The following is a 60,948-nucleotide window of genomic DNA, read 5'->3' as shown; positions in this document are numbered from 1 at the left end:
AATAGAAGAAAAGGTGCTATTCAAACCAATGGATAGCAAACCCCTTGATATCAAATTAAACAAGAATAAGGAAATGCTGGAAGAACTTACAAAAAGGCTAGCCAGGTTAGGAATAAAAGGAGATGACAAAATGAAAGCAATTGCTCCATTAACAAGGGAGTCAGAAGAAGAAGAAAAATCAGATACTGATCACGAGTTAATTCAACTCGAAAAGATGATAAAAGAAACTGAACCAGCAGAAGTTAACAGGATAAAATATCCTAAAGCAAGGGCGACGATGGAGTTAAAGCCATACTATCCAAGACCTTCGCCAATAAATCTGCAATTTGAAGATACCAGTTATAACTACATGCAGTATGATGGAACTTCAATAGTCGAATGGAATATTGATGGACTATCCGATTATCAAATCAAGAATGTCCTTCAATATATGACTATGTATGCTACTGCGAGTAGAGCTAAGGGTAATGATGACCCTAGCACAACTAAAGCCCTAATCGCAGGGTTTGGTGGCCAACTTAAAGGTTGGTGGGACTTCGCAGTCTCTAACGAAGGAAAAGAAATCATATTCAAAATGGTTAAACAAGAAGGTACCCAGCAAGTACCAGATGTGGTTAATACCCTATTATATACTATAGGGTTACACTTTATCGGATCAGTAAATATGCTGATCGATAGAGCTCAGGAGCAGTTAATTAATCTGCGATGCCCGGATCTATCACATTTTAAATGGTATAAAGATACCTTCTTCTCTTTAGTATTCATAAGAGAAGACAGCAATAATAGTGTTTGGAAAGAAAAGTTCTTAGCAGGATTACCAGCACTATTTGCAGAAAGAGTGAAAGATCAGATACGAAGTAAACATAACGGTAATATACCGTATCATGATTATACCTATGGTGAATTAGCCTCTGAAGTAGTCACCACAGGCATCTCCCTTTGCAATGAATTAAAAATTCATAAGCAGATGCAGAAAGAACGCTTTCATGGTAAACAAATTCTTGGAAGCTTTTGTGAACAGTATGGCATTCAACCTTTTAAATTTCCATCCACGAAATTTAGAGGGGGTAGGGAAGAGCCGGTACATTACAAATCGTCGGCACACTCCAAAGCATACAAACCCTACAAGAAAAAGAGGCGATTATATAACTACAAGAAACCCTGGAAAGAAAAGGGAAAGACTGCAAGGGGTAACAACCCAGAAAAGGGAAAAAAGAGGCATGATCAGAGCAAAGCAGAGAAAACTATAGTCTGCTATAGATGTGGGAAAAGGGGCCATTATGCCAACAAATGTCGCGTAAAGCAGCAAATACAGGCATTGACTATAGATGAAGATTTAAAAGAAGCCTTAGCAAAAATTTTGCTAAATGAAACAGACTCTGAACAGGAGACCATGGAAATCAATGCAGTAGACTATACCACTGAAGAAGAAAGCAGTACTGAAGAAGAAAAGGAACAAAAAGAGGACTGTGATGGAAAATGTGATTATTATAAATCACTATGTGCAATGAATGGTCTCATGGTGTTAACCAAAGAGGATAATTTCATCCTCGATTTAATAGATAATATTGAAGACCCAGACAAGAAGAGGGAGAAACTAGAGACCTATATTGATCTCTACAAAAATACAGGGGTAACGACCCCAGTACAGACTCAGCAATCTGAGAGAAACCAGTCTCCATACAATCTAAAAGAGATACTGGAAAGAATTAAAAATTCAAAAAACCAAAAGGAGCCAACCGTGGCAGAATTACGATCAGAACTCAACTCAGTAAAAACTGAGATCAAAGAGTTAAAAGAAAGAATAGGTGTTCTAGAGCTGTTAAATGAACAGCAGCAATTAGCCATAGAAGAACAAGAACCAGATGGAGGAACAAAAGATTTAAATAATCTCCAGTATATCAATATGGCAGATAGGGTAATAACCCATAAGTGGCACACCAGAGTAACGATAGTAGTACACAAGGAGTGGGTGTTCGAAACCAATGCCTTGATCGACTCCGGAGCTGATCTTAACTGTATCAATGAAGGACTAGTTCCTTCAAAGTACTTTTCAAAAACACTCGAAGAGCTGCATACAGCGGATGGGAGCAAAATGTCGGTAAGATATAAATTAAACAACACTGCCATCTGCAACCAAGGTACATGCTTCGAGATCCCTTTCCTTATGGTAAGAGGATTATCTCATCCTGTTATCTTAGGGAACCCCTTTTTACATATGCTATACCCTATTAGGCAAATAACTAAAGAAGGCATTAGTACAGAAATAAATGGAAAAGTAATCACTTTTCATTTTAGTTCTCAACCAAAACTAAAAGAGATAGATGTGTTAAAAAACACAATAGAAAGTAAGACTAAGTTTATTAACTCTTTAAAACAAGAAGTAGTCTATAAATGCATAGACGAAAGGTTAAAAGAACCTAAAATGCAACAAAGGATTAAAGAAGTCCAGGAAGAATTAATAAGAAACATTTGTGCTGAAAGCCCAGATGCTTTCTGGTCTAGGAAAAAACATGTGGTAAATTTGCCATATGAGCCGGAATTCTCAGAAAAGGCTATTCCTACAAAAGCCAGGCCCATAGCAATGGGACCAAGGCATTTAGAAATTTGTAAAAAGGAAGTTGCTGAGTTAGAGGCTAAAGGGTTAATTAGAAAAAGTAATAGCCCATGGAGTTGTCCGGCCTTTTATGTTGAAAATGCAGCGGAACTCGAAAGAGGAGTTCCTAGACTAGTTATTAACTATAAGCCCTTAAATAAGGCGCTTAGATGGATACGGTATCCATTACCCAACAAAAGAGATTTGTTGAATAGGCTTTATGAAGCCACAATATTTTCAAAATTTGATATGAAATCTGGGTATTGGCAGATCCAGATAGCTGAAGAAGACAAATACAAAACTGCCTTCACTGTTCCCTTTGGGCATTATGAGTGGAATGTTATGCCCTTCGGATTAAAGAATGCTCCTTCTGAATTTCAGAAGATTATGAACGAAATATTTAATGCTTATTCAGCATTTGCTATAGTCTATATTGATGATGTCCTAATTTTTTCCAGGACAATAGACCAGCATTTCAAACATTTAAAATTGTTTGAAAATATCGTTAAATGTAACGGTCTAGTGGTTTCTGCTAAGAAGATAAAAATCTTCCAGACAGAAGTTAGATTTCTAGGACACAATATTGCTCAAGGCACTATCATTCCGATTAATAGGGCAATTGAGTTTGCTGATAAATTTCCTGATGAGATCAGAAATAAAACACAATTGCAGAGGTTCCTAGGAAGCTTAAATTATGTAGCTGATTTTTATAAAGAATTAGCTCAGGATGCAAAACCTTTATTCCAGCGTCTCAGAAAAAACCCACCTGAATGGAGTAAAGAGTGTACATTAGCAGTAAGGAAAATCAAAAGTAGGGTAAAAACCCTGCCTTGTCTTGCTATACCCCATCCAGAATCCTTTAAAATAGTAGAAACAGATGCCTCTGATAAAGGCTATGGTGGGATATTAAAACAAAAAATGCATGACAAAGAAACTTTGGTAAGATTCACTAGCGGAATCTGGGTAGGACCTAGAGTAAATTACTCTACGGTAAAAAAGGAAGTTCTGGCCATTGTTCTATGTGTTCAAAAGTTCGAATCTGATTTATTAAATCAGAAATTCCTAATAAGAATAGACTGTAAAAGTGCTAAGGAGATACTCCTTAAAGACGTTAAAAACATAGCGTCTAAACAAATCTTTGCAAGATGGCAGGCTATTCTGTCTGTCTTTGATTTTGATATTGAGTTTATCAAAGGAGAGTCTAACTCTTTGCCTGATTTTCTAACCAGAGAATTTCTTACAGGAAATGAGTACAAGGACTCCAACAAAGAGGCAATATGACGAAGCCTCATCCTCTGCACCGGTTAAAGAATCGGATCATGTTCGTGATGATGCTTATAAAATAAGCATTCAACCAGTGAATGAAAAGGAGGTAAATTACCCCTATGTTCCTATCAGTTATTACTCACTGCATCCCATAGAAAAAAGATACGAAAATCTGAATCCATATGAGATAGCAGCATACTACACTGAGCATCATTCTGCTGTTCCTTTTCACCCAAAAGCATATGATTATTATCAATCCATTCTTGCTGAAACGGGATCAGTAGACATAGCTCCTACTGAAAGAACAGGTCATCAATGGGCCTATAGTAAGTTTGTCATCAAAAACATAATAACCAGTGAGCAGTGGGGAGATTCTCTCTTTAAAACGAGAGAAATGAGATATGGCATCCCAAAGTGGTATAATTATTTTGATTATATCCAAGCTTGGACAGGAGCTCTCTTATATGAGAACAGACAGAGAAAATTCAGCTGGTTTATTCAATTCCAATTAGAAAAAGAAATTAAAGAATTTCCACCATGGTTCCATGAATGGTTTTTTAATTGGGGAATTTTCTCAATTATTCTACCAAATAAAGTTCGAACTGTTTATGAGCAGTTTGCAAAGGTTAATGAACCTTTAGAAAATCCACGCTTGGAATTCACCCTGAGGTATAAGGTACCATGGATTGCTAGATGGGATTATATCCTAACAGCAAAAAAGGGCAAAAAATTTGATGAATTTTCTACTAGTAATGTGAAATGGTTGACCAGGAGAGTTATGGTAAAATGGTGGGATAAAACAGATTTTTTCGGAAAATTATCTGTCCATTATCATGAAGGGATTATACAACTGGTTAAAAAACCAGAGGAAACTGAATCAGTTAAAGTTACAAATATGCTAAAGGAGTTATTTCACTCTTTAACTAAAGAAGAGTTAAAAACTCGTTTGACTATGGCTTTGGAAGAGTTAGCTGATACTTCAACTCCAACGAAGCAGCCAACTACCTCAACTCCAACGAAGCAGCCAACTACTCGAGAAAAGGGTGACTGTTCAAAATCTAAAAGAATCAAGGAGAGCAGTGATTCCGATGAAGATGACGATTTATTATCCGACTCTCTATATCATGACAGTCAAAATCCGTTCGACTCCTCCTGGCCCTAAAGAAGAATCTGGTACGTCCGCAATGACGTAAAACTATTTGTCCATATGTAATCATTAATTTCTGTAATTGGGTTTTGGTTTTATGTAATTATTGTACCAAAGGTTCCAGCTGTAAAGGAAAGACAGTAGTGGACGATGGGGCCCACAGAGCACCCGCACTACCTCTTATCCTAAAGGAATCTTTCCTTTTGCTTTTGTCTTTTCAACCACCTGTCTCCCTAATATTGGTTGTCTTAGCTTTTAAGATAAGATAGAATCTTTCAACTTGTTCCACAAGTTGATATAAATAGAGAAAAACTAAAGAAGAAGAGCATCGGAAAAATTTTCCTCAACTCTTCTTTGTAGTCCACACTCTCTGTACTTCTAAGTTTGAATGAGAAATACATTCTCTAAGTTTGAATCTCGATCTCTTGGCAAGAAGTTATCTCAATTATCTTTAAACTCTGAAACTGCAAAAATTTGCAGAAAAAGAAATCTTCCTGTCAACGAATTAGTTGGAGTACAAGACACTCTCGGCGAACCTACCGGCAAGTTTAACTACTTGGTCTGGTACACTAAACCAGAATCGGCGGAAACACCTTTCTCAGCGATCAAACCAACTGGTTGGGGAAACGAATTTTCTGATCAAGTAAGTATTTTATGTCTTACCATATAGCTAAAGCTTTAGAACATTTATTATTTATAGACTTAACTAATCAAAGTGAAGTGTTGCGATTTAAAAGAGATTTAGTAGCTGAGGGTAGTGAATTGTTTACTTATCATTCTGTTAATCATAATGAACATTGTGATTGTCGTGAATATCAACGTACTTTAGCTTTGTTTAATGTAATTTTAAATTATTTAAATCAATTAATAAGAAATAATAATTTTTAAAAACAATATACTACTTGTTGAACACCTCTTGTCGGCTTGTTTTGGCTTTGCTTTTTGCGTTTGCGCTTGCTTCCCCTATTGGTATCAGAGCCTAGGTTAAACCCAATCCATAAGTCTTAGTAATGTACCGGCTCTTCCCTACCCCCTCTAAATTTCGTGGACGGAAATTTAAAAGGTTGAATGCCATACTGTTCACAAAAGCTTCCAAGAATTTGTTTACCATGAAAGCGTTCTTTCTGCATCTGCTTATGAATTTTTAATTCATTGCAAAGGGAGATGCCTGTGGTGACTACTTCAGAGGCTAATTCACCATAGGTATAATCATGATACGGTATATTACCGTTATGTTTACTTCGTATCTGATCTTTCACTCTTTCTGCAAATAGTGCTGGTAATCCTGCTAAGAACTTTTCTTTCCAAACACTATTATTGCTGTCTTCTCTTATGAATACTAAAGAGAAGAAGGTATCTTTATACCATTTAAAATGTGATAGATCCGGGCATCGCAGATTAATTAACTGCTCCTGAGCTCTATCGATCAGCATATTTACTGATCCGATAAAGTGTAACCCTATAGTATATAATAGGGTATTAACCACATCTGGTACTTGCTGGGTACCTTCTTGTTTAACCATTTTGAATATTATCTCCTTTCCTTCGTTAGAGACTGCGAAGTCCCACCAACCTTTAAGTTGGCCACCAAACCCTGCTATTAGGGCTTTAGCTGTGCTAGGGTCATCATTACCCTTAGCTCTACTCGCAGTAGCATACATAGTCATATATTGAAGGACATTCTTGATTTGATACTCGGATAGTCCATCAATATTCCATTCGACTATTGAAGTTCCATCATACTGCATGTAGTTATAACTGGTATCTTCAAATTGCAGATTTATTGGCGAAGGTCTTGGATAGTATGGCTTTAACTCCATCGTCGCCCTTGCTTTAGGATATTTTATCCTGTTAACTTCTGCTGGTTCAGTTTCTTTTAGCATCTTTTCGAGTTGAATTAACTCGTGATCAGTATCTGATTTTTCTTCTTCTTCTGACTCCATTGTTAATGGAGCAATTGCTTTCATTTTCCTTCATCTTCCTTTTATTCCTAACCTAGCTGGCTAGCCTTTTTGTAAGTTCTTCCAGCATTTCCTCATTCTTGTTTAATTTGATATCAAGGGGTTTACTATCCATTGGTTTGAATAGCACCTTTTCTTCTATTCTAGGGCCTGTAGAGGATTCTGCTATGTCCCTTCTTGGAAGAATATCTGTTGTCCTTGGCTGAGCTGCTATTTTTGATACTTGGTTTTCTACTCGATTCAGCTGCTGTCCAATGGTATGGAGGCTAAGATTGGTGTAGTTCTGTTGTTTAGCTGCTGGGTTTTCTGAAGGATCATGAGAAAAAGGAATGCACTCTACTTTGGTATTTTCTGTTGGTTGATAAATTATATCGGTTAAAGGTGGATGCATTTCTTTGAGGATTTTCTTTTGAGAGGTTATGAAGGTTTTATAATGAGATTCAAGCGTGGTTAAATAGGAAGGATCTTCTAGGTTTGGGTATGGTCTTTTTAATATGGAAAAACAATGTTTGAGGAACCCAGGAAAGTCTTTACTTCCCTGTTTTTGGGTTTTGTATAGCTCATACTTCCTGTTCCACATTTTCTGTTCTTTGAGAGGTAGTTCCATTTGAAACCATTTATTAAATGGTTCTTCTTCTTTTTCTAGTAGCATGATTTTAAAAGGTTTTGAAATCACACTTTCTGCATCATAGCCCATATCTGAAGGTGTAGGGCTTTGAGGCCTTATTGGGCTTTGAGGCCTTGCTGGGCTTTGAGGCCTTGCATACACAGGATTCGCCACTTGTTCTTCAGATCTTTGGAGCCCAATTACTGAGTTACTTCTCAGGGATGGTATAGATACCGATGTCCTGGGAGGTAATGGTTCTGACAGTATTGATCTTCCACCAGAGACACTTCTGCTTCTGCTAAAGGTAATAGCAACTGTTCCTTCATTAGACTGCATAATGGTTTGAACAGTGGTTGATTCCTCCTTTTTTGGAGGTACTGCTTCTTCTAGAAGCCAACTGTCAGGTAAATTAACCTGATCCCATTGGATTGGTTTTGGAACTATTAAATTCCCTTTTGACATATTAGTCAAAAACAAAGTAGTCGTCCCTTTTGGGGAGACTAACTTTGTGGCACTATCCCTCAAATTAGGGACTACAGTATTCATTGCCTTGTAATGAATTCTATAAATCAGAATTAAATTTTCTGATCCTGGTACCATGTCGTACCCCATTGTCTTTATATCCAGAATAAGAGTTTTCATTATATGTGGATCGGATAATGACAAAGTGAGATTTGGGTAACATTGAAAAAATATTGGCCCATCACATAAAGAGGATTCCACTACTCCTAATAAGGAGTCACTGAACTTATTGTGCCTTTTATCTCTGACACAGAGCATGGCGGCTGTATTAAGCCCCAACCTGGTTGCGGGTTTTACCGCTACTTGTATCATTCCTATATGAAGGAATAAGTATTTCTCTTGATGCTTTCGAATGAGTTCTTCTGACAATAAACTCATCGATTGTAAGTTTCCATGAACTGGGGTAGCCTGTTCTACGTTTTAACTATGTAATCAGATCTAAGTCTAAAAGGAGTTCTGTAGATAAGATCTGAGGAGACAGGAGGTAATTTCCAATTTTGTAAACTAGTATCTATATCGGCTGCTAATAATATTTCTTTATTTTTATTTTTGTTTTTTGAGATGATAGAACTGGATGTGCTAGATGAGCTAGATCTCCTAGACTTACCAGAGATTGAGTTAAATATCCTTTCCATTTTTCTTAGATCACTGTCAACGATTTACTCCACCACGCCTAACAACTATGGTTTTCTGGCAACAGGACACGCGACTTGGGTTTCACTAAGAATTATGAATTGGGATTAACCTTGGCTCTGATACCAATAGGGGAAGCAAGCGCAATTAAAAATTATTATTCCTTATAAGTTGATTTAAATAATTTAAGATCACATTAAACAAAGCTAAAGTACGTTGATATTCACGACAATCACAATGTTCATTATGATTAACAGAATGATAAGTAAACAACTCACTACCCTCAGCTACTAAATCTCTTTTAAATTGTAACACTTCACTTTGATTAGTTAAATCAATAAATAATAAATGTTCTAAAGCTTTAGCTATATGGTAAGACATAAAGTACTTACTTGATCAGAAAATTCGTTTCCCCAACCAGTTGGTTTGATAGCTGAGAAAGGTGTTTCTGCCGATTCTGGTTTAGTGTACCAGACCAAATAGTTGAACTTGCCGGTAGGTTCGCCGAGAGTGTCTTGTACACCAACTAATTCGTTGACAGGAAGATTTCGTCTTCTGCAAATTTTTGCAGTTTCAGAATTTAAAGATAACTGGGACAACTTCTTGCCAAGAGATCGAGATTCAAATTTAGAAAATGTATTTCTCATTCACAACTTAGAATTACAGAGAGTTGATACAAAGAAGATTGAGGAATTTCTCTCAATTTTTTCCGATGTCTTCCTCCTCATCCTACCTCTATTTATATCAACTTGTAGAACAAGTTGAAAGATTCTATCTTATCTTAAAATCTAAGACAACCAATATTAGGAGGACAGGTGGCTGAAAAGACAAAAGCAAAAGAAAGATTCCTTTAGGATAAGAGGTAGTGCGGGTACTCTGTGGGCCCCATCGTCCACTACTTTCTTTTCCTTTACAGCTGGAACCTGGAGTACAATAATTGCATAAAAACAAATACAGAAACTAATAATTACATATGGACAAATAGTTTTACGTCATTGCGGACGTACCAGATGCTTCTTTAGGGCCAGGATGAATCGAACGGATTTTGACTGTCATGATATAGAGAGTCTGATAATAAATCATCATCTTCATCAGAATCACTGCTCTCCTTGATTCTTTTAGATTTGGAACAGTCACCCTTTTCTTGAGTAGTTGGCTGCTTTGTTGGTGTTGAGGTATCAGTTAATTCTTCCAGAGCCATAGTCAGACGAGTTTTTAACTCTTCTTTAGTTAAGGAGTGAAATAACTCCTTTAGCATATTTGTAACTTTAACTGATTCAGTTTCTTCTGGTTTTTTAACCAGTTGTATAATTCCCTTCTTGATAATGGACAGATAATTTGCCGAAAAAATCGGTTTTATCCCACCATTTTATCATAATTCTCCTAGTCAACCATTTTACATTACTGGTAGAAAACTCATCAAATTTTTTGCCCTTTTTTGCTGTTAGGATATAATCCCATCTAGCAATCCACGGTACCTTATACCGCAGAGTGAATTCCAATCTTGGATTTTCTAAAGGTTCATTAACCTTTGCAAACTGCTCATAAACAGTTCGAACTTTATTTGGTAGAATAATTGGGAAAATTCCCCAATTAAAAAACCATTCATGGAACCATGGCGGAAATTCTTTAATTTCCTTTTCTAACTGGAATTGAATAAACCAGCTAAATTTTCTCTGTCTGTTCTCGTATAAGAGAGCTCCTGTCCAAGCCTGGATATAATCAAAATAATTATACCACTTTGGGATGCCATATCTCATTTCTCTCGTTTTAAAGAGAGAATCTCCCCATTGCTCACTGGTTATTATATTTTTGATGACAAACTTACTATAGGCCCATTGATGACCTGTTCTTTCAGTAGGAGCTATGTCTACTGACCCGTTTCAGCAAGAATGGATTGATAGTAATCATATGCTTTTGGGTGAAAAGGAACAGCAGAATGGTGCTCAGTGTAGTATGCAGCTATCTCATATGGATTCAGATTTTCATATCTTTTTTCTATAGGACTCAGTGAGTAATAACTGATAGGAACATAGGGGTAGTTTACCTCCTTTTCATTAACTGGTTGAATGCTTATTTTATAAGCATCATCACGAACATGATCCGATTCTTTAACCGGTGCAGAGGATGAGGCTTCATCATATTGCCTCTTTGTTGGAGTCCTTGTACTCATTTCCTGTAAGAAATTCTCTGGTTAGGAAATCAGGCAAAGAGTTAGACTCTCCTTTGATAAACTCAATATCAAAATCAAAGACAGACAAAATAGCCTGCCATCTTGCAAAGATTTGTTTAGACGCTATGTTTTTAACGTCTTTAAGGAGTATCTCCTTAGCACTTTTACAGTCTATCCTTATTAGGAATTTCTGATTTAATAAATCAGATTCGAACTTTTGAACACATAGAACAATGGCCAGAACTTCCTTTTTTACCGTAGAGTAATTTACTCTAGGTCCTACCCAGATTCCGCTAGTGAATCTTACCAAAGTTTCTTTGTCATGCATTTTTTGTTTTAATATCCCACCATAGCCTTTATCAGAGGCATCTGTTTCTACTATTTTAAAGGATTCTGGATGGGGTATAGCAAGACAAGGCAGGGTTTTTACCCTACTTTTGATTTTCCTTACTGCTAATGTACACTCTTTACTCCATTCAGGTGGGTTTTTTCTGAGACGCTGGAATAAAGGGTTTTGCATCCTGAGCTAATTCTTTATAAAAATCAGCTACATAATTTAAGCTTCCTAGGAACCTCTGCAATTGTGTTTTATTTCTGATCTCATCAGGAAATTTATCAGCAAACTCAATTGCCCTATTGATGGAATGATAGTGCCTTAGCAATATTGTGTCCTAGAAATCTAACTTCTGTCTGGAAGATTTTTATCTTCTTAGCAGAAACCACTAGACCGTTACATTTAACGATCTTTTCAAACAATTTTAAATGTTTGAAATGCTGGTCTATTGTCCTGGAGAAAATTAGGACATCATCAATATAGACTATAGCAAATGCTGAATAAGCATTAAATATTTCGTTCATAATCTTCTGAAATTCAGAAGGAGCATTCTTTAATCCGAAGGGCATAACATTCCACTCATAATGCCCAAAGGGAACAGTGAAGGCAGTTTTGTATTTGTCTTCTTCAGCTATCTGGATCTGCCAATACCCAGATTTCATATCAAATTTTGAGAATATTGTGGCTTCATAAAGCCTATTCAACAAATCTCTTTTGTTGGGTAATGGATATCGTATCCATCTAAGCGCCTTATTTAAGGGCTTATAGTTAATAACTAGTCTAGGAACTCCTCTTTCGAGTTCCGCTGCATTTTCAACATAAAAGGCCGGACAACTCCATGGGCTATTACTTTTTCTAATTAACCCTTTAGCCTCTAACTCAGCAACTTCCTTTTTACAAATTTCTAAATGCCTTGGTCCCATTGCAATGGGCCTGGCTTTTGTAGGAATAGCCTTTTCTGAGAATTCAGGCTCATATGGCAAATTTACCACATGTTTTTTCCTAGACCAGAAAGCATCTGGGCTTTCAGCACAAATGCTTCTTATTAATTCTTCCTGGACTTCTTTAATCCTTTGTTGCATTCTAGGTTCTTTTAACCTTTCGTCTATGCATTTATAGACTACTTCTTGTTTTAAAGAGTTAATAAACTTAGTCTTACTTTCTATTGTGTTTTTTAACACATCTATCTCTTTTAGTTTTGGTTGAGAATAAAATGAAAAGTGATTACTTTTCCATTTATTTCTGTACTTATTCCTTCTTTAGTTATTTGCCTAATAGGGTATAGCATATGTAAAAAGGGGTTCCCTAAGATAACAGGATGAGATAATCCTTTTACCATAAGGAAAGGGATCTCGAAGCATGTACCTTGGTTGCAGATGGCAGTATTGTTTAATTTATATCTTACCGACATTTTGCTTCCATCCGCTGTATGCAGCTCTTCGAGTGTTTTTGAAAAGTACTTTGAAGGAACTAGTCCTTCATTGATACAGTTAAGATCAGCTCCGGAGTCGATCAAGGCATTGGTTTCGAACACCCACTCCTTGTGTACTACTATAGTTACTCTGGTGTGCCATTTATGGGTTATTACCCTATCTGCCATGTTGATATAATGGAGATTATTTAAATCTTTTGTTCCTCCATCTAGTTCTTGTTCTTCTATGGCTAATTGCTGCTGTTCATTTAACAGCTCTAGAACACCTATTCTTTCTTTTAACTCTTTGATCTCAGTTTTTACTGAGTTGAGTTCTGATCGTAATTCTGCCACTGTTGGCTCCTTTTGGTTTTTTGAATTTTTAATTCTTTCCAGTATCTCTTTTAGATTGTATGGAGACTGGTTTCTCTCAGATTGCTGAGTCTGTACTGGGGTCGTTACCCCTGTATTTTTGTAGAGATCAATATAGGTCTCTAGTTTCTCCCTCTTCTTGTCTGGGTCTTCAATATTATCTATTAAATCGAGGATGAAATTATCCTCTTTGGTTAACACCATGAGACCATTCATTGCACATAGTGATTTATAATAATCACATTTTCCATCACAGTCCTCTTTTTGTTCCTTTTCTTCTTCAGTACTGCTTTCTTCTTCAGTGGTATAGTCTACTGCATTGATTTCCATGGTCTCCTGTTCAGAGTCTGTTTCATTTAGCAAAATTTTTGCTAAGGCTTCTTTTAAATCTTCATCTATAGTCAATGCCTGTATTTGCTGCTTTACGCGACATTTGTTGGCATAATGGCCCCTTTTCCCACATCTATAGCAGACTATAGTTTTCTCTGCTTTGCTCTGATCATGCCTCTTTTTTCCCTTTTCTGGGTTGTTACCCCTTGCAGTCTTTCCCTTTTCTTTCCAGGGTTTCTTGTAGTTATATAATCGCCTCTTTTTCTTGTAGGGTTTGTATGCTTTGGAGTGTGCCGACGATTTGTAATGTACCGGCTCTTCCCTTCTTTTATTCCTCTTTAATTTAGGATTATCCCTTTAAAAGAAGGGAAAGTTCTTTGAATTAAACACTTCTGATACTTTACTTTTTATTTTTACATTGGTTTTAACATGCGCGCCAATAGCTAATCTTCTTTATCTTGTTAGGGAACTTTTAAGGTGTAATTCATAAGAAATGTGAGATCAAATCAATTTTAATTTTTCTTTTTATTTCTGATTTCTATATTATTTCTTTTATTTTTGAGATTATTATTTGTTTAGTTGATACAACCTGACCAATTATTCAATTGAGTAAATAACATACCTTCATTCAGGTTTATTAAGTCTGTAATCACTTATAAGTTTAATACTTATAATAAATAATATTTTACTGTGGTATAATATATTTTGATTTTATAGCCATACTAGTATGAGTTTCTTGGTTAAAATCAAGTCTTTCTAATTTTTAATGTTGTTATTAAATTAAATCCCATTGAGCTAATCATGTGGTTTATTTATTGATTAAGAACTAATTAGTAAACTGATCCTATTTAATCTATTATCTAAAGAAATATTAGGTTATTAGACCGTGCATGCCAACAATTATAATTGACTGATCAGAAAATAATTTAGACATCCTTGCATTTATGATCAATCTAGATAATTAATACCAAAATATTGCTGAAACTAGATATTTTCTTGATTAATCTCTTTAATTATTTGTTACTTAATTAGTTTATTTTTCTATTCGGTTAAATCTCTTCAATCCAAAACTCTCATTTTATATTTATAGTTTAAGTTGATCTTTCTTGCCAAAAATAGTAGTTAACTCATTTCCTGGGGATTTGACTCTATTCACCATATCTGTAATTTATTGAAAAAAACATAATTTATTTTTATTGGATTTGACATACATCAATTATATATAAAAAATAATTGTTTTTTACCATTCAATTTTAATTATATTAAAAGCCTAATAGACAACTATATAAATCCAATCTGATGTAAAAAAACATTATATAGGAAAGTAGATACACTAATCCCAAAACACCCACAAGAGAAGAAATTGGAAATTGTCGACTACCGAGACGAAAGAGAAAGACGAGAATAATTCACCAACAACCATCTATAGTTAGAAAAACTACTCAAAAATAATATGCAAACTATCAAATTCCATAAAAACAATCTAGACAGTAACAAAGAAAGCCAAAACCATCCCATAGACCCGCATATAACATCCCAAAACATCCACAAACCTATACTCAACACTCAATCAATTAAAGCTTCAAAGACTTACTACGACAGCCACCAAAAAGAGTAACCAATCCGTGCCTTTTTTAGTCTATTAAGATCATGGAGCCACCGTGTAGAGCCAAACCAAGTTTTGACACCAAATCCACCTGTTTAATGGACCATGGCTAGACTAAAGTCTAATAATATAATGCTCATGCTACAAAGACAACAACACTCTATTGCAGTATATTTGAGAGACAACCTCACTGAAAGAGAATACTGTACTTATATTACTTATAAACCAAAACTGCATATCACCGGATGAAAAAGACAAGCTGATGTCAAAGCCTCCTCTCAACCGGCCATAAAAATCCAATACTGAAAATGCTACCTCCTTCCCAACGGTTTTACGACCGACTTGTTCCCTCTCTATTTTTAGAGATTCTCTCTCTTTACGCCACAATGTACCTACAAAGTTTATACTCTAAATTAAAAAAAAAAAGAATGAAAAGCAAGTAAAATTAAATGATTTATTAAATATTTATGTTAGTCAACTAATTTTCTTCTGAAAGAGGAAAGACAATCATAATGACTAAAATACCCTTTCTATGTCCACATTTCTCTCCGCATTTTGCTTTCTTTCTTTGCCCTGTTTTTTTCGTAGGTTATAATGCTCAACAATGTCACTCACGACTCAGTAATAGAGAGCCATTCATCCCCCCTTTCGCCGAATTTTAATTTCTTTCCCTTCTCCACAATTAAACCCCTGTTTATCCCTTTGTCCTTCCCCAAACAATCACCATCAACGACAACCCACAAAAGGGAAAGGAAGCTGGCGAATTAGGCAACTGATGAGCTGAAAAAGATCGAACAATTGATGAACTGAAGAAACGGGCGATTAAGCAGATCCAGCAACCGAACTGAAGAAACAGGCGATTTAGTGTTGAGTTTTTATGTAACTGGTGTTGTTGACGCGCTTGAAAATAGGTGAGCAAATTTTGAAGATTTGTGATCTCCTCAGATGCCGATTTATATTTTTAGCTGTTGCCTATGTCGTTTCAAGCAAATCTTCACCCGCCACTATATTAATTTTTCTCTACTGTTTCTATCGCCTTGTAAGAACAACACATCATTAAAGAATTAACTTTCTGGTAATTGTGTTAGTGCTAGGTTTAGATTTGATTGTTGTAATTGTTGCCTTTGTCCTTGCCGTTCAATGTTGAGGGTAGATGCTTTCCGATTATGCTTTCTATGGCTCACTCATATGCTATTTGAGAGAGCTGGGTTCTATAGGAATGTTAAGATAGTTATTCAGTGATGGGTTTGTTCTTAGGTGGGTTTGTTGGAATTGGTGATGAGTTGTTCCTGGGTTTTTTGGAATTCATAGTGATAATGGGGTTCATTGTTCCTGGGCCGACACTGGGTTTGTTGGAAATCTCAGATGACATGTGAGATGGGCTGTTGGAAATATTCATGTCGACAACAGGCAACTCAGATATGCTCTATTATGCGTGTTTAGAAACTTGAAGGGCAAAGGATTATAAGGAACCTAAGGGTGACTTGTCTTTTTATCTAATACTAACGGTAACTTGAAGGGTCTTAATTTTAAGGAAAACTAACGTGATGGATTACATCGTTTAACTATACAGGGATCAAGTAGTAATAAGTTATAAAATCCAGATACCAAATTCTAATTTTATTTTCTTAAATGAATCGTTTTATTTTCATTAGTAAAGGTCACAGTATCACGATCAACACAAGTTCACTCGAAACTCGAAAGTCATTGCCCAGGTTGATCTAGGGTTTCTGATCTCCCTTTCTTTCTCTACATCTAATCTAAGGTCTCAATTTCTTTCTATATTATGATTAATTTGATTTTTTTTTTTTGTTTTTTTTTTTTTTGGTATTTCCTCTTTATATGCTCAATATTTCTTTTGAATCGTTGATTTTCTATGCAAGGCTTACAGAAGTGAGATGGCGAGCTTTCATGTTGGCGGGAAAGTGGTGGAGAGAGTGGATTTGTTAAGGAAGAAGCATTGGGCATGGCGTTTAGATGTATGGCCTTTTGCTATTCTCTATGTTCTCTGGGTTGCTACTATTCTCCCAAGCATTGATATTGCAGATGCTGCCATTGTACTGGGCGGCCTTGTGGCTCTTCACATTCTGGTCTGGCTTTTTACTGCATGGTCTGTAGATTTCAAATGTTTTGTTCAGTTTGGCAAGGTATATGGTTTATTTATTATTTTATTCTACATGTAATATATTATCTTCAAGCGCCTTTAATTTATGGGTTCCTACTTCCTAATTCTTCATTTTTATGGCTGCTGACTGCTGATGTTGTAGTTGGTGTGGTTTGTTTGTTTGGTTTGCAGGTTCATGATATTCACCTGGCAGATACATGTAAAATAACTCCGGCAAAGTTTTCCGGTTCCAAAGAAGTAGTGCCACTGCATTTTCGTAAACAGGTATTCTTGGCATTCAATTCAATTTGAGAATCGTGTGATCTAGTTTTTTTTTTTTTAATTTCTTTTTTCCACTTTAGATGGAACTTTATATGTAAGATGGGCTACATTGTTTGATCTTATATAGAAATGAATATTACCTGCAAGTCAAATATGTATTTTTGTTTCCTTGTCCGCATGGAAATCAATTCAAATGGGAACAAAAATTTTCTTGTTCGTGAGATAATTTTGACTGACACTCATGAATGAAGCTGTCTAAAACTTTGAATGAATGAGGTGATGGAATATCTATTGATTTGTTGATAAGTAGATGGTCTTTTAATTTGCTCTTTGTTTACTAGTTGTCATAGGTAAGGGAGATGAAGTGAAGGATGACAAGAAAATATTTTCCATTGTGCAGAAAGAATTAGCTGATTTTGATGGTTTTGATATGATTGTTTGTGGACTAGGTTGTTCATGTTACTTGTTTTGGGGAACAAAGGAGCAAAAAAATCTTAATGTATGAGATATTTGGAGGTGACATATCATTTTATGAAATGTTTTTCCCCATATAGGTTTGTAATAACATCCAAAATTTCTAATGAATTCTTAGGACATATACAATTGGATGAAAAAAAACTTGCTAGTGTGACCTACAAACATATAAATGTCTAGCTAAGTTTTAATGTTAAAAATAGTTGAGTTTTGCTACATATATCATCTTCCTTTGCTCATTTATTTTTACTAGACTGGTCATGGCACTTGGATTGAGGGAGTAGATACTAGCAAACAACTTCAGTATTCTGGATTAGGACTTTGCCTAGAAAACCAAAAAAAGATCTAGCACTTTTAAAATCTATTGCCTCAAATAAGTCATGAATAAAGCTTCACAAAGCTCGCTAATATGTATACCCACATGTGCCATAACTAAGTTCCATCCCTATACTAGTTGGGAGTTGGGAATGTTTTCTTGCATCCTTTTTCCACCAATTGGCTCTTCTTAGTGCCTAAGTTTTTACTAGTTGAACTTTTAGATATTATTATATCACCTTTGGAGTCATCTTTTTTGTTCCACTTGCCACTTTTTTCTTTCTCTAATAGTGTTTTCAAAGTTGAGCAACTCCCATATGTGCCTGGCTGAAGTGCCTGGTACAGGTCAAGACAATGTAATTTCATTTGGCCACTGGCTAGGCTATTTTTCACTAGTTATTGGCCATATCTCAATGGTTGGTTAATCCTGTTCTTGTTTGGTTCTTGGTCTTATCTTTTTCACTAGTTGCTTTTTTGGTTAATTTTTTTGCCACTAACTGAGTTCCCTTACATGGGCCTGAGATGCAAATGTAGCACATCATGACATATCCATTCTGCAAAGTGAGAGACAAGTTTTCTCCACCTTTATCTTTTGTCGAACACATCAACTTTTGCAAATACCTAATAAACAAAGAAGATAATAAAGGTGGATTGGAAGAATATGATGACGAAGATAAATCATTGTATTAATTGTGTAATTGTGTTTGGTTTTCTTGATTTCAATAGTTGATTTGGCTTAATGTTGTTTTGTAGAATGTGACGTGTTATCACGTGTATATGATGATATGGAATTTATATTTTAAATCAAAATCGCGATGAGATGATGATGCCTACTACTAGTAATTTATGTTGTGTTTATTTGTTTGTGTAAATTGTGCTAGTGCCATACTTTACTGGGTGAGTGCTTTGCTTCCACCTTGGACTTGGGCTGATAAAATCATGGTCTGGTATGGCTTACTTAGGAGTGCCTCCAACTTAAAAGGCATTGCCCACAATCTAAATTCACATTTTGCTGTGTTGTTTACCAGTAGGCTTAAGTTGGACATGGACATGACCAAACATCTTAGACTACCTTCCCTGAACTAGCTATTAATAGACTCCAAATATTGACTACAGCAACCTGTTGTGTGGGTAATTTAATTCCTCTATATTCTTGCATCTATTTTTCTACTAAAAATTTGATTCTAAATTAACCTACCAAGAAATGGGCAGAAAAAGTTGAGTGTGAGATTCGTGCTTTCAGAGTACATTAGACAAGCATTCTTTTTTCCCCAATTCTTTTGCTTCTTTGTGTTAGCGGAGTTTGCATCGCTTGATTTTTCTTTGCAAGATTGTTCTCTAAGAATACAACCATTTTATGTTTTATTTTGAAGGATTATTTTAAAAAGTTCTAACCTCAAAAGTAATTTGTGGACTGGGAACCCCCTATACCTTATCTTCCAATGCAGCTTTCAGAAATTGGTTACAGACGAGAAGTATTTGAAATGCTGGCAAATTTTATTATACATGTGATGTTTCCTTTGCAAATTCTTGGGTGCTAGGTTTGATGCTTATGGTGGTAGGGTGAAATAGATGAATGTAAGGCCCGGGACAAACAGGATATGTTATCGTACACAAGAAAATGGGAAGGGCTAATGCAGGACATTGAAGCATATGGTAAAGTGGAGTGTTGACTTCACATTGTTGTCGTATGAACCATGAAAGCAGAAGTAATTAAAAATTATTTTAAGAAACAATATCCTCTACACTTTTTATAAAATTCATAGTTTCTTAGATCATGTGCACGCTGCCTTTGCTTTCCTTTTTGTGCCCTCTTATTTCTACTAGAGATTCTGTGCAAACTGCAAAGAACATGATGTTCATCTTCAATATAACTGTGCCTTTGTTTCTTCATCTGTTGATTTTTCTTTTAAGGTTTATCAGATCCATTAAAGCTCATCGAATATGATGTGATTAATAAGTTTTTGCCCCCTCTAGTTGTCTCATGTGTTTGGAAATCTTTTTTTTGGGTGTTATTTGTACATCTTAGGCTTAATGGCACAAAAGCCTAAAACTTTAGTGTGAATATTAACTCTAGCTTCACCTTTCAGTCATGCCATTTACATCCTGAATTTTGGGGTGTTAGTGTCAATTGTAGCCCATTTATTGTATTTACCATATATGATATGACATTAATCATTTGTGGATACAACCTGGCTTGCTCATATTTCCAGTGACTTCATCTTGAGCCCAAAAAAAGACTAAAATCAAATAAAATAGTTAATTGGGACTAATTTGATAAATGTTTACAAACTATTTTTGGAAGGCAGTAATGTGACTTGTTCCATATTGAAGTTTTGGGACATGTTGGCATACCATTTTATATTCAAATTATGTCCAAATAAGGTCGAACTCAAAGGATGATTATAATTGATTCAAGCAACCAAAAGTTGGAAATATAATTGGCACTTTGGAGGACTGGACTCAGGCTGAGGTTATTGATATTTCAGGGGAATTTCTGTGCAATTTATTATTAATTCTTTGATTATTTTGGTGACACATTCCTTCACTTCCATAGTTCGAAGGTTCTTCATCATTGGGGGGCAATGAAGAGATTTACTTTGATTTTAGAAAACAGCGCTTCATCTATTCAAAAGAGGGGGAGACATTTTGCAAGCTTCCTTACCCTACAAAGGAAACATTTGGCTGCTATCTTAAAATTACAGGTCATGGCTCTGAGGGTAAAGTAGCAGCTGCTACTGAAAAATGGGGGCGGAATGCGTAAGTAATTCTTAAAATTTTTTCTTTTCATGCATTCTCATGTCTAGTAGAGTAGTGATAATTCCTTGATTTTGTTCAGGATTTTATTGATATGGTATTTAATTTCATAAGTGTTATTTAATTTACAAATTTACATCGTTAATTTGCTATTTTCTTTGGTTGTTGGTGCATGCTCATTCTTAAGACCTATTGGTACTTTATTCCTGTGTATGATTTGAAATATACTAATGAAAATTGTATATTAACATTGATTAATAAATATGAATTCCCCTTATGGTCTATTTATTAAATTAATGATCATAAAACAAAGTTGAATTGAATGCTTTTAGCCTTTGGATAAAAATATTGAACTTCAGGGCCTTGAAGAATTATATCATTTGTGGTATTGGACCTTATTGGTTATATATTGTTGGTGCTGTCATGATTTCTAAATAAGCAAAATGACTCGGAATTTTATGGAGATCCTCAACGTGTAAAATTAATGATAATTATCTTTTTTATGTTTTTTTTGTAAGTCATTGGAATGTATTTATTGGGTCTCCTCAATCTTATCTTCACATTGACACACACACACACACACACACACACACACACACACACACACGTGTGTGTGTGTGTGTGTGTATATATTCATATATTTTTATATACATATATATGTATTTGTATGTGTACACATATATACATGTATGTACATACAAATATTGTAAACATGTGTATACTTATATACATGTATTTGTATGTATACATGTATATCTGTATAACTCCACCTGAGGATTTTGCATTAAAAAATAATTACAATCGTGAATATGATTTTTCTTTCCTCATCTAATTTGTTGTTCTTTGGTCTTGTAGATTTGAATATCCACAACCTACATTCCAGAAATTAATGAAAGAGCATTGCATGGAGCCTTTTTTTGTGTTTCAGGTTTTCTAAATTCTCTCTCTCTCTCTCTCTCTCTCTCTCTCTCTCTCGTATACAAACAAGAATTTAGGTTTTTATGTTATGCTGTTTTCTGCCAGTTTGAAATTTAATCATTTTACTGTCCTTTATTTTTGACATTTTTGCCACATGCATTCTTGTTTGTAGGTCTTCTGTGTAGGACTTTGGTGCTTGGATGAGTATTGGTATTACAGTTTGTTCACTCTTTTCATGCTGTTTATGTTTGAGTCAACAATGGCAAAAAGTAGGTTGAAGACTTTAAGTGAGCTAAGGCGTGTTAGAGTTGACAGCCAGATCCTAATGGTCCATCGCTGTGGGAAGTATGTTTATTTGTTGCATTTAGGTTACTTTTGCAATTGATTGTGGATCTGTAGAATTACACACTGAATATTAAAATTTAGGTGGGTGAAACTTCCCGGGACTGATCTTTTGCCTGGCGATGTTGTTTCCATTGGGCGCTCATCTGGTCCGAGTGGAGAAGATAAGTCAGTGCCTGCAGACATGCTTTTATTAGCTGGAAGTGCCATTGTAAATGAAGCTATTCTCACAGGCGAGTCTACTCCACAATGGAAGGTTGTTTTCCTTTTTCCATCTCGTTGTTTAAAAAGAGAATGAAGTTATTGTTGTCTGACACCTGGAATTGACATTTTGGTTAAAGAGTCTAGTTTCAAGAATTTATTCCTGGATACTCAATTGAGTTCGGGCTGTAACATGCAGTAGGCTGCTTCTATAGTTCTAGGATAGTGTGCCCTTTCATAACAACACTAGTATAAACCAAAATCTTTTATTATTAAATTGGTGTTTCAATCAAGTATTTTACATATCTGTCTGGGCTATGGTTTGATGTGCTGTGATTGTTCTATTCCTCGGTGTTGTTTGAATCACTTATTTTTTACAAAATTCTAAGTTCTTATTTTATTTTTTTATAAGTGTAGTATTTGAACCAAAAGAATGAAGAAAATGTTTTATACAGAAGACTTGGATTAAAGTTTGGTCAAGTTTTCTTCTTTTTAGACAGTATATGGACACCATGGTAAGCTTAAGGTCTAATTATTTTTCTCAGGTTTGTATCATGGGTAGAGGAACCGAGGAGAAGTTATCAGTTAAGCGAGATAAAAGCCACGTTTTGTTTGGTGGGACTAAAATATTGCAACATACTCCAGATAAGGTTTGTTTTCTAGATGTTGCTTCTTATATTACTTTTATCTTTCTTTTCTAGCAGTTTTAGTGCTTTTCTAATCTATGCTTTTGATTTTCATTCTGGAGTTAGACCTTTCCTCTGAGAACACCTGATGGTGGATGTGTGGCTGTTGTTCTACGAACTGGGTTTGAAACAAGCCAGGGTAAACTGATGAGGACAATTCTATTTTCCACAGATAGGGTAATTAATTTCTCATCATTAGTTTTGTGTTTGATGAAACTTAATTAATTGTCTGATTTGTTACATGGATAATTTTTGTTTTCAATTGTACTGGTTGAAGGTTACTGCAAATAGCTGGGAAAGTGGGCTGTTTATTCTATTTTTAGTTGTATTTGCAGTTATTGCTGCTGGTTATGTGCTTAAAAAGGTAAAATACTGTTTCTTTTTAAAGTATTCTCTCGAATTTTACATGTTCAACTTCTAGTGATGGGAATATATTATATATAGGGACTAGAAGATCCCACAAGGAGCAAATACAAACTTTTCTTAAGTTGTTCACTTATTATAACTTCTGTGATCCCACCTGAGTTGCCCATGGAATTGTCAATAGCAGTCAATACATCGCTTATTGCATTGGCACGGCGAGGAATATTTTGTACTGAACCCTTCCGAATTCCGTTTGCTGGGAAAGTAAGTTGGCTTACCAAGAACTGGTTGTGCTGGAATATACCTATTTTCTTTGTATCATCAATTATTTTGTTAAATGAGGTAGTGCTTGCATTCAGATAATATGGCTACCTAGTACTAGCTTCTTTTGTCTTTGTTATATTTGAATTTGAAGCTGGCAAATACCCCTTGTGGCACATTTGGTATGAGGTTAAAAAAGCGTAGGTTAAATGTTACCCTTGTAAATTCAAGGGAATAAATCATTAATGGTGTAATAAATAAGTAATAGTGCAACAATTACTGGTGTTTGGTAGGAGGTTAATAATAAAACTGAAATAAAAGTAGATAATCTATTATTATATTTTAGTAATGAATTTCAGTTATTATTTTTTATTTTATAAATATTTTAATTTATAAAAATTTATTAAATCCATTTTCTTATCTACTATAGTATTTTTACAATTTTGCTCTGAACTTATAAATATCTTTCTTGACAAAGGTCCACAAGCCATGCTGCAAATAAAAAAGAGTAAAAAAGTTAAGCCAGACCCACAAGTTTTAATTGGTACAGAAAATCAATAGCTTAAAAATATATTAATTTGAGAAGAGTTGAATGGTGGGCATAATATTTTGGAGGCATATAACTATCTTTTGAATAAAATAGTATATACATATATGGAACGTTTGTGCAACGATGAATAAAACAAAGATCAAATATTCTCATAACTAATAAGATTGAAAAAAAAAAATTTACCTTGTTGTTGTAGGTGCAACAATGTTGAAAATGAATAAAACAAGGGTTTGAGAAGAAAATAGAAAGAGTGATTTATAAATAGAATGTTAAACTTATGTTAACCTAGTCCCCCCAAGGTTAACATCTAACACCTTGACAGGGGATAAATGTTGATTAGGTTAAAAATTAACCTAGTGTTTTATTAGTATCCAAACAAGGGTAACAAGCAGTTAAAAATTAAAAGGGTAATAATTACCCTTTGTTAGCCTTCTAACAAACACACCCCAAGGTTTAATGGTAATTTATTGAATGTACTGGCCTTGTATAATCTTTTGTTGCCTTGTGGTCAAATTCTGGCATAGTAAATTATCATAATTCTACCTGCACAATAGGATTGTTTGTATGTCATATTATGACAAATATTATCTTCCTTTTGGCCTGCAGGTTGACATATGTTGTTTTGATAAAACCGGAACACTTACTTCAGATGACATGGTATGTCCTTGACATAGTTTTGGGCCTTTTGATGATCAACTTGACTTACATTTTTCAATTTATGTTTTCCTTCTTTCTTGATCCTCTCCAGGAGTTCTGTGGAGTTGTTGGGTTGACTAATGGAATGAATTTAGAATCTGATATGACTAAAGTGCCTGCTCGAACAGTGCAAATTTTGGCGGCTTGTCATGCGTTAGTGTTTGTGGACAACAAACTGGTATGGTGATTTAAATTTTTTCTGATATGCTGTTTCTTGAATGCTATGTTACTTGTACTCGGGTACGGTTGTCAGAAATGGCACATATTCTTGTGTCTGACTTGTTAGCTTTCTAACTAGAAAATATGAGGATATGGATCTAAATTTAGATACAGGTATTTGGATATGTTATATTATATAAAATAAAATAGAACAAGAAATATAAAATTATGTAATAACATTTATAGTCTAAATAGATGATGGAATAACCAATTACATCATTCAAAATACAAGTAAATGACTATTTTTCTATATAGGTACATGCTCTTATCTTGGGAGAAAAGAGTGCTCTATTACCTATGCATGATATGTCACTCAAGTGTACAATCACATAGATATGTGTCAGGACATAGTCCATGTTGTAACCAATGCCATGCCGTGTTGACACGGGTGCGGCTTGGCAAAATGAAGAGTCGGAGTTTCAGAGCTTGAATACCTGTATGTAGTTTGTGAACCATTTCATCTTACTGCATGGAATATCCCAGCCCCCGAAACCACACTCTCTGATGAAAGATTTGAGTGTCCAAAACTTGAAACTGCATTGGATGCAATATATAACAGTGTGTGTATATGGAAAAATGTGCGAGCACAAAAAGGTTTTAGTTTAGCTAGATGAATCATGTTTCTTCATTCCATCCACCTAGCTTAGGTTATAAGTTCAGAAAGATCCAAGGCCTCCTAATATTTTTTCATTACTCACCTCCATGTTATACTGGCGTATCTCTTATAAATTGCATATTTACATGTGTCCCTTGCTATGCTCATCTCATATAAATTCCATGTGTTCAAACTTTCTCTACTAGTGAATTTTGTATTGAATTGCTTTAGGTTGCTATTATTCCACTATTACTTGCAGGTTGGTGATCCTCTTGAGAAGGCTGCACTTAAAGGGATAGACTGGAGTTACAAATCTGATGAGAAGGCTATGCCAAAAAGGTTTGTGGGTTCTATATCGATAATTGTTTAGTCTCATTTTTCTCCTCTGAATGGACTTATTGATTTGCAACTCCATTTTGTCTTTCTCTTATCCCTCGTGTTCCTGAAAATCTAAATAGAATCGTTACTCTGTCAAGAAGAGATAATAATAATAAATGGGAAAAAATTTTCATGAAACTTGTCGTGTTCAAGTGTTACAGTTCCGAGTGTCATCTTGTTATTGCTTGATTCTTGTTTGGAACCTTCGATATGTAGAACCACAAAGATCAATCAAAGGGAAAAGAATAAAATAAATACACTCTCAAATGCTATTAATTTTCAATTGCCAATATAAAAAATGATATCTACTAAAATACGTCTAAGACATGTATTTGTAAGATAATAACTAGTCCTACTCTCCTGCTAGTACTACTGTAGTACTAGGATTAGGACTACCAAAATAAGAAAATACTGGATCAACACTAATTAGGAATATAAGCCAACTCAAACTTCCTAAATAAATAATATACTAAAAATTAAGTTTCCTACATCTTTTTCCTATTTAGACATGAAATTTGTAATAGAAGGTTCTCCGCTTATAACTCATATAATTTCTGGTGCAAAACAGCTGTTTGCCTAACGTTATGCCAAATCTGGCTCTCAAAGCATTAGTAACAATCAAAGTAACTTCTGCAATTCCTGTTTTGTTCTTATACTTATTCTGAATCCTCATTGCCAGATTGGCAAGTATTATTTTATTTTTCCAGATTAAAATCTGATCTCAAATTGTTACTTTGCCACATTTTACATGTATGTGCCTGTATGTAAATGTGTATGCTACTTTTTCTTTTTTTTTTTTTTTTGTATTCTCCTCCTTTTCTGTCTTATCTTCTTATTCTGTATTATTGGATGACTTAGTGTGCTATTGTCAATGGCAGGGGAGGTGGCAACGCTGTGCAGATTGTCCAGAGACATCATTTTGCATCCCATTTAAAACGTATGGCGGTTGTTGTTCGCATAGAGGATGAATTTCTTGCTTTTGTGAAGGTATGTTGGTTACAATTTTCATTTGGTTGCAGCAGTTACACTGCATCCATGAAACCAAATACATTGTTTATACGTGATTCTGGCATAATTTTGGTAGCTTGTGAGTTCATACAAACTATTGTGTAATTCATTTGTAAGTTAACTCCATATTTGTGACACTTGGAACCTGAAAGCAGTTTATTTGGAAAACTGTGTTTTAACAACACAATTACTAAACCTTATAATAAGAAAATAGACTCAGGGCTAACTTAACCCCAGAAGCTAGTTAAAGGGAGGAGGATTGACCAAGTTTTCAAGGGGCACACTATCCACGTGCTAAATCAAGCTGGATTTTTATCACACCCCCATCATGCCTAAGGCTTGCACCTGGGGTGTGAAACACCTATTGGAGGTCCAGTGTGGGTTAGTCAAGCTTTGATACCATCATAAGAAAATAAAATATGCTTGGACCTGACTGAACCCCAAAAGCTAGGTCAAGGGAGAAGTATTGTCCAACTATTTATAAGGGCCAAGGCTGAGCATAAAATGGTTGAAACTGAACAAGCGAACCAGAACCAATTTAATTCAGTTTTTTGGTTTTATTTTTTGATATTTTGGTTTAGTTTCAGTTATATTTTTAAAAATTTTCAGTTATTTGGTTCAGTTCAAGTTTTAAGGTTGGAAAATAAAAACCCAACTTGGATGAAGTTTAGCTCATGCCTTTAAAGTGCTACCTTTTTGCTTGACATATAAATCGCTATCCTAAAAACATTGCAACCCTAATCTTAACATTCTCTTTGCGTCTGCCAGCACCTTCTCCTCCGAGCAATTTTTCAAATCATGCATAAAAGGAAAAATAATTTTAAAATCATGCAGGATCCGAAAATATTTTCGGATCCTGTGTGTCAACGGAGCCTGTTCGGCAGTCATACTGCCGAACATGCTTGTTCGACACTATGGGTGTCGAACTCTACTTTATTGAGCTTGTTCGGCACTATGAGTGCCGAACAAGCTGATCCGTGCCACGGGAGCAGTGTAATCTGCTCCCGTGGCCGCCAGCTTGGCGTGTTCGGCACTATGAGTGCCGAACACGCACAAGCTTCAAGGCTTCATCAGAATCTCTGACGAAGCCTTGACTAAGAAAAGAGTTCGGCACTATTAGTGCCGAACTCTTTTCTTACATGCACCTGCATGGACGTACGCGTGCATGTGATTGCACAGGAATTTGTTCGGCAGTGATGCTGTCGAACAAATTCTTGTTGTGGCTATAAATGTTTAATGAAAATAAAATATATAAAACAAATATATATTTAAAAAAATTATAAAAATTAATAAAATATTATAATAAATTAAATTTATTTATTGATATTAATTAAAATATATTAATATTAAATTTATTTTTTATATTTAAAATTATATATTTTTTAACCATCAATCGATTAATAACTCATTTCTAATTCTATTATAAAATCAACTTTTAATAATATTTAAATTTAAATTATCTAATCTACTATTTAGTAAATTTATATATTTTAAAATTAAAATATTTTCTAAATTTAAATAGTCTACGAAAAACTCATTTATTACTAAAATATTATTTATATATATTTTTATTTATAAAAAGTTAAAATTTATTTTACTGTTAAAATAAAATTTAATATTTTTAAAATAAATATAAATTAAGAGATAATAAAATTTAATAGTTATTTAAAAATATAATATTTTAATTTTTGAAAATATTTAATACGTTCTATTTTTTTATTTTAAAATTATTTTAATAAAGCATGCAAATTGAAGCTTTCTATTCTTCTTCTAAGTCCATCAACGGATTGAAGTGACATGCAAATTGAAGCATGGTTTTAAATTGCGGTTGCAGCCATGTTCGCAGTCACAGTCGCAGCCATGTTCGCAGTCACAGTCGCAGGTAACGGAAACAGGCCTAGAACAGTCGTAACGCGATGGTAACGGCTTGATGTTATGCAAATTTTTTAAAACAATTTACAAAGTTCATAAAATTAATTAATATTAATAGATATAAGTCAGAATAATGTAAACAACTTTATAATAGATATAAATACATTAAATGTAGATTATATAACTTAGATTAAGTATCATTATAACAAATTAATGAAATGAAATTAAGTAATACATTGAAAATCAATTACAAAAATCTGTTCCTTAATTTATTTATAATAACTAACATAGGTATTATAACTTGTCCGAAAAATGGAATACATTTAGCATTAACCATTAACAACTAACTAATAAAACTTGTATGGTTTAAAATAAGAAAAAGTAACACTATCTTATATATCGGTAAAATAATAGTTCAAAGTATAATTTTAACTCAAAATTAACATCAAAATTATCTTTAATCAACAAAGATACAAAAAAAAGGAAATGCAAAAAAGCAAATTATAAAAATAAAAGCAAAAAAAAAAAAATATAAACTCATCTTTTAGAAGAAAGACACTAAGGAATGGTAGTTTATGTTGGATCTAAGATTATAAAAGAAAATATAGGAAAAAAAGTTATTTGAGAGAAGAAAAAGAGATTTTGAAAGAAAAGAGCTCTTAAGTTATTGGATCTCAATGAAATCTCAAAATACATTATGTTTGGCACCTAAAAAAGAAGAATTGAATTATTGGTAATGGCCATTACTGTTACATAACGTTTGGTAGCGGTCGTCACCATTGTGTAACGGCTATAATGGCCTGTTATGCATGCAAATCAAAGGGAGCCTTTAAATAATGGGGTAATGGGTAACAACCCTCCCATTTTCCGTTATATAACGACTGTCATTTAAAACCATGGATTGAAGCCCATAGATGATATAGATTAGACCTCCATACGAATAGTCCATGATTGCGAAGACCCATCTTCGCATTAGAAGTCCTCGTCATTGCATTTGCAAGACATTACAGACCCATGTCGTTGTAGATCCTTTTCATCGCAGGCCTAGGGATCCATTCTATTTATTATTATTATTATTTAATTTGTGAATCAAGACGCAATGCAATAGGCGGAATAAGCAAATTATGTTAATTGAATTGTTTTTTTTGGCAGGTTATTTGTTGCCTATTGAAAACTTAGTTGATTTTGTCTTTTTAATGCTGATTTTCATTTATTTGTATATGTAAGTGTTGTTCATTTGTATGTGCACCTCGATTAAGGAGTGACATGCTTGCTTTGCTTGAAAACCGACGAATCAACCCAAAGCGAACGCATTGAATGGACCCCTCTAATGAGAGCCACATTACCCACATATGTAATTGATGTTGGGTATTGAACACCTTAATTGCAAACTAGTTGGGGTCAGATATATGGATTTTTTTTTCTCCATGCAACTATATTATCAGTAAATTTACCTCAATGAAATACTTATAAATTCTTTGATACTGCTTCCCTCCATGTTATCTTAGATCTCTCCCCTCCCTTTTTCACTCCTCTTACAAACTTATAACAATTCTATGTTGCTTATGGAATTCATTATGTGTAGATCACATTTTATCAAAATTGATAAGATCTACAAAGAATAAAATAACTTTGTAATTATATAGGCTTGTCATATCTTTTTTTTTTTTTTAATTTAAAATTTTAAGATTTCATTCCTTCTTTCCATGAAAGGTTCACATAAAACCTTTCTTAACTATTTTTCTTCCGCTACTCATCCTTTTCCTTCTTCCTCTCTTTCTTTTTCTTTTTAGTTAATTTACTCAACTAATTATAGTTATGAAGTTATGACCGTTTATATTAATATATTAATAATATTAAAACCTACTAGCTTTTTTTTTTTACTATTTAATTATTTGACCAATTTTAAATGAGAATTTTAGCATGTGTATAATGATAATTATTATCTATAATTCTAGAGTTCATAATTTATAGCATAAAAATATATATCATAGAAAATACATATCATTCTATTATAAAGAATATTTCTAATTATATGAATGTAATTATATATTTGTCAAAACTTGTTATTATAGGATTTTTTTTAACTTATTTTGAGAACATATTATTTTTAATTAATTTTTAGAATTTTTATTGAATCTTGCGATTCAATTCGATTCTCGATCCATGATTCACAAAATAAAGATTTTGATTCTCGATTCTAATCTTGATTTGACAACTCTGGTACTAAGCTTAATAAAATAAAGAAAAAATAAATTATAACCTAACTAGGGTATAAATAAAAGTCCACTTCCATATTTGCTACTTCTGAAAGGATAAAGAATATCGGTAGTCTTCTACTTAATTTGGGACTACAAAATTTGTCCATTTTTTTAGCAAGCCAAAATTGCTTTTCGTACAAGAGAATTTTATTAGGTAATGATATCAATTTGACTCCTAATCCACATAAGATTATAAAATACAAAAAAACTAAACTATCTCAAATGTAAGTTTCCAAAATGAATTAATGATTGTTGAAACTGGACCCATGAATATTTAGAAAAATATGTGCCATTTTTTTTCCTTGTCTTTCAAATATGATATTCAGTATGAATGACTCAAACATCCCTTGATCTTTTATGTTTTGAAGTCTTTAATTTGTTGAAAATTATTGACCTCCCTGTGCTCATATCAGTATCAATAGAATCAATGATCCCTCTTGATGAGGAAACAACACGTGGATTTACCTAACTCAACAATGGGAGTTATGGGAGAGGCATGGGGCTTAATTATGTTTGATACTAAGAAAATTGAGCGAATTCATCTACATAAACTAAAACATTCTTAGGCTGGGGTGTCTACAACATTAGAGGCTTCAATATGGGCTGGCCGAGCACCCTGATTTTTGTTTTGAAGTTGTCTACAATACGTTTGGTATGCCTTAACTCATGGCAATGATAACACTCAATTCCATTTGACTCCAAATTCCAGCCTTGTTACTACTTCTATTTCATCGGCGGTTATTGTCATTACCATGGCTCACAAGAGCTCTATTAGCTTGAGATCATGGTTTTAAATAAAGCCGTTATTTATAGGTTTTTGACCCTTCCATTACTGTTACACCCATTATTTAAAGAGGAAGAAAATTTTGTTCTTGTAATGACCTTTATAAAATGGTAACTGTCCCTTACCTAATTTATTTTAATCCATATGGGGGTAATAGCTCATTTTCTTTTTCTTAGATTGGGAAGTTCTCTGTTGTTGTATCTCACTTTTCTCCAATTTCCATCAAAATTTAACTATCTATCTACAAATGTCTTCCTTCTTTTCTCTTAATCTATGATCAACTATTTTTTTAATTCTACACATTTATACCTTGTAAAATTTGAGTTATTTATCTTTGTTTTTGACACTTTTTTACTTGTTTGTTAAAGAAAATATTGGATATCAAGTTCTTTTTATCAAGTTTACAGTATGAACCATGAAGTATTATTATTTACTATCTATATTATCTACATTGTTATTTTAGCTATAAATTAGCTATTGTAAAAAATGTCTAAGAATGATGGATTGGATGTCTTTATTTGATGTGTTAATGCTTACTATTTGATTGTCTTAGTTATACTCATATCTCTAAATATCTTTTCATTTAAAGAGTTCTGCAATTTTTTTTTTCACGTAGCAATAGGTTGTTACTGTTACATTATGACCGTAACAGGCCTATTTTTGTCACTTGTGACTGTGACTGCGACTGCGACTGCGAACATGGCCGTGACCGCGATTTAAATCCATGCTTGAGATGGCACAAACTGTGTTGTTTCAGTACGGAGAACTCTAGTGAAGGCTTCATTCAAGGGAGGTAGCTTAGAGCAAGATAAGATGAATTCTAGCAGTATCAAATTCTGAAGATAAGCTAGCAAGAAAACTCATAATGGTCATACACATGTAAAATCCATGAAATATGCAGTAAAAGGCCTATGTAGTCTTTCTGAACGATAAAAAGCTTTGCAGACATTGTAAATATGGGAAATATTCCATTCACTATTTAACAAACTCACAATGATCAAGTAAACTGAGTACCTCACTTTCAATTTCCAGATTAGTAGAAACAATTGAGCATCCTCCCGTAATCAACCTTGTCATCTTTGGGTGGGTCACAAGTGAGATGATCATCCTTGTCAATATTTTGCAAATATACACGGATGAATTTACTTCATTCTAGGAAATTGGCCCCATTGTGTTTGTGTTCCATAATTTGTCATTACAGGAATTGCATTTCTCACAACAGGTTTGCTCATCACCATAACACGAGTGTCATAATGAGCGACAAACTACTAGTTGTCATCACAAACTAAGCCCCATAAAATTCTACTATCCAAGACTGGTCACACAAACAGAGGCAAGAGCACCTGAACAGTAAACAAAAAAGGATCCAAAAACTGCAATACTAGAAATGAGCAATTGCACCTTCAAGGAGTCACCAAATGGGCAGCAACTCACTAGGCTAGAGTCCCCACGTTGAGTCTACTGGGAAGGAAGGAGGCGAAGCGAAGAACATAGCCAAAGAAACCCTAACGCGCCGTCACGTGGGCTGACGGAGTCTGAACAGAAATGGCACTTAGGTTAGGGCCCATGAACAACTCCTTTGCTGATTGAACTTCGGAAGGGCTAATCGATGATTGGCGCTCCTAGTAGCTAGGCGGTGACACTAGATAGGCAACCTACATGAGTGGCCTAGGTTTTGGGTGAAACTGTGGGAAAGAGAAACTTATTGGAGTTTCTCAATTTTTTTTTTATTCTCAAAATATTTTCATTCCATTTAATTTGATAGGGGGTATTGTGTATTTCATTCACAAAGAAGAGAGAATATATACAACATATGAAGAATCTTCCTAATTAATGCAATATAGAGATTCCTAGACTGACTCCTAAAATCATGCTATCGTAAAAGGAATATGTATAATATAGAGTTGACTTTCCTATAGTATAACAGGAATATTAGATTATTCATAATTTGTTCCAATGTAATTCTCTTTTGAATCAACTTGCCAGACATGCGAAATCAATTGCAAATGAATTTGACCACATCACTTGCAAATACAATGGCATTCCTTTTCATTTAATGGTTTGCTGGAAATTTTTCTGCATGATTGGGTTTAGGCACATTAACTGGTATTTGATGTGCTTGTGGCTTGTTGGAATTACTGAATTGTTTTCAGTGGCCTTCTGTACTGTACTAGTGGCCATATGTGAGTTTACTGCACTTACAAGCACTTTGAGCAAATTTGAAAAGAATGTTAGCAGTGCATTCTAGTGGAGCCATGAGCTCATATAATATATTTGTTTCTCTCTTAAAAATTTAGAAAGGGCTACCATTGGAGGTTGGTCTTGCCTGAGTGGGAAACTCAAGTGATGTGGACTTGAGATGGAGCTTCAAATTTTGTTTGGGTGATTAATATCAAGACCTTGATCTACCTTTTGCAGTTCAGAACCCCAATCTTTGACAATAAATGTGACTTGCTAGCATTGGGCCCTTATTTGGCATTTTCTCTTTTATTACATGTATAATGATCATTATTTGATATCCTAATCTTGCATAATATGTTGTCATCATTTGTAAATGACAGCTATCTGAATTCTGAAGAGCACTGGTGTTATTGTTTTCACTTTAAAATGATTCCCAAGTCTTATTTGTCATTTTTACTCCTTCATCTTGTGGTTTCAGGGAGCTCCAGAAACAATTCAGGATAGGATTGTTGATTTGCCAGAGTCTTATGTGGATACTTATAAGAAATATACACGTCAGGGTTCTCGAGTTCTGGCCCTTGCTTTCAAGTCCCTTCCAGACATGACAGTAAGTTTTGAAAACCTTACAAGTTTTTTGTCCATATAGTTCGTGTACATTATCTTATGTGTTCTGGTGTAACTTAGTTATTAGGACTTCAAAACTATTTCATAGCAGAAATTGTTTTATAATGCTGCATACTGGTGTAATATGAGGACTGGATTCCTTATAATATTACTGTTTGATGTTGATGTCAATTTCACTCCATAAATACATAAACCTCACCCCTCCTGGTGGTAAGTTATATTCAAAATTTCACATATCTTCTACTTCAGTCCTAATAAAATTAGATGCCTTTCTTGAGATAGAATATGTATATTGCTGTTCTTGTTAGGGGTGTCATTTGTTAGGCCTGAGATGAAAATGACTGTAACTGAATGATCAAATTTGTAGTGACAGGGAACTGAACAGAATGAAATCTGTGAGGTGAATGAAGTGAACTGGTTGAGAGAGTCAGGGAGCATGGGGGTACTGTGGTCTGTGACTGCGAGTGATAATGAGAGGGGGGAGGGGGCAGGCAAGTTAAATGTGGGAGTGAGAGTGAGATAGATATAGGTAGTCAGGGCAGGTAGGGTTTTCTTTTGTTTGGTCTGTAAGCAGTGCAGTTTTAGGATATAGTATTGCATGTTTTATGATTTATTATTTATATCAGAAATATCAGTTTGGTTTGGATTTTTCAGAATTAAACTGAACTGAACCAATATAAAATAGAACTGATTTAAACTGATGGAGAATAAGTAATAATCCAAAAAACCAAGGTTGGTTGGGTTTTTGTTTATTGAGGTGGAACTGAATTCTGCACATCCTAAGATGCCAACTGTTAATAACTGGGATTTGAAGGTCTTAACACTTGCTTGGCAGCAGGGGAAGATGAGAGGAAAGGGGGAGAAGAGGAGAAAATGGGTGCAGATGTGTGAGAGAGATGGAGAGAGAGAGAGAGAGAGAGATTGTGTATTAGATTTTTCTTGTGTGACTTTTGCAACTTGAAATCATTTCTTTTGTAACAAAACTGACAAACTAACTAACAGCAAGCCAACTAGTAAGGGCTAAATAGCAGCTAATCTCTCTGCTAGTCCTAACATTATTCAGTTAAGCTTAGGAGAGCCACTCCCATAAATTTAGCTATTGAGGGGGGTGGGGGGAGGGGTATAAACCCCACACCGTAGTCCCATGCCTTCAATGTGGCGTTCAAGTCCTTTATCTTGTACCTAGGATCCTAACATTATCAATTTGTGTGATTCAGCTCACTCTTTTATTTTACACATTTTGAATCTTTTTTTAATCATTCAACTTGTCAAACTTTTCCGCGAGTTTTATTTATTTATATAATTTTGATTTCTGGTGAATTCAAAGTGTAGATATGCAATAGTTTAAAAGTAAGTGCAATTTAGCATGGTCATTTTACACACTTTTTTTTTGTGAAACTGTTCAACATGTGTATCTTAAGTGTAATATTTGATATTTCATTTCGATGAAGGTTAGTGAGGCTAGAAGCTTGGACAGAGATGTAGTAGAGAGTGGCCTTACTTTTGCTGGTTTTGCGGTAAGCAAATGGTTTCGTCTCCTTTCACCTGCTGCTTTTGTTTTACCAATGTACTCCTTCCGATGTATAAGTTTGGTTTTGTAGAGTTTGCTTTTTTATCAGACATCTTCCTTAAACTTATTGGTGTGAAATGTTCCTTCAGGTCTTCAATTGTCCTATAAGATCAGATTCAGCCACCATTTTATCTGAATTAAAGAATTCATCACATGACTTGGTAAGCAACAACTTTCTCTTTAGCTTTTTTTGCTGGACCGTGGATGTCAATCTATTTATTTATGATAAGTGGAAGATTGTGGTTGCATTTGGATGTATATGCATTTGGTTTTAATATGCTAGTCTAACTTAAATGATATGCAAGTCCATGAATTTTCTTAATTGATAGACCTTGACCTAAAAATTTATTCGCATCCTTGGACTACAAATCCTCAATAGAAGCTCTTCCTGATAAATTTTGAAGTCCAGTAATACATGGGGAATTGAAGAGAAAATATTGTATAAGTTAAGCAAAAGGTGTAGTTGTTTAGAATTTAATTTGGAGATTTAAAGAATGACCTCGGTGATACAGCATTGAATGTAATGAGAAGGCAGCTGTTGGCTTACTATAGTATTATTGTGAACTATGAATTTCAGTATTCTTGCAAATGCTCATTCTTTTATAAAAAATGCAGGAGTGTCTTTGTGGCATGATCTGTTATATATACACTACATTCTGTTATATTTTCTGTTGCCTTATTTGATATGGAAACCCAAGAAAAGTGAGTTCTTGAAACCCTCTAATTCTTTTGGTTCATTACCCAACTTTCTATTCCAAGAACATACTAGATCAAACCTCAATTATATGTAATTGAGACCCAATCCCAAAGAAAACAGAAATCAATTCACGTTGCAAGTGCTTACTTCTTGTTGCAAATCAATTTCTTGAAGTAACCAAGAAGGAATTCACACCTCACTTGAAAAAATTCAAATATGGAAATTCATTTATCAAAGATTCAATAAGTCCTTGTACAGCCTCATTTAATTCTATTCTATTTATAGTGTAGAGAATAAAATGACTTAATTTCTAAATAAGTGGCATGTTTAGACTATTACATAACATTGAGACAATAAAAAAGAAAATTAAAGATATTTCCAAATAAGGCCTTTGCTTTTAACAGTGGGCTTAATACAAACAGCCTATAAAACAAGTTCAAGCTAAATAAATAAAAGCAACTAGTTACAAGCCCAAATAATACAATCAGCTCCCTTTATAAGAGATATTGAACTTGTCTTTAAAAGTTGGATAAGTACTAGCCTCTCCATACATCTACTTTAGCAAAGTCAGTAGTTTTCGCATGCCTTGGTGTTCCTCTATATTTGTCTCAGTCTCATCATGAATTTGAGATATAATTAAGCCTTGAACAAATCCTTGCATAAATCCTTGCATAGCTTGTTTGAGCTTTGAAGTTTGCTGCCTTGTAATTGGCCCACTAGGCATTGAAAGCTTGTCTTGTTGAGTAATGTGATATTGAACCTCCTTACTAGGGCTGGTTGTATCAATATTACAGGACGCATGCTTTTGTGTTGGTAGAATATACTAGGTATCACTTTTATTTGATGCTCATTCCTTGAGTTATTTTTTGAATGGGTTGCATGCAAATATAAGGGTTCGCTTGCGCTCTCATGAGATGCAAGATTTGTATTCCACCATGAGAGTTTCTAGAGAAGTCGAACAAGAAATTGAGTATCAACTGGCTCCCAAATCTCTCCTCGAGCTTCATACTCTTTCAAATGTTCAGTGGACTTCAACACTAAGCCATCCACCAATAGTTTCTCTACCAGCTTGGATCCACAGCCAATCCAAACCTTGGCCTAAAGCAGACCCTCCAATATTCCAAAGACTCACCTTTCTTGTCCTTCGATAAACATTAGCCAAACCATACTACTACTTGACCTCTTCTACCTCCATCGACTCACAAATCATCATTTTCTTCCTTCCGCCCTCGTACCAGCAGCCATTATTCTCAGCAGGAATACCAAGAGCTTCACTCTAAAGGCCTTTGTTTCATATTTAAACAATAATACTTTCCCTTGCATGAATGTCCCAATAAATCTCTTCGAACTCTGATTGCAATAGAGGATGAGTCTTCCATTCCACCACCTGCTTGACAACATAGAAGCAGAAGCCGAACAAATATATCCCCTTTATATCGATGAAGCTCACTTTTCCCTTATTGAGCTTCCTCTCTTCTCTGTCGAGGGAATTACCCACTCAAAGATTATGAAATTCTAGGGTTTGACTGTTTCTCTCCTTATAGTCATTATGGTTGATAGTGGTGCTTCTCATAATTTCATCTTCCAGAAATTTGTTTCCGGTTCTAAATTACTGGTACATTCCACTTCTTCTTTCTTTGTTAAGTTGGGTGATGGCCATAGGGTGCTTTCCACTGAGATTTGTCGCAATCTCCAATTACCAGCCCATTCATATTACTGTGGATTGTTATGTTTTTCCTCTAAGCGAGTTGATTTGATTCTGGGAGTCTCATGGCTAGAAAAATTAGGAGATGTTCAAGTTTTTTGTTGGAAGCATGTGACATTCTCTTTTCTATTTGGCGCCTCTCAAATTACATTGTGAGGCGACTCTCTCTCTGTTGCACCCCTATGTTTATCCAAGCTATTCACAAAACCACATATTTCTCTTATGCTGCCTTGTTATGGCAAGTGGCTCCTTCACCAATTGAACCTGTTTTTTGATCTTCAGAAGTTGAGCATACTCATTCAGATGTTACGACTCTTCTTTTTGAGTCCGTAGAAGTTTTCTCCAAACACTACTCTACCTTAACAAAGGCATTCAGATGATCATTTTCCTTTGAAGTTGGGTTCTGACCCTATCAGTGTTAAACCATATAGGTATGGACATGTCCAAAAAGATGAAATTGAGAATCTGGTTTCTGCTGCTGGAGCCATCCAACCCAGTTGTAGCCCTTTTTCAAGCCCGATATTACATGTGAGAAAGGATGACAATTAGTGTCTGTGTGAACCACCGATTGAATAAGGCCACCATTCTTGACCACTACCCCATTCTAGTCATCCAAGAAATGCTTGATGAGTTACATGGAGCTTGATATTTCTCCACAAAATGGCATTCCGCACACATTCTAGTCATTACGAGTTCCTCGTCATGCCATTTTCATTTACTAATGCACTGACAACATTTTAATCCGTTACGAATGATGTCTTTCGGCCATACATTTGTCGATTTGTGCTAGTCTTCTTTGATGATATACTGATTTACACTTATAGCTGGGAATCTCATTTGGAGCACCTATGGATAGTTTTGCAGTAATTGCGCTCCAATAAGCTCTATGCTAATAAAAAAAAATGCTGTTTGGGGGAAACCTCTGATGAGTACCTCGGTAACATCATTTCAGCTCAGGGTGTTGCTATGCATCCCTCCAAAATTTCTAGTGTTTTGAGATGGCCTCAGCCTAAGTCTCCCACTGCTTTACGAGGATTCTTGGGTTAACAGGTTATTACAAACATTTTATTCGCAACTATGGCAAATTGCTAAGTCGATGACAGCCTTGTTGAGAAAAGAGGTTGTTTTCAATTGGAATCCAGTTGCTCAATTGGCTTTTGAGCAGCTAAGAGCAGCCATCACATCTTCTCTTGTCTTGTAGATGCCCGACTTTTACCAAGCCTTTTATTATGGACTATGATGCTTTTGGCTCAGGTGTGGGAGCCGTTTTAATGCAGGAAGGACAACCCATGGCATTTTTCAACAAAGCTATGTCTTCCAAGATGCTGGCTACTTCAGCTTATGAAAGGGAATTGATGGCTTTAGTATTGGTTGTTAACCACTGACATCCATACTTAATGGAAAGAGTATTTGTGGTTCGAACGGATCAACGCAACCTTCACCATTTACTTGAAAAACCAATTACAACTCATGCACAACAACAATGGCTTCTCAAACTTTTGGCTATCGCTTTACCATTGTTTATAAGCTTGGATTTGTAATAAAGCCACTGATGCTCTCTTGAGTAAGGATGAGCAACACTTGATTCTAGTGGCTATTTCTTACCCCACTTGTTTAGATTGGGATTCACTAGCAGATGATATTTCTAAAGACACCTGGCTTCAACATATAGTTTTAGGTCTGCAAAAGGACCCTAGAGTCATTCTCACTATTCTTTGATTTATCAATGGTTATATTTCAAGGGTCGTTTAGTGATTTCTGCAACATCTCCATGGGTTCATAAACTCATTCCAGAATTCCATTTACATTCACAAGAGGTCATTCGAGTGCTTATAGAATATATTGCTGAGTCACAGCTTCTTTTCATTGGCAAAGGAGGATGAAAATGAGCGCTTAATTTGTGGCTTCTTGTCTAATTTGCCAACATACCAAGTACGAAACTCAATCACGGCTAGTCTTTTACAACCACTACCCATTCCACAAATATTTGGGAAGATGTTGCTTTAGGTTTCATCACAAGCTTACCTCGCTCGAATAGAGTTGATTGCATCCTGGTTATTGTTGTTAAGTTGTCCAAGTGTAGTCATTTTCTTCCTTTAAGGCATCCATTTATAGACACAAGCCTTGCATTCACAAGGGAAATTATTCGCTTCCATGGTATTCCGAACGCTATGGTTAGCAATCGAGATTCCATTTTCTTGAGCTCATTGAGGATTGAAATTTTTTGATTGCATGGCACTCGGCTGCAATTTAGTTTTACATATCATCCACAAATCGAGGTTCTGCGTTTGGCTTCATTTGGTGTAGTTAAGGTGTCTCTTTGGTTTCACAGTAGTCTTTTTCTCTATTTTGAGACAGCTGAGGGCAACATAATTGCTCTTTCCAATGCTTTGTTTTGGTCAAGACATGATATAGCCTCTCTTGCTTGTCATAATCCTTGTGAGTGGATTGTCAACTTTGGAGCAAATAAATATATGATCGGTTCTTCTAAAATTTTTCTCACCTACTCTCCATGTCTAATGCAATATCATGTTCGAATAGCTGATAGCTCATGCACTCCCATAGCTGGCATAGGTTCTGCTAATTGTACTTCAAATATCACCATTTCCTCTGTTCTTCATGCACTCGGCTTTCCTGTTAATCTGTTATCTATCAGTGCTCTCACCAATTCTCTTAATTGTAAAATGAAATTCTTTCCCACTCATTGTATCTTTCAGGATCTACGAACTTCGAAAAGGATCAACGCTGGTAGGTTGCAAGATGGCTTATATATTTTGAATGGTAATCCAGGAGGTGATGCATAGTTTTTCTAAGTATGAATAATGATGTCAATAAGAAAATCATTCAGTCATATAGGAGGTCAGGACATCCATCCTTTTTCTTGCTAGAGAGATTATATCCCAAATTGTTTCGGCAAATTGAGTTTGTCTCCTTATGCTGTGATGTTTGGAATTTGCCAAACACAAGGAATTCTTATTCTTTAGGTATAATAAAAGTATTGTTTCTTTTATGACCATCCACTCTGATTAAAGATCTAGGGAAGCTTTAGTATTTCCTTGGAATTAAAATTGCAAGATCAGAAAAAGGCATCTTCATTTCTCATAGGAAATATATTTTAGATCTCTTGGAAGAAATGAGTATGCTGGGATGCAAGCTCGTATAATCTCCCATAGAAAGAAAACAGGCTACAAGAAGGAATTGGCGAATGAATTGATATGAGAGATTGATAGGAAGATTAATTTATCTCTTGCAGACTAGACCTGATATAGCATATGTAGTTAGCTTGGTAAGCTAGTTTATGCATGACCCTCGTGGGTCACACATACAAGCTGTCTTTTGCATTTTGCGCTATTTGAAATTTGCTTCTAGTGGAGGGCTCCTATTCTCCAAACATGGTCACCTCCAAATAGAAGCTTTTACAAATGCAGATGGGGTTGGATCTCCAAACATCTGGTTGCTGTACATTTTGGGAGGAAATCTTGTCACATGAAGGAGCAAGAAGCAAAGTGTAGTTTGCTCAATTAAGTGCTGAAACTAAATATTGAGCTATGGCTCTGTGTGAGCTTTTGTGGTTATAAAGATTGTTGGAAGAACTGAAATTGTTGGGAAGTGACAAATTACTCTTGTACTGTGATATAAAACCACCATGAGTATAGCTTAAAACCCAATACAACATGACAAAATAAAGCATATAGAGATTGACAGATACTTTATTAAAGAAAAGCTAATAGGTGGTGTCTTAATAATAAAACCTATCATAATTTGATTTGCAAGTTAGGCATGTGCAATATCTATGCACCGATTTGGGGGGGGAGTATTGACAGATTTTAGTCTTTAATTATATAGGGATTTCAACCTTGATGGTAGAGATTTGATTGTACAAATTATTTGTTACCATTTTTGTAAATCTTCCTAGTTAGACTTATTACTCTTGTATAAACAGGGATGTGTTAGCTCTATAAATTGATGAGAACAAGGCTAATCCTTTCAAGGGGATGTAATGATATGAAGGTTACTGACCCAAAGGGGCCCTAAACCATTCAGAGTATATTCTAGAAGGCTAAAAGGGAGTAGCAGAAAATAATGACTCGGTAGGAATCACGTGAATAGGCCAGCTAGTAGTTAGAGAGAGAATGAATATAAATAGGAGAATATAGAATGAGAAATGCATGTTTTGATAGTCTACTCTTCTGTTAAACTCTTGCTAAGGTTAGCTGGTTATATTTGATAATCAGAATATCTGACTGTCTTGTTTGGCTCTTGTTTTCTAGCCATTAAATAGAAGATTTTTCCCTCCTTCAATCTCCTTCTTGTTCTACTGTTAATCTGTTCCTTACTCTACCATCTTGCTTGCTGATGTATCTTTTGAATTCATTAGGATTTTAGGTGCACAAATCCAAACATTGCTTTACTAAATTGTTAAGATGCTGTACTAAGTACTAACTACAAAGTGGTTGACCCTAGAACCTTCACTGTTTGAAATAATGAAATTGGAAATCGTGTAGTGAAATTGGTCTGAAACTGACTGAAAACATCAGCCAATTTTGTGAGTTTTTTAAACTATTAGCAAAAGGAGTAAAATCAACAATGAGCAAGGATTGAACTAAATGTCATTATAGTCTTGTGTACCTAATAAATAGTAATGAAAAGACAAACAAATTGTTATGGAAAGCATTTTTTTTTTTAGAAGAACGTATATGAATAGGTTATAATTCTAAATTATTAAAAAATTGATTTAGAAGTAATTGATGTTTTTAATAAAAAATAGTATCTCTATGCCTCAACCTTTCTTTTGCCTTTTATTTATTTTTGGTGGTCTCTTCATTCTTTTTGATAATGCAAAGTATTTGGGTGAAAAGCAATGTTCTTATTTTTCAAGATTCAGATCTTGTCATCTAATCTGTTGTGGGATAAGGAGGTATTTCTTAACCTTTCTTTTTGAGCTTCTTCTTCGGGGGCTTTGTGGGGGGTGTCTCAGTGTTCAACATGATTGGAGAGCTCTGGTCTTATAATTTTCTTTTTGTGATTTTGCTTTGTTTTTCTTTTTCTTGTTTTTTTATGCATTTGTTTTGTTTAGATGGTACCTTGTATTCCATCTTACAATTACTTTTCCTTGTCAATGTAATTTCCTGCGAAATCATTTATTACTTAGTTGGCAATAGCCTTCTGAAGAAAAGTTGTGTATTAGGTGATGATCACTGGTGACCAGGCTTTGACAGCCTGTCATGTTGCTAGCCAAGTGTATATCATATCAAAACCTGCATTAATTCTTGGTCGAGCCAGGGATACTGAAGGTTATGAGTGGATATCACCAGATGAGGCAGAGATAATCCCTTACAGGTGCACTTGAATCTCTCTTATTTTTATACTACATATATTCAAGTTTTATCAGTTATCAAAAATGTTTATATCTATGATTTTATTGTGCAAGTAGTGTATGTTAGTGCATTTTTACTAGACATAACAATGTACTTGGAAAGGTGAACCTTGTTAACTTGTGTCTTAGTTTTCTATTATATATATAATTTATTTTTGTATCTGTTGCTCTATGAGAGCCATAATCACCATTATGGTGTTGCTTAGTTTTATTTAGTTCCTAAAATGTTTTATAATATAATATTTCAGGGACATATTGTTGGTACCAAAATGTAATGTAATTTAAAACTTCAAGATCGTTGAGTATGGTGGAAAAATTCATAATTTTATAATCAAGGACTAAATTGTTGATTGATTAACAGACTTAAGGTCTAAAAGAGCTAATTTTGAAACAAGGATCAAAGTTTATTTTAAGGCAAACATCTTTTCTTTTTCTTAATCAATCATTTCTTTGTAATTTGATTCTGACATTTGATGAATTGCAACTAATCCCAGTGACAAAGAGGTTGGGGCTTTATCACAAACTCATGATCTCTGCGTAGGAGGTGACTGCATTGAGATGTTGCAACAGAGTTCTGCTGTTCTTCGAGTCATTCCTCATATCAAGGTTCTAAATTTTTTATTGGCAATTAGTCTTTTATGATGAATTCTTCTTGATGATGCACATTGTCTCAGGTCTTTGCAAGAGTTGCTCCTGAGCAAAAAGAACTAATTATGACTACTTTCAAAACGGTGGGAAGGATAACATTGATGTGTGGGGATGGAACCAATGATGTTGGAGCTCTGAAGCAGGTATTTGTATATGTATATAATTTTATAAAATTTTTTAGGAGAAGTACAAAAAAGTACCATTTGGTTTCACGATTTGCCACTTTTGAGGGATGTGGTTCAATTTTAGACGAGTACCACGAGCCCTATTTTGTTAGCACTTAAGGGATTAGTTCTCTAACACTATTAGCTTGTGCTGGTGTGGAGTATGATCCTGATGAAATAATATTTTTATTATTTCATGTGTTCCACCAAAATAAAATTTAAATTTAAAAGAAATTAAATGAATTTTGAGGAAAAAGTGAGAATAAATTAAAAAGAAATCTTTTGCTCATTTCACATTTTCAAAATCTTTGTTCTTAGCAATTGATCCATTTCTCAAACAATAAATTGTCCATTCTTTCTAATTAAGTTATTATCCAACTTATATTGCAATCCAATTAAACCCAACAAACCAACGTATGCAATATAATTTTATTGGATTTGCACTGCCATGTCATCATAGGCTGTTAGTGTTAGTGAATTTGTTCTTTATTGCTACAGGAGTAAAGCTCAAGGTACTCTCTTGTCAAGAATTGAACCACGTTTTTTTCCTTTTAATTTTTTAAGACAAGTATACGTAGAATCCCATCCTCATTAGTATTTCTATGTTTAGGATGTGCCAACTTGATTATATATTTATCCTTGTATTTGATCTCTTTGGACAAATACGTCTAGGCATGCCTATACGCACACTGTGCATGCACATGTACATTACGTGTTTGTAATTGCTTTTCTTTGAATGTAGTAGAATGCAATTTAATTTGAACATATATAAATTATAGTCTCTATTAACTATTGCACTACTTTATGAAATTTTGATTAGATTTGCTATAGCTAGTCCTGGCCAGTGGTTCTAGTTTGGTTTCGGCTCTTGTTTGGCCCTGATCAAAATTTTTAAAACTACAAAGATAGTAATATTCAATACATTATGATATATAATTTAGAAGATATAGGTTTATAATACATCATTTGTTTAGTTTCTGCAGTAAATAAAATTGAAGGGAACCACTATAAATTAAAAAAAGGGAAACAAATTGTATTGGGTTGATTCCAGTTTGGAACTGGCAGTTTGAACTTGCTGGTCCCGTACTGGTTCCACCCGTGACTAGTCCTACTAGTAAATGCCCCCAGTCTGGTTCTCTGGTCCTGTTCAGGGTTCAAAAAGGACCGTGTCCTTCACTACTCGTGGCAAACAGGTAGATTGGTTTCCTGAATGGTATGGAATAGGGAGTATAATATGGATAGCTATATGAATAGCAATTTTATAGTTTAATGTTTTTACTAAAATTTAAAATGTGTAATAATGATTTTATGTGACATTTTTAAAATTATTATGGTATAATTTCAAAATCCATGTGAAGTGTAACTATTCTGTTCTATTACTATGAATAGCTATTTCATTCCACGACCCAAACAAGTCCGAAGAGTTAAACAGATTATTTGTTATGCTGTTAGCGTGTTTGAAATTAGGTAGTATAACTATACTTTTACGTAACTGAGCCTGCTATGATGGATCAAAACTCATAGCGGAGAAAGACCAGAATAAATATGAATTAATTTGGTTTGTTGTGCTGTCCTTTTCCTTCACTGTGTTCAACACTCACACTTATTAATGGAAGGTAGGTTTTGACTGTTCCCCTCTCTCTCTCTCTCTCTCTCTCTCTCTCTCTCTCTCTCTCTCTCTCTCTTTTCCCTGTTGTGGATGTTTCAAAATCAGAAGCTGCAAGTAATAAGCATATGACATTTTTCAGGCCCATGTTGGAGTTGCACTACTGAATGCTGTGCCTCCTGCACAAAGTGGAAACTCTTCTTCAGAAATATCTAGAGATGGAAATCTCAAGTCTATCAAATCAAAAAAATCAAAGTCCACATCAGAAGTGGCAGGCAAGTCTAGTAATCTAAATGGGGAAGGCTCTATAAAAGGCAAGGTTGTTGCAAAATCAGATTCCAGTAGCCACTCTGTTGGTAATCGCTCTCTGACGGCTGCAGAAGTGCAACGACAGAAGCTGAAAAAACTTATGGATGAGATGAATGAGGAGGGTGATGGTCGCTCGGCTCCCATTGTCAAACTTGGTGATGCTTCAATGGCTTCTCCTTTTACAGCAAAACATGCTTCTGTTGCCCCTACAACTGACATAATTCGTCAAGGACGCAGTACCCTTGTGACTACCCTCCAGATGTTTAAAATACTGGGCCTTAACTGCCTTGCTACGGCATATGTGTTGAGTGTCATGTATTTGGATGGTGTCAAGCTTGGTGATGTGCAGGCCACAATCAGCGGTGTCTTTACTGCTGCATTTTTCCTATTTATTTCACATGCTCGCCCCCTTCCCATCCTTTCAGCTGAACGGCCCCACCCTAATATTTTCTGCTCCTACGTCTTCCTCTCTCTTATGGGACAGTTTGCAATCCACCTGTTCTTCTTGATATCTTCTGTCAAAGAGGCCGAGAAGTATATGCCTGATGAATGCATCGAGCCAGACTCTGATTTTCATCCCAATCTGGTGAACACAGTTTCATACATGGTGAGCATGATGATCCAGGTGGCCACTTTTGCTGTTAACTATATGGGCCATCCTTTCAATCAGAGCATCACAGAAAATAAGCCATTTTTGTATGCACTCTTGGCTGCTGTAGGTTTCTTCACGGTTATCACTTCTGATCTATTAAGGGACTTGAATGACTGGTTAAAATTGGTGCCTTTGCCCCCAGGATTGAGGAATAAGCTTTTGATTTGGGCGTTTATTATGTTTTTGGTCTGCTACACGTGGGAGAGATTGTTGAGATGGGCTTTTCCAGGTAGGATTCCGGCATGGAGAAAACGACAACAGCTGGCTGAAGCTAATTTAGAGAGTAAGAAAAATGTCTAGCTTCAATTATGGGGCAGCAGTTTTTGCAGCTATTGCTGATAGAACAAGTAACTGAATCCAGAAGGATTAGAACGCTACAGCTGAACTCAAGTTTAGTCCAGAAACATTTATATGCCCATTAGTGGTAATTTTTGTCTACTCTTAGGAGAGGAATTAATTAATTTTTGTGGGACCAATTTCATTCCCAAATGTCATTGAACAAGGTCGCTAAAGAAGAATAGTTTTTGACCTTAAATTTGGCTAGTTAACGGCCTCAGAAATCATGCTATTTTACCATTTTGCTGTGTTGATTTTATGAAGACATTTGGTTTTCTTTATTCTATTAAGCATTTTTAGTAGTGACAATCATATGCATGACTGGTTTTTGGATTAGGGTGCAATTAATATATATATATATATATATATATATATATATATATATATATATATATATATATATATCATAGTGCTTAGGAATCCTTAAGATTATAAATGTTTGTATGGCTAATTAAGATATGTATATAATTAAAATAATCAATGCAAAATTTGATGGAAATATTTAATTTAATAATAGTTGATTTATTTATATAATAATGTCATCTATTGTTTGTTTAATCAATTGAAAAGTGTATGTGATGCAAATAATAGGATAATATATCTACTAATGGAGGAATAATATTTCACTCAGATATAGTGGCTCTAGCAAGAACATAAGCACACTGCTGATTTAGATGCATGGATACATAGTTTAATTAAGATGATATTTAAAATCTTCAATTGCCGAATCAATCCTTCTATTCCTGAGTCAACTCCGTCATACCGTAAAGCTATACACTTTGCCTCATACCTTGAGCTGAATACCATTCCTCATAATAAGAATTTAAAAATGCTATTTTTATTCAAATTAAAATAATTAATTAAATTAATTCAAAAATTTAATTTAATTTTATAATTTTTTTTCCATTTTTAAATAGAAATAATTTGATAAAATTAATTTGAATAAATTTATTATAATATTATATCATTTTAATAATATGAGATTAAATCTTAATCAACATTCAAATATTTCAATTAAATTTTAGAGTATTAAAAATAAAAAGTCTATCGAATTGAACTGAATCATATTGATGTTGATTTGATTCACATCGATTTCTCTCTTAATTTAGTAAGATTTTCATAAAAACTTATATTTCAGTTTTTAATTTATTTAATTCAATTCGATTTGATTTTAAATCGAACTTATTGAATACTCAACTCGATGAAATAATTTTTTCAAACCAATTTATTTCAGGACCACCGTAACCACAAAGCAACATGAATATCCTTGCAATAGGCTCCATATCATGAGTTTGGAAAACAAAAGCTAGCCATTCTATCACTGAAAATTGGCCTCTGAACAACCTCAAAGAGACCAAACTTGAGAAGTACATGTACATTGAAAAAAAAAAAAGGTGCAAATCAGTTTCCTCCTGATCAGAACAAGCGGGACAAGAAGGTTCCACATCTACACGACGAGCCACAAGCTTAGTTTTAATAGGTAATATACATCTCGACTCAAGTGCCAGACCATATTCTTAACCTTTCTCGCGATTTCGACTTTCCAGACGTAAAATAAGTTGCCATACCTTACTAAACAACAAAGAGTTGAACACATTCATATCCCACTGCTTTTGTTTATTTATTTATTTTGAAAACAAGGAAGAAACTTCATTACTTAAAAGAGAATCAACAAACAAAGCATCGAGAATAAAAGAATAAGGTTCATGCCAAATACAAAAGTTATCAAACTGAAAAGAAGCACGAGCCAACTCATGTCCAACCCGATTAGCATGACGTCTTGTCCAATGAAGAGAAAAGTCCTTCTTCGGATTCAAAATGTGCTTGCAATCAGCGAGCAGCAAGCCAAAAGTGGAGAGATCCACGTCTTGAGATTGGGTACTAAACCGCAACTCTTGTGCATGTACCTCAAACTGTATAGTAACTGAGAATCCACTACCCATTTCAAAACCTTTTGAAGGCTAAGAGCTTCAACAATATTTGGTGTAAAACCTCCATTTATCCATCTGGTGCCTGCAATCACAAAGTGTCAGCAAAACCTTGCAAATATACAAGAGGTTCACGCATAGAAGAGGTTTAGTTTTGTCATGTTTTCCATGTCATGCCTTTGAGTTCTCTTATTTGTAGGAAGATGTTATCTCTTCTCTTTGATATTTAACTTTAGTAAATCAATGAAGGAGACATGATCAAATTTGCCAAAGTTCATTGAGTACTTAGCTTAAGAGATTTCAAATTTTCTCTTGATGAGCTTACACTACCTTAATCATAAATTGAAAAAAAGAAACAACCACCTCTTTGTTCATCCATTGATCCATTAAATCCACTATCTCGCCTTATAACTTGATCCCTTTTCTAGAATCCTACCAATTTAGTATCATAGCCTGGGGTGGCTGGAGATTCAATTTATTAGCAACTTGATATAATTTTAGCCTTATTCCGGAAGGACAGGTTGCTAGTAGAATCCAACAAGAGGAACTAAATGCAAAATTAAGATGTTACTAGTACCAAACAACCTGCATCCACCTCAGATTGTGATGCCCATAGTTGAGCTTCAACATCAAAAAGAGCAACCAATTGCACTTTTATTGGTTTTGATTCTTCCAATAGTGCACCTTTGGTCCCTAAATTCACCAAATTAGTTTTCCCCCGATTCAATGGCCAAGAATATCCTCTAGATTGGTTAAATTATTTTGAGCATTTTTTCTATCATCAACAAATTGGGAATGATGAAAAAGTAAGTTTGGCTTCATTTCACTTGGAAGGCATCACACAGCTTTGGTTCATTCAACTGTTGGATGATTATCTGAACCATTATGGGAAGAATTCAAACAACAATGTCATCTATATTTTGGTCCTCCAATTTGTCGTAATAAATTGAAAGAATTATTCAAATTGAAGCAAGCAGGTTTTGTCTTTGATTATCAAACCCAATTTGAAGCCCTTGCTTTTTAGATCGGGTCTTTAACCTAAACTCAAAAGGTCTAACTTTTACTTTAGTGGGTTATAAGAATATATCGCTATGGAAGTAAAATTGCATCATCCAGAAGATTTAGCTACTGCCATGAGTATGCCTTGATTATACGAATGAAAAAAAATTCACTTTTCGAGAACCAATGCCCCTATCTCCAAGCTTCTCCCGATGCCAGCTCTTCCCATTTCCATAGCAATCAAGCGACTCACAGTAGCAAAAATGGAAGAATCCAAAAAACGAGGCCTCTGCTTCAACTGTGATGAGCCCTTCGTCCGAGGCCACAAATGTAAAAAACTCTTTTGGCTAGATTTGGTGGAAGATAAGGATGTTGGAGAGCCAGTTACCTTGACCGAGATAGACCCAACTCCAGAAATTTCACTCAATGCAATCACGAGCATCTAGACTCCTCAAACTATGAAACTAGAAGGCACCTGTAGCGAGAAACAAGTCTTTGCCCTAGTCAATTCTAATAGTACCCATAACTAATTCCAAATTCAAAAACTAATGAATCCCTAATTGTAGAGAAACTTTAACAAACTCATATTGATATTTTTCTTTACTTAATATAGTCCCACGCGAGTATAAATATCTAGAAGTAGTGATCACTTGCACAAAGTGAAGTAACATCTAGTGAATCTATAGTGTTTTGTAGACATGGAACGGGGACTGCTGTATGTACATCTTGGATAGAAGAGAATCCTAATTGAAGGTTTTTCAAATATGGAGCCTAGGAGGTAATTTTGAATGTGTAGTCGTTTTGGATTTTTTTAGATTGGATTGTATTCAGTGATATTTATGAGCTTTGGTATAGGGAAATGCCTGCCATTTTTTTCTAATGGTTGGACCCTCTATACATTAGGCATCATAATGATGCAATGACCTTCCTGGTTTGACAAAGAAAGAGTCTAAAGGAGAAGGTGAGAGCTTTGAAAAACATGAACACTGACTTAGAAGATAAATAGATGCAAGAGAAAGAAAAAAGTGAACAATATGAGTTATTGATTCATTGAATGCAAAGAAAAATTGAGGTTCTAAATTCCAATAACCACTATCTACAATATGATAACACTAAGTTGAAGAAAGATTTAGGTAGGGGCGAGCAGTATTCGGTTCAAACCAAAAAAATCGACCGAATCGAATTGATTTGAAAATTTGGTTTGGTTTTTTATACATTTCGGTTCGGTTCGGTTTTTAATTTCAGAAATTTCGGTTATTTCGGTCCAGTTCGGTTTTGATCAGAAAAAACTGAAAAAATCGAACCGAACCGATTAGTGATAATAATATATTTTTTCAATAATATAGAGAAATTAAATCATACTAAAATTAAAATATTTTAATTAAATTTTAAAATATTAAAAATAAAGTGTAAAAAATAAAAAATTTATTAAAAATCGAAACCGATCAAATCGAACCGAATCAAACCGAATCAGACCGGTTCGATTCGATTCGGTTTCTGACCAAAATCGGTTCGGTTCGGTTTTCATAAACACTAAAATTTCGATTTTCGATTTATTCGGTTCGGTTCGATTTTAAACCGAACCGACCGAATGCTCACCCCTAGATTTAGGCCTGTACAGGAGAAAGGCTACTTTTTTGCGTTGGATTCTCTATGTTACTTGTGTTAATTTATGTTGCTTTCTTATTGTGTAGGAAAAGTTTTATCGAGGAAAATGACATATTTATGTTAGGTTGAAAGGAGTTTGTGATGTGAATCCTTTGTAAATCTAAGTTTTATTTGAAATAACGAGTTGGTCTTATTCAATATAGTATATAGTAACTGTCAAATGAATGAGCAATTAAAAAGTAACTTGGAAGTAGTCTTGATTGACACAATTAAATAACATGTTACCCAATATTACCATCATTTGCATTATATACCCATAATTAACTGTATCAATTCAATCAAAATGTAAGGCCATAAGTAGATGAATTTCATTATATTCTCAAAAAATTAATGTTGAAGCTACATCTAAAATGTGCAAAAAAGAGTAAACCAAAATTTCCCTTAATTACAATTACAGACCATCAAGAGCAATACCACAATTTGCAAAATATATTATCATGGTCCCAAAAAGCACTCTATTTACAAAAGCGTAAATCCTAATATCTTCAGTTCTCAGTAGGTTGAGTTGCATTCTAAATAAGAGTTGATTTTTTACTACATATCACAGGTTGCTCAGTTGGAACATCTCCTGCTTCATTGACTTCACATCTTGTGCTGGCATATCTCTTATATAAACTCTTCCTTCCCTACCACCCCTTCCATTTCTGCCACCTTTAATAGTTTATGCTGAAGTTCCTACTAAAACAGACATCTACAATGCAAAGATCAATTTGTAAATTCAATAAACATTAAAACTTCAAATTCAAAGCTCTGCATTTACATACCCTATAACACATATGACATGTTTCTTCAAAAAATCTAATGCCATATCCTATGATGACCAACATAAAATCCCTTTCAATACATTAAATCCTTGATAATAAGAAAATAAAAATGTTTAATATCCATGTTGTATTAGTATGTATTTACTGTATTCCTTACTGTTCAATATCAAAATTGATTAGTATGATATCAAGTTGCCTCTTTCTCTTCAATCTCATAGTTTCTAGCAAAGATCTAAGTATGGCTCCTGCATTCCCTATAAGAGGAGGCCTCCCTCTCTTTTTCTATTACATTAAATTCAAATTTCACTAATAGACCATCTTATGACATATCAATAAATTAATATCATTGTAAATTTTAAACACTTACTAGTATAGTGCTACTAACTGTAGGCTATTTGCATGTCCTGTTATTGTCTACATAATCACCATTTTCATCCCAAATATGCCTTTACTACTCCATACAAAGTAATTGATTCATTACTTTTTGTTGCTCATCACGGGTTCTAAGCAATCTTTGCATAACTTGGTATAGGCCATTCATAACCTCTAGATCTTCAGAAAGATATGAATTTGAGTAAAAAAACTCAAGATTCAAATAATGTCCAGCAGCATGCAAAATATGATGGAGTTGACTTTCCCATCTCTTATCAATAATTTCAAAGACTTTCTTGTATTTGTCCTCATTTTCTCCAAATGACTTGATAATTATTTCTTTAGCTCTATCTATGGCCTCATAAATTTACCCCCTTGCAGGCGTTTTCTCACCGTCAACCAATCTAAGTACCCGTACTAATGGACCAAACAACTTAAAAATATAAATTGTTTTAGTCCAAAAGCTAGGAATCAAGACAATACTACTTACTCTCTTACCAATATGCTCCTTTGCTCACTTACTTGTAGTCTATTTTTCAGAAGTAAACATCTTTCTTAAATTTGTCTTCTGCTTATGTATGCATTGAAGGGTGAGAAAAGCAGTTGCAAATCTTGTGATAAGATATCATAAGATATATATCTTTGGCAAAATAAAAAAATCTGATAGTATTCTGGTCATGGGAAAGAAAGGGGAAAGGAGAAAGAGAAGAGGAAAAGGAGAAAGTGATGGAAGGATGAGAAAATTAAAAAAAAAAAAAGAAAAGAAAGGAGAATGATAAACTCAAAATAAAAAGAACAAAAATCATTTACCCAGTATTTGTTGATCGTTGATTCTTGAAAATTCTGATCTTTTCTTCCTCTCATTTAATTTTTCTTCCTTTTTTCCTTTTTTTTTTTTTTTGCTCTTTTTCTTCCTGCTGCTGCTCTTTCCTCTCCTTAGCTGCTGCTGTTGCCGTGTAATAAAATGTTTTAAGTTAAGGCAACATTTTGCCCTAACTTATATACTGTGCCTAGAAGGGCAAGGGTGCACCTCGTTTGCGCCTTGTACCTGGCGCTACTGAGGGCGCTTTAAGCATGACCCACACTTGGCGCCTGGTGTGCTTTTCCGAAGGCTGGGCAGGTGAGCACCTCGAGTCCAACTCACCAAAAGATGGCTTTGTCAAGACAAAATGGTGTTTCTCACCGCCTTAGTAATGTTCGCTTTCTGGGACGTGGCCATCATTCGGAGAAAAGCCAAAGCATTGTCCTCTTCCCTTCGTGGCTGGACCTCATCCTTTCTCAGCTCCACCTATATATTCTAGCTCGAGCAAAGGGGAAAAACCTCCAAATACCCGATGACGAGGAATGAAAATTTTATTCTTTTAGCGTTTCAAAGAGGAGGGGATCCAGTTAAAAAGCATAAGATGTTTTCTCCCATTTAAGTATCATAATTCTTCGTTCTTACCAGTACCTAGCTAGTACAGCTCGGAGACCAGAGCAACACTTGGCTCAATGTTATTATTCAAACACACGAACCGAAAAACCATCAGAATTCTCCAGCTATTGGAGTGCAACGGGGTAACTGAAAGCTTATAGAAACGAAGGACCTCAATAAAAAATGGGTGTATGGGGAGCTGAAGACCCACCTTCAATTGCTCTTTATAGACTATGATGGTATCCTCTGCAAGGATCTGGTCCTCTACGTGAACACTCAAAGATGGAGCAAAGATATGGAAGACTTTTCATGGAATTGGGTATTTATCATGAAGGCGGTCTACATCTTCCTCTGTAATTATGGAGGGATTTCACTGATCAGGCCGCCTTCACTTTCGTGGGCCGCTCACAGTGGAACGATAGGAGTTGGGGCACGAACAGGGCCATCGGAGGAGGAGCTTGAGGCAGGACTCTCACCTGGAGAAAGATAAGAAGATAAAGTATTCTTATTCATTTTCAGAAAAGAAAATAGGAGTTACCTTGAAAACAAGGAAGTGTGAATGAAAAGAAGGATGGTCGAATCTTTTCTAGAGCAAAGATTCCAATTGTGAGCAAAAGTAATATTTGGAGGAGAAGAAGGGTTATTATCTGACAGTTTCGCCGACAATGTAACGACTAAGGATCCGGACCACTACCGGCACTAGGGTTCAGATCGACTTAAGGTCGCCAAAATCTGTAGTAAGCCTACTGTACATCTTGTTACACCTGATAAAATCCCATACATGATCACACGATATAACAAGAATATAAACATTCTATGAACCAAGGCACTGTAATATCCGGCTAGACTCCGGTATCGAAATTCCTACCGTCCGGTGGAATCTCGGATGTCGGAACCCTCTAGAAGGGTAAAATTATGTTTTTATAAAGTGTTTTCATGTATTTTATGGTTTTTATGAAGAAAGAAATTGAGTAAAAGTTTTATAGAAAAGAAAGAAAGAGAATGAAGGAAGAACCCAGGTTCGGCCGCCGAACCTCATGTTCAGCCGCCGAACATGGGATGCATGCGGAGGCACGTTAGGCCCCCGAAAGTGGCCTGGCCAGCCACCTATAAAGGGGTCCCCTGTCCGAAATGGGCGAGTTTTCTCTCCCCATTTCCGGCCAAGGTGAATCTCCGTCCTCCCTTATCGATCTTGTGTTCTTCCTTTAAGTCTCTCATGTTTTTATGAGTTATTTAACTTGGTTTTGAAGATTTTTGGAGTCAAGATCAAGATTTGAAGCTTGGAGACCCCGGAGCTTTCTTCCTCCATTTCTCCAAGTTTAGGTCGCCTCCCCTCTCGATCTTCAAGAGGTAAGGGTAGATCTTTAGCTTATCTCATGTTTTAAACAAGTTTTATGAGGGGTTATGATGTAGAAATGCATGTTTAGGTTAGTTGATTGTTGTTAGAGTTAATGTTGAGTTTATGGATAATGTATGTTGTATGTGTATATGCTTTGTGTTTGTGTTGGGGTAGGATAGTTTGAGACCCCTATATGCTTATTTGCTTGTGTATGCATGTTGTAGAATAGCTAAATGCATGTTTGAATGGTTTGGGAGGCAAAATGTGCATGAGGAGGCTGAGTTCTGCCCTTTGGAAGAACTCAGGTTCGGCGGTCGAAGGACTTTCGGCCGCCGAACGTGCCTGTGGAGGCAAACCTTTGGCTGCCGAACCCTGCCCCCGAAAGTTGGACTTTCGGCTCTGGAGGGGAGTTTCGACCGCCGAAGGTGCCGCCGAACATGCACGAGTTTCGGCTCTGGAACCACTTTCGGCCGCCGAAGGTGCTGCCGAAAGTGGCTGAGTTTCGGCTCTGGAGGGACTTTCGGCCGCCGAACCTGCCATCGAAGGTGCCCTGTTCAGCCTTCATTTGCATGTTTTCTATGATTGTTTTAAGGTGTTTTAGGGGGTTTTTGGGGAGATGTTTAGAGTCATGTTCTTGTGTGTTTGGTCCCTCATTTGAGTCCACCTGTGTAGGTTCGGACCCGAGGAACCGAGGACCCTAGCAGTGAGACAACTGCTTCAGTGTCTTTTCAGAGCTAGCCTGAGGTGAGTAGAATGACTCTTTATGTTGCAAAGTAAATAAAGAAATTTTGAGCATGTTCATGCATCACGAATGCCATGAGATATATTAGGTTGTTTGCATTAGAATTCACGAATATGTTGCATTGCATAATATGATGTTGATGTGGATGAACATTGGATGATCCATTAAGCCCTCGTATGGAATGATATGATATGATGATGATACGGTATGGAAGTCCAGGAAGACCCATTCTACGTCCCTGGCACAATGTAAGAGAAAGTCCAGGAAGACCCATTCTACGTCCCTGGCACATTGGAATGTTATGATATGTTATGTAAGGGAAAGACCAGAGACCCATTCTAGGTCCTGGCACTATTGGATATGTAGAGGGCTATTGGTGACAAGTTCATCCTTAAGGTGATTTGTTTGTGATGTGATGCATTTCATGAAAGCATGAATTTTAATGTAATGTTTTACTATTCTGCTCACTGGGCTCTAGTAGCTCACCCCTTTCCCTTAACCCCCAGGTTTGCAGGTGCGGGCTAGACCAGGAAGTCACCAGGAATAGAAGTTTATGTATGTAATAGATTAGTTGTGGACATGAACGGTAATGTAATGTAATGTAAAGTATTGTGTAATGATGTATATTGAGGTTTAGTATTGTGCTTGACCCTAGTATGTATAGTTAATCCCTTCGCACATGATCTATGAAATGTTTTTAGGATGTTTTATATAAACCAAGCTTAATGTATGATATGTTACCCCATTGGAGCATTTGATGAGGGCTCCAGTGTGGGGTTTTATATTTATGAGTTTGTGCATGCACAGGTTAAGCTTGGTAAATGAAAGAAAAAGTTTAAAGTTTTATGTATATGTATGATCATGTATGAGATTTAACAGGTATACAGGATGTATGTTAGACTTGCTACGGGTCCCGCCGGCCTTATACCGATCTGGATCCTAGCGCCGGTAGCGGTCTGGTTTCCGGGTCGTTACAGGCACGACCTGTGTATGCATCAAAATTGAAAACATAAAACCCATACTAGGACCCTCATCAAATGCTCCAATATGGTGAACGTCACATGCCTCAAGCTTAGTTCAAATATAACTCATAATTAAAACTTTTACATAAGGATCATGTAAACAGGGATGACATGGATAAAAGATTAGGGCAAAGCACAATTCTAAAACCATAAAACAATATATGTCCACAGCTATTCTATTACAAAGGACTATACCAACAACTCAGCCGACTTTCCCTAGCTAACTCTGATCCTGCAAACCTGGGGTTAAGGGAAAGGGATAAGCTACAAGAGCCTAGTGAGCAAAATATAAACATAGTTCAATATATATATGATCGAATGAAATGCGTCACAGCACAAACATCAAGAATGAATTTGTCACCGGTAACCCTCTACAAATTCCAATAATGTCCGGCCCACGACGAGTGCTCCTCGGGACTTTCTCTTAAACATATTATAACATATCCATAATGTCAGGGGCGTAGAATGAGCAATCCTAGTATTTCCCTTACATAGTGCTAAGGCGTAGAATATCCGTCATAATATATCATACTCGAGGGCTAGTGGGTCATCCAACATCCATCCACAACAATAGTAAACTATGCAATATATCATATTCATGGTTTCTAATGCAAACAACCTAATACATATACATGGCATTCGTGATACATGAGCATGCTAAAAAAGTTTGATTTCTTTAGAATAATAGATCAGTTCAGTTCTACTCACCTCTGGCTGACGCTCGCCTAAAACTGACGTAGCTATCTCACTGCAGGCCTCTACGGTCTCCCAAGTCCAATCCTACACAGATGGACTTAAATGAGGAACCAAACATAACTTTTACAAAACTCTAAACAACTCCCCAAGAATCCCCAAGACATACCAAAACATGTATATAAAACAAGCAGGGAAAGGCTGGGCAGGGGACTTTCGGCGGAAGGTTTGGCGGCTGAAGATTCCTCACAGATCCGAAAGTCAATAACTTTCGAGGGCAGGTTTGGCAGCCTAAAACCCTTCACAGATCCGAAAGTCAATAACTTTCGGGGGCAGGTTCGACGGCCTAAAGCCCTACATAGATCCGAAGGTTGGAACCTTCGGAGGCCGGTTATACGGCCAAAAGGCTGCATCCACAAGCAGGTTCGGCGGCCAAACCTTGCTTCGGCGGCCGAACCTTGCTTCGGCTGCTGAACCTAGATTCTTCAATAAGGCAGAACCTAATTCTGCCCTGACATTCAGCCTCCAAAATACCACTAAACTCGCATGAACAACTATCTACTACCATAACCACCTAACACAATAGGGACCTTAAAACTAGCTCTAAACTCAACATGCAAATCACAGATTCTCAAGAGAAAACATTTCACACAAAAACTAATATAAACCTTAAACTTTTTAGATAAACACCCATGCATATCCCAACAACTTGTAAAAACTTGATTTAAAACTTTAGAATACATAGAAGAAGCAAGGATCAACTTACCTCTTGAAGAAGACGGGACACACACAGCAAAAACCACTTGAAGGAAGAGGGGAAAAAACTTTCTGAAGGTCTCCAAAGCCAAGAAATTGAAGTTCCAATTCGAATCTTCAACAACAAGGTGGAAACTTGAGAATTCTCTAAAGATTTGACGTACAAAACAGCAAAAACATCAAGAACAGAGAAAAGGCTTACCTCTGCTCGAAGATGGAGAAAAACTCTCTCGATTTTCGGGCTGGATGCCTTTTATAAGTGGCTAGAGGAACCACCTTCGACGGCCGAACCTTTAAAACCCTTTTTAAAATATTCAAATTTATTTTTATGAAAACTCTATTGTACCCTTCTAAAGATTCCAATTTCGAGATTCTGGATTTCGATGGAGATTTTGCCGGAAAGTAAAAATTCCAACGCCGGAGTTTAGTCGGGTATTACAGACTAGTTTTAAGGCTCGAGAAACAAGGGCAGTCATCATTAATAGGTAGGAGCAGGCGAAGCAACGTGAATAGAGAAAATCCAATCTTAATCAGCCACGTGCCCTAGATCGTGAAGATAACTATTACCTTCGAATCTAAAGAGTCGAAGACTAGCGAGGAGACCTTTGATGTAACATAATAATTGCCTAGTCGTAAGCCTTCAACATAAGATAGGGCTACGTGGCAAGGGTCTGATAAGCTGGTACGCGGTCCCACCCGTGGAAATAAAGACCCGGGCATCGTAGCGTCCAACCCTTCATTAAGACTCGCTCTCCTTAGGATAGGGCGAGCCTTTACATAAAATTACCGTTAGCAGGCACAACTGAGTAGATTCCTATTATACTTGTAATCACGGAATTTCCGATCAATTAACCGGTGGAATCCCTTAAATCAATTAGCCAGTGCTCGCCAAATTTTTAGGAAATACTATAATTATCTCTGTTCTCTTACAGTATAAAAGTCAACGATCACATAAACAAAGGTTAAGCATTCTTATACAACTACTCTTAAGTTCTAAGTGATTCCTTACACTCGCCATATTCGTCAGTTTACTGATTTAAGCGTCGGAGTGGCTGCCATTGGTGCCAACTACCTCACCTTTTTTTTATTGCAGGATTGACCAATCACAATATAACTCCATTTCGACCATATCAAATAGTAAGTACTATAATTTTTAATTTTCTTTGATACAATTAAATTGATTGATGCATGGTTTTATACTTGATTAATATTTGAGGTCTTTAAATTTTTTACTCTAAAATTGGAGATCACGCATATTAGTTGCATTTATAATTCTCCTCTACGGTCATCGCTCGGCTGTCCAATTCTTCTTTCCTCCATCTTTCCTCCATCTAGCCGCTTTTTTAATCCTTGAAGGA

The 60,948-nt window shown here is 35.3% G+C and overlaps 1 protein-coding gene and 1 long non-coding RNA gene across 3 annotated transcripts; one reads left to right on the top strand and one right to left on the bottom strand.

Annotated features, from left to right (window-relative positions):
• Window positions 1-15,523: 15,523 nt before the first annotated feature.
• On the top strand, window positions 15,524-48,177 carry LOC110605284 (probable manganese-transporting ATPase PDR2). 2 transcript variants are annotated; one of them, XM_021743729.2, is made up of 22 exons: window positions 15,524-15,869; window positions 16,850-17,105; window positions 17,255-17,347; window positions 20,691-20,893; window positions 21,746-21,818; window positions 21,981-22,153; window positions 22,235-22,406; window positions 22,897-23,001; window positions 23,104-23,214; window positions 23,315-23,401; window positions 23,482-23,664; window positions 24,818-24,868; window positions 24,960-25,085; window positions 25,981-26,060; window positions 26,978-27,086; window positions 34,684-34,812; window positions 36,281-36,346; window positions 36,489-36,560; window positions 43,990-44,141; window positions 44,673-44,784; window positions 44,853-44,969; window positions 46,739-48,177. In XM_021743729.2, exons 2-22 carry the CDS (start codon window positions 16,857-16,859, stop codon window positions 47,855-47,857), a joined length of 3,582 nt encoding a protein of 1,193 aa, XP_021599421.1. In that variant the 5' UTR covers window positions 15,524-15,869; window positions 16,850-16,856; the 3' UTR covers window positions 47,858-48,177. The 2 variants fall into 2 exon arrangements, with proteins under 2 accessions (XP_021599421.1, XP_021599420.1); XM_021743728.2 differs by having other exon boundaries at window positions 16,842-17,105.
• Window positions 48,178-52,774: 4,597 nt separating this feature from the next.
• On the bottom strand, window positions 52,775-54,998 carry LOC110605549. Its single transcript, XR_006349167.1, has 2 exons — window positions 54,435-54,998; window positions 52,775-53,179 (listed from the first exon to the last, which is right to left on the bottom strand). It is a non-coding gene; the product is annotated as an uncharacterized LOC110605549 (long non-coding RNA).
• Between the last annotated feature and the right edge of the window lie 5,950 nt (window positions 54,999-60,948).

This window comes from Manihot esculenta, chromosome 17, assembly GCF_001659605.2.
Source record: "Manihot esculenta cultivar AM560-2 chromosome 17, M.esculenta_v8, whole genome shotgun sequence".
In the NCBI taxonomy this organism is placed as follows: Eukaryota; Viridiplantae; Streptophyta; class Magnoliopsida; order Malpighiales; family Euphorbiaceae; genus Manihot; species Manihot esculenta.
This window is presented reverse-complemented; position numbering and strand designations above follow the sequence as displayed.

What these genes read in the sequence shown, in the direction of transcription:
- LOC110605284 (XM_021743729.2), top strand. Translation starts at nt 16,857, where the DNA reads ATGGCGAGCTTTCATGTTGGCGGGAAAGTGGTGGAGAGAGTGGATTTG. An exon ending in CACTTACTTCAGATGACATG is followed by an intron (nt 24,869 to 24,959) that starts GTATGTCCTTGA and finishes GATCCTCTCCAG; the next exon opens with GAGTTCTGTGGAGTTGTTGG. An exon ending in TGTTTGTGGACAACAAACTG is followed by an intron (nt 25,086 to 25,980) that starts GTATGGTGATTT and finishes TATTACTTGCAG; the next exon opens with GTTGGTGATCCTCTTGAGAA.